The following is a 70,443-nucleotide window of genomic DNA, read 5'->3' as shown; positions in this document are numbered from 1 at the left end:
AATTTGACTAATTTGACTCAGCACAGAGTCAAATTACGTTTTGTTGATTTTCTAAGCCTAAATAGGTTATCCTTTTCAGAGAACACACTTAAATATGCACATTTATCTACATTTTAGAGCACAATTTCTATTAATTTGTTTGTTGAGTTTAACATTTTGGAAAAAATAACACATAAAATATAATATGTGCCATAACCTTTGCACAGGCCACATTTTATCTCTTTTTTTTTAATGTGAAATTCTGCAAATAAACAGTAATTGTGCATTAAAATGTGCAGAAGTGTGTTCTTTATAGAGGATGTGCTGACTTACTTTCAGTCAACACAACATGCCATTTCACTGGGGCGCTCAAACTTTTACATACAACTGTATTCTGTCATTATTTTCATATTTATATAACTAACATAATATTAATATTTAGGGCAGCTAGTTTATTTATGTTTTTAAGTTCTTCCACATCCCAGTCAGTGTGATTGTGATCAAGGCTGGATTTTTTAATTTGCTGTTAAGTCTCATCATTTTCCTCTTTAATGTGTGTAATGGACATCTCAGAGTTAAGTTGCTCTGCTACGATCGATTTCTGGCTTTTTAACGCTAATGAGCATTATCTGACCAAGCAGGCGCTGAACCTACATCAGCACTTTTACTCTAAGCTTGATACAGTCTGCTTTTTCTGGGACAGTATCCGATGACCAGGCCATCACTTACACTCAGTCTGAGGCTGCCCTTCTAATGACTTTGTGTAATAGTCGCTATTTAAAGAAAAAAAGGCAACCTAAATGGTTTAAGTAGGTAAAAGGACTTACGTGACTCACATGAGGCACAGTTATTTTAAGTTTTAAAAACTCTTGAACTGCAAGAATCCATATGTGGCCCGCACTTCATTTCTTCACGCTCATAACTGCATCACTTACATATTAGTTTCATAGTGGCTACTGAATAATTCACAATAATATTACTGAATAATGAGTCTTAATGGGCCAATATTATGGGAAACTTCTTCAATTTAATATAGTTCAATATAGTATGTAAAAGTCCCAAAATATACCACTCACTCCCTCAGTCTCTGTAATCCACATATGCAATGAAACGTTTTATAGAAAAAGCTTATGATCTCACAAAAAACAATGCATTTTCATATCTACCTACACAGCCGCTTAGCTCCGCCCATTCATGTATAAGGAGTGTTTTAGCCCAGACTGCTTTTTCAATGAGGCACAATACAGGGTAACCAATCAGAACAGGGATAATTTACATAGATCAGTCTTAAAGGCCCAGTAACAATAACAGCTTGTTTAATTGTAAAGGATGAAAAGAATTGGGAAAATGGTCATTATTATTATTATTATTATTATTATTACTTACAAAATACAAGAAAAATGTAGGATATGCCCTAAATAACAAATTTGCCAACAGTATTTTTCTTTTCTTTTTTTTATTACTTTTTTCTTTATTTTTCTTTCTCTATTTGTCCACTTTTTATTCAGCACAATACATGTTGTGCACTAATAAGTGCATAAAAATGATCTCTGAAGTTTTTGAATATTGTTACACTGCCCCCTCACCACCTTTTTGGCATTACACTACATTTGACATTCAAGAGTTGTTCATGAATATGCAAACCACTGGGATCACACTTATATGGCAAAATGAACCAGACAGAAACAGAAAGAATAAACACTCATTTTAATGTCTTTTGGGGTAAATTTTGGAAGGTCACTGACATGCATTAAATTGCTTCCCTGAAATCTTAATTTCATACAAAAATTAAAAAGCAACTCTGCTGGGTCTTAAAGTGGGTATGAAAGGCCTATTACAGACTTATCAAAAAATGTATCAAGTGTCCACTCTAGTGGTTTTTATTGTCATTCCTCAATATAACTTGTATACTTTGGAATGAACTGTCATTCTTCAGGCCACAAAACAGTATCACATTAATCAGGGCTACATACGCAGAGACGAGTGCAGAACATACAACAAATCCACCACACAATAAATATGCAGAACACTAAAAGTACATGACAATACATATAAGACCAGACAACAAAACATGTATACAAATAGGCATTACATATATAGGTGTTATGTAGGCATAAAGGGCAAAATACAGATATTGCTTTCCACTGTTTTCCACCAGACTGTACTCCATTCTCAAAGCATGCAGTAAACTTCCTCTTTCGCCACACCTACGACAACACCCAGCCGCTCTGCTACCACCGGCCCCTTGAGGCTTCACAGTAAGCGGCTTTCAGACTGTATCCATAATTAAGTCCCACAGAGAGCTGTAGGACACTGTCTACATAAATGTGGGCTTCCAGATTTAGTGGCCACCCTGTCCGAGCTGCAGTGACACTGCAGGTTTTAGTCATTAGTGCAAACTGTGCAGTGAACTAACTGCTCCTGTCCTGTCGGCATCAGCCCGGTCTTCAGCGACCCAGACAGTGCCGCAGGGCTCCGACTCGCACAGCCAGCCGCCGTACACGCTCACACACACCTACTACAGCTTCATTAGCCCTGCCAACACGCACACACACACACACACAGTAACACTTGTTATCCTGATTGATTAACTGATCTAAGAATACATGGATGATGAGTTAATTACATTGTATATGGATATCATAAAATGTATTTTCATGTGTGAATAGCAGCTAACATTATATTTACTGCTGTTAAGAAGTCCACAGATTATTCAACCTGCATAATTAAATGTGTTAAGATGTAAACAAAGTCATTCAGAGTGGTTCGCTGTGAAATGTGGTGTTCTAGATAAACATAAGTCAGAATTTTTCACAGTGGTGGTGATGGGAACAAGGCGTTTGAAGCATGTTAATGCTTCCAAAAGCTACATCACAGAAATCATCATTACATGAAATGGTCACAAATACACTGCTTGTTTAATGATAGTTTTGAGAGAAAGTTATGACCTAAATTCCATTTATGGTGGAGAGCTACATGCAGGGTGTTGTGAGGCAAAATACATTTTATCAGATTTACCACTATTTTACTATCATTAACATCGCATATTAAACTCAGAAGATACATGCAAGTTCACTGGTCATTGTGGATAGTAAATAAAATGGCTGTTTTGTGCTATAAGCCTCGTGACCTCTGGTTCCTATCACCACCAACTGTAAAGAAGTCGGTAAGCTTTTCCACAATGAACCACTTCACATCAAACCGCAAGACTTTGTTTACATCTCAATGATTGAATTATTAAAGTTTACTTTCACTATAGTGTAAGAAATGTGTTGCACATAAAACATTTGTTTTTACAAAATGATAACTTTAAGGAGAATTCTGATGTATGCTTATGTAATTTTATGTCATTTTTAAGTAATATAAGAGCATTTTGCATTGACCCTTTCATCACTAAATGTCCCCACAATGTAAAGGCAGCTAGCTTTTTAAATGGTGCAAAAATAAATAAAAAGGCTTTAAAAAAAAAGGAAAAGGAAAGTTTTGTATTGCTACACTGTGATTAATAAATATTTGTGCTTTAACTTAAAAAAAAAGCTAACCTGGCAGCCTTTTAACTTAAATGTTACTGAACTTAATAAATGAACAGAATGCCAGACTTACTATTAGTTGTTCAATAAACTTAGATTTTTACTCTGGTCAGGTTAATTACTGTTTAAAGTTAAAACAACTAATCTGTCGTACAGCGTGGTGACAGTATAGACTAAAGTTAATCTATCTTTAATCTACCATGTATGCTACCTTAATGAAAATCAATCATTTTCAATTAAATACTTCTTATAGATTTATCTATCACTGTGAGCGTGAGAGAGAGTGTGTGTGTACATGTGTGCGCATGCATATGCATGTATGTGTATTTTTAGTATCTAAGTGCTGCCTCATCACTCACCCCTCTAATTTTTCTGAAATAAATGAACCATCAACGCAAATTCAACAAAGATAATTAAATTGCCAGAGGAACTCGGAGGCCGAGAAGAAATATGAAATAACACGATTCGGCTTGTTGTCGTGGGGCAAATTACTAAATGATGCTCTATACAAATGAACCATCTCGCTCATTTGTCAACTCACTCAAATGACGGCCCTCTCATGGCATCAGGCTCTAGAGAAAATGCATTTTCCCTCCAACCCATTAACAATTCAATAACTTATGCAAAGCGCAGACACTTTGTTTATTCCTTTCTGCTTTTTGATAGGTTACATAAATCTCTGATATTGCAATATTGATAAACCATTTTTATCCATTCCTGCATCTGTGCTGTGATGCGGTCCTATGAATTTTAAGCCGAAGAGAGGAAATGGAAAAGCTTCAACCACACTTTCTGTGTTTGTGGCCTTGTCGTCCCTGGTCGATTTCTATGGGAATTATTTGAAGATGTAAATGCGGGGTTACCCATGAGTGCCTGTGATCACAGCAGCATGGAGAACACTGCTGGATCCATTCACGCTCCTGTGTCTGGGCCCTGAGTTCAGCCGGGTTAATGCCTTTGGATTAGGAAGTTTGCTTAAGGGAAAAAGACTCTCGTTACTTTTTTTTTCAGGATTCTGCATGGATCAACCAAACCATCTGAAGAGGTTTCCTGAATTTCAATTTCTGGTAAGTACCAAGACTAAAAATGTAAAATATGTTAAGTGGATCTTCTCACTTGTATGGCCTGGTGGAGCATGAGCCTCACAATGGAGGTTAAGGTTTTGTTCAAAAACCCCAGTACAGAAATAAATCCCATCATATCACAGAGTTTTTCATATGATATTTATAAAGAGCTGACAATTAGCTGCAATATATGCCTCGAAATGTCTCTTCTTACATTTTGTTTATTCACTTATAGCTCATTGAAAATGGAAAAAAATAGAGTAATTCTGTAGAAAGTGTGGGTTTTAATCATTCAATCAGCACAAATTTTATGTTTGAAAGGAGAAGCTTTATTGATTTTATTGTGATTTAAATTTGATGAAAAGTTACTGTTTTGTGGAGAGAAACTTCCTTACATTGTTACTATGTTTTTGTCATTGGTTGACACTGAAATAAAGTACCACTGAGGTGATAACACTGTAATTACTTATGTATGATTACACTGAAAAAGCACAGCAAACCAACAGTAATTACTCAAGACTTCAGTTAAGGGGAATAGGGAGTATGTTTTATAAAGGGAAACCAATTTTTCAAACTTTTTGCAGATAAACAGTGTCATTATACAATGCGTCAGGCTTCATACAGTGTCTTCCTAACCATTTCATGCAATAGTTGTATGCGATGTAGCATTTAGAGGCCTTAGAAGTTTCTACAGAATGGTACATTTCACATCAAAACTTTCTGAGCAACATCATTTACATTTCATTGTTCAGAAATTTCGAAAGCCCTTAAAACATGTTTGAAGCTTTTGGAAGGCAGTGAGTGGTAGAAATGAATGACATTTGACCTATACATGGGAGGAACTACATGCAAGTCATCCAATACTGTGTTCAGCTTCTCTTATCCAAATTCTGCTTTTTCTATAGTGTTTGAGTGAGTCCTGGCTTCTCTCACTGCTCTGAATTCAGCCCAAAGATATGGCCTACATTATTCATAGGCCCATGCAGGTGAGGGCTGAGGTCTGCATAGGTGTACACTGAGCTTAACATGACAGTGGACCGTCCTGAGGGTCAAAGTTATGGCAGGACATCAGTGGTTAACTGACAGCGAACGGCAAGTTAGACCTACACAGTGCTCGATGTGAATAATTGACCAAATCAATATAAAATACATTGCTGAAAATGGAATACAGAATAGCTTCATACCAAGGCCTCAAGCCCCAGGAGAAAACAGATATGAGGGGCTGCTATATTTTCTTGGCCCACTGTAATCATCCATTCTCGTAACAGGACAGGGTGTCATTTAAAAAAGCAAAAAAAAACAAGCATTCAGCTAACTATTCTGGGACTGGTAACAAGCAGAGCCTTTAACAAGCTGCAGGAATGCCGGCATGTTAAAAATTACTGCTAAATGTGAGCATAGCCTCATTCCCCTCTGCCCGCTATCTGACAGCATTTCAGCACATACCATTTTAGGCCCTGATCTTTGTCTGACAGTGGTTTAAAAAAAAAGCCTTCTGGCCTGCAGAAATAAGTGCTTCAGCTTTTTTTTTCTTCCTTGAAAAACTATGGCTAATTAGGTCAAGACCCGAGCCATCAGCTAACATGAGTGCAATGAAAATTGAATGTCCAAGCAAATGGACTGCTGTGTCTATTTACCATTTGAAATATTAATGGAAACATCAGCCTGCCCTATCAAGTCAACACTGGATGAGCAGATTTGGGTAATTGTGGTGAGATTCTCACATTGAGCAGAAGCTAATGGGTGGCATGCATGGAAATCTATGGACCAAATTGGTGTGGTGTTCAAAAAAGTTATTTTGATATTATGCTGATGTATGACAAGCAAATAGGGTAATGAATATGGCAATGCTGAAGGAAAACGGCTATTTTAAAACGGATAATTCCAGCCCTAAGATTCACTGAGCCACATTGGACATCGTATATATTTAATAAAATAACATATATGCACATGTTGACTGAATTCTATATTAATGCATTCTGTCTTAATAATTAAGTTATTTATAAAAATATGATGTTGCTCAGCAATCAAAGGCTACTATTAACAAACCCCAGTTGTTTATTGTGAACATTGGTTTATTTTTATCATATTGTATTTTATCTAGTGCTACTGAATATTAGTTTGAATTATATTCTATTAGGTTAAAAAAAAGGAGGATGTGGACAAAGCACGGGGAGAATGTTAAACATAAAAAGCCCCACAGAGAGCACACACTATTCAGTACTGCACGACACCATGCACTCTGCGTAATGCACCGTGTCCAATCTCACCCTGATGAGATGACACGGAGGCACAGCATTTACAGCCAACAAAACTCGCACCTTATCACCAAACCGCCTATTCCTACTAGTTTCGTCATACCTGAAATAGCTATTAATTCTGATTTAAAGGAGCCACACCTGACCACATTACTGTCCACTTATTTCAAAATGACATTAACCTACAAGCAGCTGGGAACACTTTGAAAATATCTCAAAAAATGATTGTGAGCTTTTGTCCTTAGACTACTATAGCTGCATTTCTATCCAAAAGATACCTAAAAAAAAACAAAAAAAAACGTTGTAAACATTGTAAAGTTTCCCAAAGTAGACTATGGAAATGGAAATTATTAGCAATATTTTGTTGACGTCAACAAAACTTTTTTCGGTTCAACTTTAGCAGAAAAGTTTTCTGCCTGAAACACAATGAAAAACCTTTTTAGTTAGGCATGAATTTAGTGTCATGAGACAAGTTTCCCTCATGTGCCTCTTACATGCAACACAAACAAATACAATGTGGTGGAAAGGTTTTCTTGGGCTACATTCACATTACAAGCCTGTTTACTGGCAATAACCTCAGGTTAAACTTTGCTGCCACATTAATGGTAAATAATGAAAGTAAAACAATTAGCAAGACTTTTTTCAGGAAGTTACGGGGAAGCCAGGGAAGGGAAGGGAAATGTAAACATGTTGCAACATACATAAAATTAACCAGAAACATGTCACTACAACCAATTTTTAGATGCGAAGCACCTCATGGGCCTGGCTTATAACTAACTAACTAACTAACTCACTCACTCACTCACTCACTCACTCACTCATTTTTATTACTTTTTTTCTTTTTAATTTGATTTCTGCTTCATTTAATATTATTTTCATTTTTCAAAGATTTTATTAATTAAACTCACCTGAAATACAACAGGGTACTGAATAAACATAACTTGTTAACAATGATTTCCATACAAAGTGAGCATAAAATGCTATTCTGGGGAACTGCACCCAATCTGGCAACCCTGGAAGTGTTGCTGCACAGTTGTAACATGATTATTGACGCAGCAGAGCTGAGGAAACAATGTCCTTTTATTCAGCGCCTTAAAAATAAAAGCAACATTCTTTGTTGAGTCTTGTAAGTGAGCAATGACCATATTTGTATATGATAAAGATTTTTAAGCTGTGCAGATGCCACTTTCTAATGGAGCACTGAACTCAGTGTGATGTTGGACTTTACACCCAGTGCAGTCTGAATAAGCTTCCTACGGCTCCTGACAGTTTGCTAGTATTCACGCTCTCTTTTATTCTTGGAAATTAATGCAGCTGAAAGCACGCAAACTAAATAGCAAACTTATTTGCAGTGAACCAGGCAATTAATCCTCATATTGTTGCTTCAAATTGAGCTCTATAACCGGAATTAAGTGCTGATCATGGGTTTTGTCGCAGATACAGATCATTGTTTTTGTGTTAAAGGATCATTAGCTGCGTTCCAAAAACTACACAGCAACTGAGGAAGGTGAACGGCCACTTCACTAAGTACATCTTAACTTGTATAACTCATTGTCCATTTTATGGTCCACTTACCATATAGCAGCATTTTTGCAGGTCCACAATTACAGACTGTAGCTCATCTGTTGCTCTGCATACTTTGTTAGCCCCCTTTCACCCTGTTCTACAATAGTCAGGACCCCCACAGGACCACCACAGAGTAGGTATTATTTGGGTGATGGATCATTTTCAGCGCTGCAGTAACACTGATGTGGTGGTGGTGTGTTAGTGTGTGTTGCGCTGGTATGAGTGGATCAGACACAGCAGTGCTGCTGGAGTTTTTAAACATTGTGACACTCCTACCCTGCTGGTCCACCTTGTAGATGTAAAGTCAGAGGCAATAGCTCATCTGCTGCTGCACAGTTTGCGCTGGTCGTACCGTAGTCCTTAATGAGTGGTCACACGATGCTGTCCACTGGACGCTGTTGGCTGGATGTTTTTGGTTGGACTATTCTCAGCCCAGCAGTGACACTGAGGTGTTTAAAAACTCCAGCAGCACTGCTGACAATGATCCACCATCCAAATTGTACCTGTTCTGTGGTGGTCCATCGAAGAACAGAGTAAAAAACAGGTAACAAAGTATGTCGAGAAACAGATGAACTACAGTCTGTAATTGTAGAAATATAGAGTGCACCTATATGGTAAGTGGTGCTGATAAACTGGACAATGAGTGTAGAAACAAGGAGGTGTACTTAATGAAGCAGCCGGTCAGTGTATATTCCTGTATTTCAGCTCATCAAAGTGTTAAAATTGGTTGTTCAATTGGCTTTACAATAATTATAATCAAATTTATAAAATTCTATCTAACATTCATTGTAGCCCTAATGCCACTGTTTCATGGAACTGATAAGCCACTCGAGGCTGTGCACTGATTTTACCACACTTCAGGATGTTTTATGTACGAAGTAAAGCAAACTGTAATGACTGCCAATAAGTCATTAACATTAGCCGGATAATAATATCAAAATATCGTCATAATTTTAGTAGGACAATACTGATTGTACTGTATCCTCTGCACTTCTGCTCTGACTCAAAGACAGCAAGACTTTCTTTCTTTTTCAGAGGCATTGCATCAAGTCACGGAGGAAGTTCTGTAAAATGGTCCACACTTCAGTCATCTCACTCCTGAGGCTGTAAAGAGGACACATCACTTTTGGAGAGTCTCTTACCTAAGGGCTAGCGTCTAATCCTGGACATGATGAGTGGACCTGCTGGACCCAGAGGTCTGCACAGACTGAAGCCTGGAGAATAAGAGTCATTGTGTCAAATGCACAGCCATGTCAAACTCTGACCGCTGAAAGCTCCTCTACGGTGTGGGGTGCTGTGTCTTTGGTCATGGATTTTCTTAGCATCACGAAAAAAAGGGGCCTTGGTTGCTCTGTCAGATTACAGCGGTCCGTGACAGCTACTCACACACCAGCGTCGAAAGGTCTTTCAATTAGTCGGCGCCTGTAAACGAGAGAAGGTGACATTTCCTGATTGGAGAGTGACCCGCGGACTACACCTACAGCTGTCTAGACAACCGTGGACATGCTTGCGTGCCCCCTAAAATTGCCCAGAAAATCGTGCCTTCAGTAAACACACCTATGGATTTTCACTGGAACAGAACCCAGAGAGTTACATATGGATTATAGTGGTTATCTGCAGTGAAGCCTATTCAGTTGAGAACAACAAAAACTTTTGACAAGCAGTCCGCGCAATGTGCAACAGAGAGATAAAGGCTGCGAATAATAAGCAATTACTTCATTAGTTTAACTGTACAAGGTTATATTAGTCTCAGGTGGATAAAATTAACTGGGGAGAACACGTACAGACTGCTTTTAGCTAATATTCTCCTCCAACGTACAGCGCTAACAGTTCACACAATAACAAGCATGCACTGTTTTTGTTTTTTTTAATCCCTTTCATGTCTTTGAAGTGGAATTCATGGACTGAGATAACAAAGGGGTGGTGCCCTTTTGGATTGGTACCACAAACGCTGGCATTTGCAATGAATGAAAAAAAAAAAACATCACGGGAAATAACCTGGATGAAGTGGATGAATAAATTCAAAACGTTAAAGTAATAGTGATGATAATTAAAGTGCAGACCACCAACTGTTAAGTGCAAACAAGCAATTAGCAGAGGCAAATATGTAAAAATTAAGAGAGGCGAAGCAGGTCCCGCTCCTGGATGACCTTGAAAATTGCTTTGGGACGCTTCGGTGCTTCTTGGGTTTCTGCTAGCCAGGCTGCATTTCCAGGCATGCTCATGTCATGTTAGTGCCTGCTGGCTGGATAGGCACAGCCAGCGAGCCACATGGCCCCGTTAAATATTTAAACTGGCGAAGCCCACTAGAGAGGGATTGGGAGGGGGCTGCCTTGAAATTCAGCATCTGCCAGAACCATCTCCGAGCACACCTTGAGCTTACTTCTTGGCATGGATGAAAAAGCGATGGGACGTTATTCGAGGAGCCGAAATTGAAACACAAAGCCAGGAGAAGAAGTAATGACGCACCACTGGGAAGGTCAATGCTTGGCTGAGCCGAGAGATGGGGAAGGGCAAAGAGCGGAAGAAAAAAGCGGGCGGCCGAAGGAGGGGGGCCGGTGAGCTCTCACCTTCATCTCCGCAGGGGTGGGGATGAGTGTCCTCAGGAGGATGTGGACAAAGCACGGGGAGAATGTTAAACATAAAAAGCCCCACAGAGAGCACACACTATTCAGTACTGCACGACACCATGCACTCTGCGTAATGCACCGTGTCCAATCTCACCCTGATGAGATGACACGGAGGCACGGCATTTACAGCCAACAAAACTCGCACCTTATCACCAAACCGCCTATTCCTACTAGTTTCGTCATACCTGAAATAGCTATTAATTCTGATTTAAAGGAGCCACACCTGACCACATTACCGTCCACTTATTTCAAAATGACATTAACCTACAAGCAGCTGGGAACACTTTGAAAATATCTCAAAAAATGATTGTGAGCTTTTGTCCTTAGACTACTATAGCTGCATTTCTATCCAAAAGATACCTAAAAAAAAAAAAACGTTGTAAACATTGTAAAGTTTCCCAAAAAAAAACCTTTTTAGTTAGGCATGAATTTAGTGTCACGAGACAAGTTTCCCTCATGTGCCTCTTACATGCAACACAAACAAATACAATGTGGTGGAAAGGTTTTCTTGGGCTACATTCACATTACAAGCCTGTTTACTGGCAATAACCTCAGGTTAGACTTTGCTGCCACATTAATGGTAAATAATGAAAGTAAAACAATTAGCAAGACTTTTTTCAGGAAGTTATGGGGAAGCCAGGGAAGGGAAGGGAAATGTACACATGTTGCAACATACATAAAATTAACCAGAAACATGTCACTACGACCAATTTTTAGATGTGAAGCACCTCATGGGCCTGGCTTATAACTAACTAACTAACTAACTAACTCACTCACTCACTCACTCACTCATTCACTTACCCAATCACCCACCCGTCCACTCAGCCACCCGCCGTCCCACCCACTCTATATATAATTATATATTAGATTTTTCTGCCAACCTATGCCTTTAAATGGCCTATTTCATGGAAAACTAAATTTTCTTCACTTTTTTGGATAAAAGAGTTTTGACTGTTTTAAAACATACTGTTCACTCCCCAGTCAAAACAGTCCATATATGGAAATGATGAAAAATCAGTCTGTTTAAGTTCATGGTGTTTGTGATGTCATGAAAATCAGTGCATTTACATATATGTCCGCCAATTCAGCCTTCAGTGGTTTAACCCCTCCCATTCACACTGAGGCTGTAAAGTATTTCATTTTGAACTGATTTCTACACAGTGAAGGGCAGCTAATCAAAAAAAAAATCCTGTTTCGTTCAAAGGGATAAAGGGATGTTGGAATTAAGACTGTTTTTGATACATAAATGTACAAATACAATGAAAAGACCTCAGGGAGAAAAAAAACAAACAAAAAGTGCAGGAAATGGACCCTTTAAAAAAATTACATTATGTCTGTTGATCACAAACATGTTCATCCCGTTCATTCACTCAGAATAGTGAAACTTCTTCTGAACAACTTATACAGTTCACAGTAGAGCCCAGAGAAACCAGCTTTATAAAAGAGCTTACAGGAATGTTAAAGTAAGGTGTGAATTAATCCAACATCCTCATCATCAAAAAATAAGAAAAATATGAACTGTAATATGAAACAGCAGGCTGAGGTCATCAAATTATTTAGAAAGGCACATTTCATGAAACTAAAGCACTGTGCACCTGAAATGGTTCAGTGAAAGGATGTTAAAAGCCTTCACTGCCAGTTGTCCATATGAGGCCTCCACTTCTGTGGACACAGTTTTAAAGCACTTGTTGAAGTGGCAGAGGATGTGAGCTGACCGCGAGGCCTTGATTTTCATTACGGGTGGAACCACACAGTCCTTCAGCGCAGTCCTCCACAGCCTCGTCAGCGCAGCCACACGGCATCATCAAAGCCTCACCGCTTTGATCAACTCTTCAAAAGCCTTTTCTGGCCTCTTATCAATGCCCGTTTGCCTGCGTTCTGACAGTGCAGGCTTTCTGCCACCACTGATAAAACCCGTTAATTCACTTTCTTCATATTGCGCTTCCTTTATGGGCCTCATGTTGGCATTTTGTTTATGTTGTTTTTTGGTCATTCACTTTTAAAAAGTAACAAAAGCTTACAATGTGGAAACAGACTCTAAAGGTACAAAGGGCAGTAGTTACATACTTCTTAGGGCTGTTCAAAAGGATACTTCATGAATAAAGTATGAAAACAGTGTGCTTGATATTGCCTGATGAAATGCAATAGCGAGGTTTCGTTCTGTGCCAGCTGTTTAGACTTGCGATGTGCATTGTAACTAGGCAAAGGGACTTGTGGAACTCTCAGTATGAGTGCTGATCTCAGATCAGATTCCTCAGCAGATTACAGTGATTCTAATGCCAAAAATGATACCAGTTCAGTGCTCTGACCCCGAGTCCTTTAAATGTCCTTTAAAAGGCCCATGTATTGGAAAATCGAATTATTCTTGCTAATTATCCTTGCAAAACATACCATTTAGTTCTCAGTCCATATGATGTTTGTATGAAAATTAAGTTGCAAAAACAGCTTTTTTTTTTTTTTTGAACTCACTGGTTTTATTATGTCAAAAAAACAATTTATTTACATACATCCACCTATTCAGCCTACATCAGTTTAGCCCCGTAGATTCATACTGGAGCAATAAAGAGGTCTTTCAGCCAGGACTGCTTTTTGAATAAGGCACATTACAGGACGGCCATCCAGAACACAACTCATTTACATATATCTGTCACAATAACTAAGGTAGCTTGTTTAATTCTTAGGGTTAAAGAGAGAAAATGGTCAGGTAAAAATTAATGAGGACTGTTTTTGGCACATACAACCACACTTCAGGGTGATACAGTGTCTTGTAAAAATATTCAACCTTTTCAATCTGTTATCCGTGATCAGCAGACATAATGTAAGATTTTTGTTTAAAGGGTCCATTTCCTACATTTTTTTGTTTGTTTGTTTTCTCCCTGAGGTCTTTTAATTGAATTTATGTTCATTTATGTATCAAAAACATTTTTTATTCATTTTTACATTACAAATGACACTTATATAGTTTGTTTCAGACAGTAATTTATTGCAAGCCAAAGTGTTCATAAATCTAATGCTCCAAGTAAGTTTGAAGAGATTTCCGCCCATTTTTCCTGGCAGATTTGCTCCAGGTTGTTCAGGTTGGTTGGATGACACGTTTTAAACAGTGACACAGATTCTCGACTGGATTGAGATCTGACCGCTGTAGATCATTCACCTTTTTGTTCAACCACTCCTGTATTGCTTTGGCCTTTTGTTTGGGATCACAGTCCCAGCTGAGGACAAGCATCTCCACAACATGATGCCGCCACCCCTATACTTCACTGTTGGGATGGTGTTTTCTGAGGAATAGATAGTGTTAGGTTTGCACCACACGCAGCATTATGAATCTTGGCCAAAAAACTCCATTTTCATCTCATCTGACCACAAATCCATATCCTACATTTTAGCTGGGGCACTCCGATGCTTTCTGGCAAGGTCCAGACGTGCTTTGATGTATTTTTTCTTCAGTAATGGCTCCTTTCTAGCCACCCTCCCATACAAGCCAGTTATATGCCAAGCTTTTGGTATTGTTGCCTAGTGCATCTTCACTCCAGTCTCAGCCACTGAACTCTGCAGCTCCTTCAAAGTGATTGTTGGCCTCTCTGAGGCTTCCCATACAAGTCCACTGTTTGCTGTTATGCTGAGTTTTGAGGGACGGCTTTGTCTAAATAGTGCCTGGGTAGCATGATGCAGTTTTCATTTCCTCACAATTGATCCAACAGCACTTCCTGGGATACCCAAGGATCTGTATATTATTTTGTAGCCTTTTCTTTATCCATCAAATTCATATTAGAGTGATTAGATGCTTCAACAGACTACTGATCTGATCTCACTATGAAAGTTGCTCAGTCGTGCATGCAAATCACACAAAAGGATAGGTAAAAGGACATATGCAAAAGTTTAGGCACCCTGGTCCAATTCCATGTTTTGTTGAATTTCTAAGACAAAATATGTGCTCATCTCTAAGAAAACACTTCTGCACAATTTAATGCACAATTACTGCGTATTTGCTGAATTTAAATAAATCATAAAATGTGGTCTTTGCAAAAGTTATGGCATGTTTGTTTCTTTTAATATATTGAACTCAGTAAACAAAAAAAACTGTACAACAAAGTAACAAAATTGTTATTAAGTACTTGACTGTAATGTGATTACAAGAATTTTAACTGTAAAGCATTACTCTCAATACTGCCTCTCAACCAGCGGCTTAAAGTGAATGCAGTAGGGCAATCAGAATCCAGAGTAGAGTCAGGCTAGTAGCCAGTACTGTTCCATTTAAACATGCATGGATTATCATCAATATCGATCTTTCAGACTGGATCAGGACATTGCTGCTTTTATCCATTCTTCTTAGCCATCCTTTAATTCATTCTACTATCCAATGTTGTACAAAAACCACAGACAAAAATTCTACATGAATTCAGCAAATCTACAGTGTTCATGTGCCAGTCCAGTGTCTTGCTGGTGGTGAAATTATATGAATGGGCCCACAGCCCCCACACGCTAATAGAACTGAAGCTGAATACTTGACTACAAGGCAAGTTTGCCTGTATCGGGACAATTTAGTACTGTCTGAAACTGACCTAACGTAATTTGGAAAGAGAGCAGACAGACGGGTGACATGGAAAGGCTCTTTAGTTTGCCAGGGGAGCTGCCTCTCAGTGTGCATGGCTGGACATGCTGAAAAGGCCCAGACTGACAGCAATCCATTAGGGAGCCTGGCCTTTCCTTTAGTGCCGGATACCTGGAAGAGCTCAGGAAAAGACTCAGCTGCCTCTGCTTCTCTTTTAATCTTTTTCTTCAGCTGCCTCGTTTTCCTCCTCTGTCCCTCCTGGGTCTGCAGGGCCACTATTCAAGGACACGCAGCGTCGCCGGATGTCTACAAGGCCACGTTGCAAAAATGAAGGTGACTGCAGCATTGTGTTGATGTCCCACACACTTTTTACACACCACTGCCCCCACCCCTTACTACCCATCGTTCTCTTAAAGGAATGCTCCAGCGTTTTACAACTGAATCTCTATTTGCAACTGTAGAAAAACCCATTGACATGAAGCGCGCTTCACTTCACAGAAAACAGTGGGTAAGTGCTTTATTGGTTTCTACCATAAGCATATTTCAAGTCACTGTGTTTTCTGTTCTTTTTTAAGTACAGAGAAATGTATTGATACTATTGTCCATGGCAATCACCTGTATGATACAATTGCTCCAAATAAAGATTAGGTTGAAAACCATTGGAGTATCCCTTTAAAGAACTGAAGTACAATTAAAGTTAAGTGTTGTTACACAGCATTACTTTTGCTTATTCCCATATCATGTTTTTTAATATACAGTTTTGTGCAAAAGTCATTTGTTTAATTTCTGGTTGAGTTAATAATTTTTCAGGAAACATTTCTGAGGAGATTAGACATAAGACAGTCCACTTGCAGAAAGTCAAGAATTTAAAACTGGAGTTGAAAAAATGATTTAAAGATGCAGAGAAAATGGGACTCTCAACATCCATGCAAAACCTGGTAGACCACCAAAACTGCCCCAATCAGATAAACAGTACTTAAAGCTTTCATCTTTGAGAGACAGAAAATCAAGCTCCACTCCTGCTTCAGATATGAAAAAACTGCAAGTGTTTCTGTCCATCCTTCCATTGTCAGAAGACAGCTCGACACTATGAGTCTGAAAGGATGTGTAGCTGTCAGGAAGCCCTTACTGAAAAAAGGAAAAAGAATAAAATTTGCACTAGAACAACAAAACTGGACATGTGCAATTTGGTTTTATGCACTCATTAGTCTACATTTGTAATTGGGATTATTTGGATCATGAGAAGCAGAAAATGTAACCAACTTCTAAAACTGAACTTTGGAGCTGTCGAAAAATATTCCTGCAAAAACCTTTCCTTCAGAAAATAATGGAAGCTGTAACAAAAGCAAACTGTGGACACACTAAATATTGAAAAATATCATTTAGCTGTTCAGGCTTCTGTGTAATTTTCTGTGTATTGTTTTTTGCTTCTTTTTCCTGATGCTGAAAAATGAATCATTTGTACTTAATGGCTGTTTTGAACAGAAAAGGGTGGTCGCAGACTTTTGCACAGTACTGTAAGTGAAAGTTCTATCAGTCATTTAGTATAAATAAATGAAAAGAAAAGATTCTTCCTTCAAATGTTTCTTTGAAAATGGGTATGTAGTCCATGGCTTTATCATCTTTCAACTCAGCTGAACCCAGAAGCACTCTTAAAATGCTTAATCATGCTAGCTCTCTAGATCAGGAGTAATAGGATGGGGGGTAGAGGGTGAGACAGGGACAGTGAAGAAAAAGTGTTTTTAAAATTGGGGATAACTTCACACACACAAATGCACATGCATGCCTACACACACACACACACACACACACACACACACACACACACACACACACACACACACACGCCTCAGGTATAAACACCTTCCCATTCCTTTTTCCTTCGCATGGCAAATGTGGACAAATTAAAACTCCTCCTGGACAGCAGTCCCAGACTAGCGGGGAGAGCCGTGTCTGAAAAAGCAAGACGTGACGCACATGGCGCTGTCCACTGCCCACAGAGAAGCAGAGGTGCTCACATAGATCACTTTTAATGAGGCTGTCTGCTTGCGCACTGTTCCGCATTCTAGCCCAGCGACTTTAAACAGCCTACTAAAGGCTCTGCTTAAAGGCATACAGCGCTATACTTCTTAATTAAATACACAGGCTTCAACAGAGCTCAACATTTTCCCCCTGTATCGAGTGGCACGCTGCCTGCTTACTCACTGATCTAATCATAATTTGCTGTAATTACATGCGAGAGCCATATTTGATAGGCAAATGCACCACGGCCGTGAATCTGTGTGACTAATAGTTTTCACTTGAAGTGTCCGCGCTGTATTCGTGTGGCCATAATGAATTTAGAAAGCAAATGATGCAAGTGGTGGAGAAACAACTACGGCTGAAGAATGAACAGCAAACGACCTCATCTGCATGAAATTAAAGTTGGAGCATTTCGGATTTGGTAATAAATTGCATGCTTTTAGACAGCTGTCAACAAGTTTACATAATGCTGCATTTAAAATGCCTTGCGCGGTTAATGCAATGAGCAAATCATTTAGGGCCAGCAGCAGAGCTGAGACAGATGTTGATTTTATATCACACATGGCACTTCCAATCAGTTTGTACGAGTGCAGTAAACAGTGGTTTAGTGGTGTCTGTTGTGTCAATAAAACACTATGGAAATACAACCCCATTTCCAAAAAAGTTGGGACGCTGTGAAAAATGTAAATAAAAACAAAATGCAAAGATGTGCAAATCATTTAAACCCTATATTTTATTGAAAATGCTTCAAAGACAGCATATCAAATGTTAAAACTGAGAAATTGTATTGTTTTTTGAAAAACATATGCCCATTTTGAGCTATATGGCAACAACACATTCTAAAAAAGTTGGGATGGGGGCAAAAAAAGGCTGGTAAAATTGTGTAATGCTTAAAAAAAACACCTGGTGGTTAATTGGCAACAGGTCAGTAACATGACTGGGTATAAAAAGAACATCCCAGAGAGGCTGAGTCTTTCAGAAGTAAAGATGAGGAGGAGTTCACCACTCTGTGAAAGACTGCACGATCAAATAGTGCAACAATTCAAGAATAATGTTTCTCACATAAAATTGCAAAGAACTTTTACTTTTCATCATCTATAGTACATAATAACATTAAAGATTCAGAGAATCTGGAGAAATCTGAGTCCGCAAGGGACAAGACCGAAAAACCAGTAATTGCTGGCCATGATCTTTGGGCCATCAGGCGGCATTGCATTAAAAACAGACATGATTCTGTAGTGGAAATCACTGCATGGGCTCAGAAAAAATTCTGAAAAACACAGTCTGTGCAAACAGTTCAGTGCTGCATCCACAAATGCTAATTAAAACACTTAAACGCAAAGAAAAAAGCATTTATAAACAGGATCCAGAAACGCTGCCACATTCTCTGGGCCCAAGCTCATTTAAATTGGACTGAGGTGAAGTGGAAAAGTGTCCTGTGGTCTGACGAATCAACATTTGAATTTCTTTTTGGAAATCATGGACACTGTGTCCTCTGGGCTAAAGACCCCTCAGCTTGTTATCCATGCACAGTTCAAAAGCCAATATTCATGATGGTATAGGGGTACATTAGTGCACATGGCATGGGTGTCTGGCACATCTGTGAAGGCACCATTAATGCTGAATGATATATACATGTTTTGGCAACATATGCTGCCATCCAGACAACTTCTTTTTTAGGGAAGGCCTTGCTTATTTCAGCAAGACAATGTCAAACTACATTTTGCATGTATTACAACAGCATGACTTTGTCTTAAAAGAGTTCGGGTGCTAAACTGGCCTGCCTGCAGTCCAGATTTGTCACCCATTGATGACATCTGGCGCATTATGAAATCAAAAATACAACAAAGGAGACCCCGAACTGTTGAGCAGCTGAAATCCTATGTTAAGCAAAAATGGAAAAACATTTCACTTTCAAAACTACAGCAGTTGGTCCCAACGTTTTTGGAACGTGTTGTTGCCATCAAATTCAAAGTGGGCATAAATTTTTCAAAAACCAATAAAATTTCTCAGTTTCAACATTAGATTTGTTGCATTTGTACTATTTTCAATTAAATATAGGGTGTAAATGATTTGCACATCATTGAATTTTGTTTTTATTTACATTTTTCACAGCGTCCCAACTTTTTTGAAAATAGGGTTGCAATATTTAGTATTATATTTAGTGTATCCAAAAGTCTGCTCACCCAATGTTTCTTCTGAAATAAAAGGTGTTAATAGGGAGTTTACTGTCGCTTTGCTGCAGTAACAGCCTCTACTCTACTGGGAAGGCTTTACACTAGATGCTGGAACATTGCTGTGAGGTTTTCACTGCATTCAGTCACAAGAGCATTAGAGAGGTCAGGTACTGGTGTTGGATGATTAGTTCTGGATCAACTCATTCTAAAGGTGTTGGACGGTGCTCCATCACTCCAGAGAAGTTTCAGATTTTCAAAGAAATTTGCAGGGATACTTCTCCACATCTTCAGTCTTCTAAGTTCAGTCTTAGAAGTTGGTTGAAAAAAATTAATTTTGTCACTAAAAAAATTCTCTGTAAAAAAACGCTGTGTTGCCAAATAGCATCCCCTTTAGGCCAATTGGGCTCATGTCATGCGCCTGAGTACCGGGAGGGACTACTACCTATTGAACAAGTTTCATGTCTCTAGGACGTACGGTTAGGTCTGGGCGATTTGTTTTATCTGAGAAAAAGAAAATTAATAATAATAATAAAAATAATAATAATAATAACAATCAGAAGAAGAAGAAGGAAAAGAAAAACTCTTAACAAAAACAATAGGGTCCTACGCACTGTGTGCTAGTACCCTAAATATAGACACATCAGTCCATAAAACCTCACTCCACAACACAAGATGCCCAGTATTGGTTTTCTAATGAAAATTTTCTTCTTCCTCAGTAACGGCTTCTTGGCAGCTACACATCTTTTCAGACTCATAGTGTCTCCTCCTCTCTCTCAAAGATGAAAGTTTTAAATACTGTTTATCTGATGGTGGTCTACCAGGTCTTGCACTTTTGTTTGGAGTCCCATTTTCTCTTTATCTTTTCATCATTTTTAGAATTTCAGTTTTGGAAACTCCTTTATTTTTTCCCTTTGACTTTCCCCTTCCTTATGCAAGTGAATTATTTTATATGAAATCTTCCGAAAAACATCTCCTGAAATATGAATTACTTACTGCCTGTTTTCACTGGAAGTTAAATAAGTGAAGGATGACTATTGCACAGTACTGTAGAGTAAGTGCATTCGTTTATGCATTAAGAGCGAAGGTTGAAAATTCTCCAAAAGAATAAAGGGATAAGATAATATAATAAGCCCTGCGATGGACTGGCGACCTGTCCAGGGGGTATCCTGCCTTCCGCCCGATGACAGCTGGGATAGGCTCCAGCACCCCACCGCGACCCAGAAGGATAAGCGGTTTAGATGATGGATGGATGGATAATATAATAAGACTTTAATGAACTAATTTGTTAGATTGGAATGTGGCTGTTGGTATTTTAACAGATAGGAAAAAGATCGATACATCACAACTTATAAGAAAGCACGCTGGATTCTGCGCCTTCTGACTGGACAAGCGTAACATCTTTTCTCTCAGCAGTCATGGTCAAATCAAACTCAAGCACAAAATCAGATACAAATATTTCTTGCTATTTTATGTGTGGCTATATAGTAAATCATTCTTATCAGAGGCGGGTATACGCTGAATACCTGAATATATGTGCCCTTACAGCAGTGGTAGTAAGCACTGTACAATGTACATGCAGCGAAGGTTCCATGTACTACAGTCTCCATGCCACATGTCTCATCACAGAGACTCTTATGAGTCCGTTTTTAACCAGAGATCTAAACACTGTAGTATTCATTGCTTTAACAGTGACATGCCTAAGCGTCTCCTCATAAACAATGACACACTATTATCTCTCACTGGTGGCTGACCCTTCTAATGTCACCTCTTCATCCACTCCATAAAAGATTCTAATTGGCAGCAAGTCCAAACAAGTCTAATGGAAAGGAGATAAGTTCTTCTAGTTCCAACGGACCGTGTGTTTGTTTTGAAAAAAATAATGAAGGGAGCTTTTTCACTACTTGTTTATTCTGACTGAGAGGCCTTTCACCTAGAAACAGAATATGATCTGAGAACAAGCACAAATAATGAGGTGTAATAATATCCTACCTGGATTTTATGTAAAGGTTTCTGACAAAGCAGTATTTCTTAGTCAGATTCATATACTAAGCCAGAAGTCAGGGCTGTTCCACAGCAATGCACCGTACTGCTCTTCTCTAACAAGAAAGTCTTTACTTTTGGGGAACTTCGAAATTTGTCTGCTAAATAGCGCATGCTGTTCAGTGACCTCCCTTCTTACATTTTTGTTAACTTCCCATCACCAATTACTGGGTGGATGGTTACTGAGGCCGAGTCCCGCTGCAACTGCAACCTCTCAGTTTTATCAAAGCCTTCATTAAGAAGTGCTGGCTAATTCACCCCTGACTTCACTTAACGCAACTCTTTCATTTATTTCCAATCAGCTCCTGATCTCAGACCCGTCTGGCATTTATTTAAAACTCAGCCAGCGCCTCACAATGAGTCTTCTGCACAGGTTCCATTACAGCCTGACCTCTCTGGATCACAAGAGCCATTAATTACATCTACAGACACGTGGGCTGTCCTTTATACCAACGTATTGACTGCCCAACCTCTCCAGGTAGTAAACATCCGCAAATCTATGAGATTGAGGTCACCTTTTCTTCAGAGTTCCAATCTCCGCTGTTGTCATGTCCAAGTTGTCTCTCAAACACCTGCATTCCTGGACTTTAATCTATCACAGAGAATTGAGCATGAGAGCTTTGACTGAACCCATTTCTATACAAGCAAACATGCACATATGTACCCAGGTGGATGGGAAATGTATCTTATGATGACTGAAGCTCAAGCAAGCCTCCAAAGTTGGGGAAAGAGTTCTGTTGCCTGCGTTTGTGTCCCTGACCTCCTATCTCTGTGCTGCCCTCATCAGCTGCAGTACACAACCGCTGACTGCATCTGCCAAGTCGGCGAGCAATCTCAGCCCAGACAAGGGCGGGAAGAGGAAAAGCTGACCTTTGACCCAGGACAGAATTCAATTTTGGTAAAGGACCTTCATGCCATCTACTTGCTGCGCCGTCTCTGCACTGCCGGATATAAAAACAGACCGAGGAACCAGGAGTCACTGACCATTTTCCAGGCAGGATATTGTTAAGATGAAGGACACATGTTTCAACTGGTTGAAGTGTCAGAGTGGCAAATAATCATACCAAGCAGTACCTTTACTGCAGCGCCGGCCCGAACATGAGGAGGACATTACACAGTGCACCTAAAGCCTGCTTCGATGATTCAAGAATGGCAATACTTCAGAATCCCTGTAATTGCTAGGAGGAAAATGCACAGTAGCAATTTACCCCTGAAAGTTAATCATTTCCGAGCACTTAAAAAATAATAATTGGAGCTTGCAAAGCTGCTTAGTGTCACTGAAGCTGATCGCTCAATAAAAAGGACTCTATGCCATAGAAAACAAGTCTGCTTACAGGAACTTTAGAGATAATATTAAAAATAAAGGTTCCTAAATGGTTCTTGGCTTGGACATATGGTTCTAGGAATAGGGCTTAAAGGGCTAATTTTTCTTGCTTCTTTAATATAAGAGTTATTATATAGTATTAATATTAGTAAACATTGTTTCAAAACATACCATTCACTCCCCAGGTCATACAGTCTATATATGGAAAGTAAGCTATGAAAACAGCCCACTTTGAATGAACTGTTGTTGTGATGTCACAAAAAAACAATGCATTTACATATCAAATAATCAGTAAGTAATAAAGAATGTTTTGGCCCTGCTTTTTGAATGAGTCGCAATACAGCACAGCCAATCAGAGCAGAGCTCATTTGCATATATCAGTTTTAAAGGCACAGTAACAAAAATCACCTGTTCAAATCTATGGGATAAAGGGAGGTTGTACTACAAATGTTTTTGGTAGTTAAACATTAGAAGTGGACCTCAGGAAAAAAATAATAAAAGAAGCACATAGGATATGGGCCCTTTAAATTTGTATAAGACTGTTGTATTATGTAGAGGCTCTTTAAACTTTAGAAGGTTCTTTGGACTCACAGATCTCACTTAAAGAACAATTAATTCAAAGGGTCTTTAGGAAGCCAAAAATAGTAATTCTATGGCAGTGGTTCTCAATCCTGGACCTTAAATAAGACTGCCCGGCATATTTTAGAGCTTTCTCTGCTTCCAACACACCTGATGCAACTAATGAACTCCTAAGCAAGCCTCTTCTGAGGTGAACTCTGTGTTAGACCAATATGCAGAGCAGTGGTACTAGGACTGAAAACCTCTGTTCTATGGCATGGCTCCAAAAAAGCCCTAAAACAGCTTTATTTTTAAAATTGTGAGATTTAAACATCTCCTGTACTTTTACTGTTCTTTCATGTTGGTGCTCTCCAAATTAGTGAGATCTTTTCCTGACACTACCTAGGCGACCTCAACCCTTAACAAAGAGCCATTAAAACCATCCTCAGCTCCGCAAATATGATGTGGGACATGAGGGTCCTGAGCCAGTGCAACATGCCTCCTCACGCTCATCTGCTCCAAGCCTCCCCCACGGGGTGATCGAGCTGAGATCTAGCACTCAGTGACAGCGCACTTAATCAGTACGCTGAAATTGAGGATCACCAGAGACAGGGCTCCGTGTCACGCGACTCCCACAACCACAGAAGAACCACGCAGGATCGCAGCATCCATCCGCCACTGCCTTTAAATCATCCTCTCAAACCCCCGGCACATGTTTTTGTCACAGACTGCTAGGCAGTAAAAGTGATATTAAGAATATTGATTGTTGTGTATGGCGCACTATTAATAATAGTGAACATGAGGCGGGAGCGATATGTGGGCCTATACATCTGTCCCTGCAGGATGGCGAGATGCATGATGGGAAAGGTGTTCTCCACCCTGAATGATGGATTGCGGGGTGCCAGTCATGCTTTGAGACTGGTAAAGGCCGCAAAGACGAGAATTAATGTTAGCAATCTTTCGTCTAGGAGCCATTAAACAGATAACAAAATGGATTTTCAGTGACGGGTACATACAGTAAAACTCAAACTTGCCGCATCAATGAATGACATTTTCAGACAAAGCAAAACAGGAACCTTTTCACAGAGAAGAAAGTATCTATTAAAATTAGAGTATGAAAAATTAATTGAACACTTCAGATATTCAGTATCTAACTCTAAAGATTGGGACACTGATATAACACTTAAAGCAACTGATAGCATCACTTGCTGATATCAACCCCTGTGGGCTTTCTGGCTGATATTAATTGCACCGATATCAGTCTGAAAAGTTGATGTCATATTCTGAAAAGTGATATTAAAGGAGAATTCCAAATACTGCATACTTAAATTGTTAAAAATTAAACAAAGTCATTCAGAGTGATTTAATGTGAAATGCACCGTTTTTTTTTCAAGTCAGACTTGTTCACAGTGGTGGTGACATGAAATGGTTATGAATATGCTGCCTAATGCCTGAGCCATTGTTTTACTTTTGCAATAAGCTTGGGGCCTAAATTGTTTTAAAACATATCCAAGTCTTTGGAGTTAGCACAAGACATGCACCCATATGGGAACTGTTGGATGATATCTGATATTTTTAATGTACATATCTATTAATGCCAATACAAAACATTTATAAAATGTAGAAACTGGGACTCTATCTACTTGTATTAGCATTACAGAGAAATTTAACATGTATTTCAAAAGGGTTACAAATGCAGTAAAATGAATTAAATGCAGACATTTTAGCACTGTAACCCAGCATCATCTAAATATTCTGTTCATCCAGCGTACAATAAATATTTATGCAAATATCAGTTTTAAATACATAGTTTCCAATATATTTTTCGGCAGATATCTGCTGATACCAATATGATTTTAATATTATCGTCCATCCCTATTTAGCACTATTTTACCATTATGAACATTCATTAATAGATGTATGCAAAAGTTTGAACATCCCTGGTGAAATGTCACTTTAACTTACTAAGCAAAAAAAACATAAGTTAACACATCTTCTATAGAGAACACAAATATGGTATTTGTCTGCAAATTTCAGTGTACAGTTTCTTTTTAGTTCACTGTCAGAACAAAACCTCATATCTCCAAAATGCTAACTTTACAGGAAAAGGAAAACACATATCTTACTTTTAATGTAAGTCAATGTAACCACACTCCCCCCCCCCGAGTAATTTTGGGCTGTTTCTTTTGGTCCATTCATCATGACATTTACACACAATGTAAAGGACAACGGGTTCTTTCAAATTACATCAAAAACTGAAAAACCAACAGCAGTGATTTGCTGGATTCAACACATTGGGTCATATTTTTCAATTTAATGATTTTTTCCCCAATATATTAAATTCATGAAATAAAAGGTAATGGTGCATTAAAATGTGCAGAAGTGTGTTCTTTGTAGGACACGATAACTTTTTTTCACTTAGACAATCAAAAAAACATGTAATTTGACCAGGGAGCCCAAACTTTTGCATACAACGCATGTAGGTTCACATGTAGGTTCACTGCTCATTTTGGATAGTAAATAAAATGTGTTGTAGTCATTACAACACCTGGTTCCTATCACCACCACTGTATAGAAAATCGGAGTCTGTAAGTTTCTGTACAGAGAAATACCTCAAATCTAAACACTCTGAATGAGTTTGTTTAAATTTCAATGACTGAATCATACAGAAATGTTGAACAGTCTGTGGAACTCCCCTTTAAGCATGTTAGTAATAATGTGACAGAATACTACCTTGGCATACCACACAAAACTCTGCTGCTTTATCCTGTAATATTTACACACCGAACTGTCTGGTCACACCACAGCCCCTCTCTCAGCTCAGCGCTATAGACAGCAGTCATTAATAAATTCAGGCATGTTAAAAATGGAGCTCCCTCCATTACGCTGCAAAGGGGTAACTTGGCCGTCCATAAATGTGAAAGCTCCCCAGCCCCAGACATAGCCGAGACGGAGCTAGAGGGAGAAAGCGGCGATGAAACATTAATATTTTCGCCAATGTTTTATTTAACTACCTCACAGCAGCACTAGGGGGATGGAAAACATTTACCCATTGGAAATGATATTACAGCCCTGGCATGGGCTGCGTGATGTCTTGTTTATTTTGCCCAGAGTGGTTCCAGGGAGCCATTATGGCAGGCGGCATGTGGACTCTCCATTGGGTCCGGAGAGCAGAAGGAATACCACTCCAGCATTACGTCGCTCCTAACACAGCTCCCTTTCATCTTAAAGCAACAGCCAGCCACTACGTGCCATCAAGGCACCTGAGGCCATCGACTTGATGTGCGGTTGCATACAGACTACCGTGGAGTATTACACCAGAAGCCTGTGGATATGAGCCGAGACAGGCTCTAAGCTCCGTAATAGACTTCTCGGAGATGTAGGCTAGTGCATTGTGTGTGCACTTGAACACGTTCCCTTGTTTACCAGCTATGCTTGTATGCCTACTGCAGGCTGTGGCAGCTTATTCGGCGATTAGCGAGCTGCCACAATGACCGTTTCCGCAAATATCCTCGCTCGAGACACTGAGGAAGACCTCTGCTGATTTGGAAGAACTTCAGCTGTTCTTGTTCGTCCGCCAATCTCCCAATTGACTCAAAACGGATTAAAACATCAAAGGAGGCAATCAAACCCTCCCACGCAAAAACAGAACAGGTATAACCCGACTACTGCCAATGAAGTGTAACCAATAACCATTCCATTTGCAGCGTGCAGCTGAGCCTGAAATTAATACAAATCCCTTTTATTTCAAACACGGGCGCCAGGAACTTCCAGCAGCGCTCGCAGGTGATCTGACTGTATACTAATTAAACGATGGCGCTGAGTAGCTGGGCTTTTGATTGATGTCTGACCTCTTGGGATCACTGAAAAGCACTCGCTCGGCATTCTATCAGCCTCCCAGGAGATTGCGATGAATGGCGAGCCAAACAAATGAAAATGTTTATCGTCCCCTTATCAAATTAACCACTCTATTGCACCCTTAATTGTTTATTAAAGGTCTTAAGATGAAATCACATAATGAACCTGTTACCCGTTTTAAGCTTTTTTCCAATTAGGAAGCGCATTGACTCATGGCGTCTGAACGATGTCATTCCTATGAAACTGAAGCTTTGAGAAAGTTCCTTTTTCGAGTAAAGAACTGCTCCTGTTCCTCTCCTTTCTTTTCGTCTGAAAAGATAACCACAGTACCCCCTAGTGTTTGCTACAGGATGAGCCAGTTACTAAGGGCAGGACTGAGACTGAACCGAAACTGGACTCAGACTGAACTTAGTCCTGATGCACTCTCCAATGCTAAAAACTACATCCATGTTGCAATAAAGACACGTTAGGTCCGCAGCCACTCCTCTGATGTCTGGATTTTTCTAGATTAAGTATGCGTGACAAACACCCTCTGAGCTGGATCTGCTAATTCTTTGAGCGCACCAACATTAAGAATATGTCTAGACTCAGATCCTGATCCTATAACACATTTGGAATGCAGATGTGGCGCTGGGCCAATTAGCCGAGGGAAAGCTAAGAGAGCAGTGTATTCGAATGAAAGCTGCACAAGCACACATAAAGCAACCTTCCCATGAGGTCCCTGATAATAAAACGACTCTACCATCTGCAGTCTAATTAAAAAGGTAATCTTAGAGCCCAGTCCATGCTAAATAAGAGCTGAAATAACTCATCAAGATGCTTATGTCTTTAACAACCCTGCTGCTCATTAGGGCCTTGCTTCATCACCGGACAAACTCTACTGCCGAGTGGCATCTTTCATTAAAATGGAACCCACCATAAACAGTACATTTACTAAGCCCACCTGCAACCAAATTACCATCAAAACATTAACATTTTCTTAGATGTTGACACATAAACAATAAGAGTCCATGTTCTATATTTTTCTTGTATGTCATGGTTATTCTCGAGGGCCAGGCATGAAGTTTTGTGGTTTGTATACCAAAATAGTCAAAATTAATTTGTACATGACTATTTCCAACCTCTCTTTATCCATTAAGGCCACTGGACACCTGTGCTGCACCAGCACAGTGTCGCTTAGCATCAAAGCACTGCTATGCTATTGAATGTGTTGCAGTGAGAGCACTGATAAATGTCCAGTTCAACTTTTTACACTCCACTTGTATACATTTAATTAAATAAAACTTTAAACATATCACATTTGACATTATTATCTCTTCACAAACTGTTTTTGAGCTGAAAGATATGAAGTGAAAAAAGAGAGTAACTGAGTTAACTTGCCTGTTAGCATCTGTCTGTTTATCTAAAAGATCGACTGGATTTTTGGACATACCTGCCTTCAGAATTAAACAGGCTAAATATGTAAATGAGCTCTAAATGTGCCTGATTCAAAAAGCAGCCCAGGCTGTAACACACCATATAGTAGGCGGAGCTAAACTGCTGAAAAGGCAGATCAATGTAAATGTGCTGGTTTTTGTGACATCATGATAGCAATGAAATCAAAAGGGCTGTTTTTTGCAGTTTAACTTCCATATAAAGACTGTATGGACTGAAACAACTAAACACACTCTTTTATTTAAAAAAAAGGAAAATTAGAAGGAACTTTTTCATGATATGGGCCTTTCAAAAATATTTTTAATACAAGAGTAAATATGTAATAAGAGTGTGATTCAGTTTTTTATTTAAAAACATAGGAAAATGATAAGGAATGTTTTCTATGATATGGGCCTTTCAAAAATATTTGTAAAAAATCAACCCTACTTGTTCTCCACTCTGCACAAATGAATAATTTCTGTCTTTGTACTTTGCATGCGTGCTGACCTAACATGCAAAGAGAATGCTGCTCCGCTGAAACTACATCAAGTGCACCTCCTTTCCACGTCCTTTCCAGCCAATTCGCTACTGTCCTTTTGTTACCAACTGTTTTGCCTTCCTATTCATTCAGCATGTAATTACAGGTCCATGCTTCAAATGCTGTCCATAAAATGGAGCCCTTCCATCTTGGCCAGCTAAAGCCCAACGGGGCAGACCTTCATGCTGAGCTGGCTTTAATGACTTTTTAATGGGTCTTTTATGCTTTTGGTTTTAACGATGTACTTACAACAGCTCTAATCATTTTATTGGAAATGATGAATGATTGAGAAAAAGCTAACATTAATTTAATTTACCGCTCAGTCTTCCAGTGTTAAAAGCCCAAGAAAGCATTATGAAGGGAGGAGAGAGGAAGAGGAGAGCGAAAGACAGTGTGCGTGCTGCATTGGAGAGCGGCAGGGGTAATTTATGATAGCAGCATTGTTGTTTTCCCTTATCTCTAATTAGGGCCTTTTGTTGAGCCTACTGATTTCAGTGTCAAAGCAACAAGGCCCGGTTAACAAGACAGGCGGTCGGCGCAAACACGCAGCCTTCACGGCTACCACATCATTCATCATTCACAAAAGAAGCTCTTTAGAGACCAGCACATGGCTGATTCACAACACTTTTTGGATGTCCAAGCACTTACAGGCCAAGATGCTCAATTAGTGTCTGTTGATTTATGGGAGAAAGAAGCACTTTCTTCAATGCACACATTAACCTACAGCTATTAGCTTGACAACATGGATCAGCCCATACTGTATGGAGAACTATAAAATAAAAATGCATTACAAAGGCTGCTCTGACTTTGAGGGAGATGGAAAAATGCCAAAGAGTTCTTCAAACAAAAATGAACTTAATTCACTTGGCTCTACTGAAAGCTCATTTTATAGCAAAATATTACATTGCATTAATATTTATCTGAAAATAATGGCCTCAAGATCGAGACAAGGTTACCCTGATGAGCACTGGAACTAGTCCTTCTATACTCTGTGCCTGAGTGCTCTTGTTTCTGAAAGACATCTGCTCTCAGGGCCAATATAGCCTGTTACTGTGAATGTCTTCTTAGATGTCTGAATGATGACCCTTTATCATTCAAGCACACCAGAGTTAAGTGCTACAGAGCAGGGCTTTTCAATCCAGTCCTCAGGGACCCCCAGCTAGCCCCCATATTTGCTGTGCTCCATTTCCTAGCACATCTGACCCTAATAATCAGCATTGTACAGCCCACAATTACCTGACGCAGGTATGTTTAGAGCTGGAACAGAATAAAAATGTGGACAGGCTTGGAGTCTCCAAGGACTAGAGTGATTGAGGATTACCTCAGATTACCTGAAAAAGTGTCGAAGTATGATATTGGCACTGGTGTGCATATATCAGCACAGTGCTGCCAGTATATCAAGCTATAGCACAACCTGCAGTTTATTATTGTGATTATATCACAGCTTTATATTGATATTATCAGATTTTGGCTTTTCAGCACATCTAAACATGCATTTGTAAGCACGAAAAACTACTTTTGTTTAAGTGCAGGCTGGTAATTAACAGTTTAATCAATCAACATTAAATCAAAACTGATTTCTTCAAAGCCAGTACATTTCTTGATTTTGTTGTAGTTATTTCAGTAATTTCAAACTTATTACTTAGTTGCAGCTGTTATTTCTTTGCAACTGGCAGTTGTTGCTAGGTTACAGATGAATAAGGTGGAATGATACTTAAAGAGATTCAGTCAGAGTGCCATTATCGAGAGATACTGGCACTCATAGAATGCCGCTCACTCAATCACACTGTGAGGTCAGAACCAAGTGTGGTATAATGAGAAATAGTTGTTGTTAGTCAATGTTAGTATAACACATGTGAGGGCTGCTTGATTATGGCAAAAATCATAATCATGATTATTTTGGTCAATGTTGAGCTCATTATTATGTAATACGATTACACATTGACTTTGGAAACTTCATGCATTCATTGAATTTTCAATAAAACCATGTCTTTTAACAGTGGATTCCCTTTACCTTTAACCTCTTATTCACCAGGGTATATTTTGGTTGTTATATCTGAATGTACATGACCAAATCATAAGGCAAATTATTCAGTAACTGCATGAAATAAATGTAAGTTTTTATTTTATTTATTTATTTTTTGTAAATGTTCCCCTCAAATTAACAGAACATGTGTTTTATGATCATACACATATTGCTATATGCTTACAATTTACTGCTGAAAGCCAAACATCTTAGACACTGTAATTTTTTTATAAAAATAATTTTTACAGAGCAGATCACTGAAGAGACGCCATCTCTTTATAGTTTATAGCCCAGATTTGTGTAAAAATGCGTCAACTTTCAGACAAAAAAAAAAAAAATGTGAGTTCAGCTTCTTTTATTATAAGGGTTTAAAATTACCCACTTATTTGACTGGCATAAAGACAGTTACAGCTCTGATATGACACCCATCTTTTGAACGTAGCTTATGAAATATGAAAGTTATGAAGAATATGACGAAGTGCGTTTTGGAACCACCGGTGGTCTCAAGGAGCTGAAAAGGTTAAATATAATACAACTAAAAAACAAATTTAAAAATATGAAAAAAAGGAAAAATAAATAAAATAAATAATATGATATATATACATAGAAATAAATGACATAAAAAATAATAAATAAATAAATGAGATCAACTATGTTGTAGTGCACCTCCACAACTGACTGAAAATTACTAAACATACATAAAAAATAACAAATAAAAATAAGTTAGACATAAAAGAAATTAGATGAGTTTGAGATTTTCAGGAGGGGCAAAAGCGCACTGCTGTAAAGGAAAGTGGAGCATTGCATTTATAACACAATACAATACCAGAGCATCATTGTGAAACGGAATGCGGCACATTAATTGTTTTATCTCGATTCGCATTTTCATAATTGTTGGAAGCCAAAACCATAACTGAAAATAAATTTTGATTAATTGTCCAGCCCCACCACATGACTAGTTAAGGCTCTTTGGATAACTGTAGACTAGGATGGACCCCTTATTTCTGTTCACATGGGCCTCCTGCCAATCAGGTAAAGACATGCCCCCAACGGTCTTTCACTCCAGCCAATCATTATTCACAAAAAAGATAAACATGGCAGAATCCAGTGCTAAGTACCCAGCACTAGATACTTCTGCTTTTCAGCAAATCCCCCCCAAAAAAACTACTAAAAAACATAATGACCAAAAAACATTTCACCATATTTTTTTTAATGATGCCGTGAAGCAAGCCCTTTTGGTTCCCTAAAGAACCATGTTTGAAAAAGAGATCTGTGAGTATGAACATAATGTAAAGGTTCTAATTTAAGGGTTCTTAGAGCCTTTACATTATGTGGAGATCTTTAAACCTCAAAAAGGTTCTTCACATGAAAGGTTCTTTGAGGAACCAAATGACATTCTTCTATGGCAATGTGCCAAGAACCCTTTCTGGCACCTGTGTTTTTAAGAGTGTAAAACGAGGAAATCTTGGAATTGCTTTCTCAAGATGGAAAAACTGAACTGAAGAAGATGAAGCTAGACTAGTTAGCAATGTTCCTCCTCGACAGGTGCTGTGATCAATATATAGCCTCATAGTAAACTGTTTGAAGCAGTAAAGGAATCAGGTTTGTAATCTTTGTCTGAGATAAAGCTGTGCATTTTGGATGAACTTCCTTCATTAACTGTCTGTAATGACTGATAACCAGACAGCCATGAACAATGCTTGTAAGCTAGATAACTCCAGTGGATATAGTTAACCAACTCTGCAGTAATCCACAAAGTGGAGCGAGTCAACACTTGTGAAACTGAAGCTTTGAAAAATTACCATTTCTTGTAAATGAAGTAAAATGAGTAAAATGTTAGCAAACCGACATTTGATATGATCTGTAGATAAGTACACTTGAGTCACTCATCAAGAAACATCAGCAGCATAACCTCAGCACGGTCATTTGCTATTGAGTTAGTTATATAATGCTAACATTATGTGTGAGAAGGGCAGCATATCAGGGCTGGGAAAGTGGATTTTGGCCCCATCTGTGCTCCACAGATTCTGCTGGGTGTGTTTCATAGATGTGCAGAAAAGGGTAAAACCAGCAACAATTGATGACCTGAGAATTCCACACTTTATTTGTAACCAATGCATTTCAGTGCACAGGCACTGAAACGCAGGCTTGAAGTGCGTTAGTTACAAATAAAGTGTGGAATTCTCCAGACATCAGGTGTTGCTGGTTTTACTCCTTACTACACTTTTTGCCTTTGCCAAGTGCCTTGTTGGACAGTAAATTTGCACCAGACCACTCTTTCCAAAATACTATTTTTCATATAGATGGACCAAAGGTGTGACATGGGGTCAAGGAGTAAATAAATCCTTCCAATGTTGATGTACTTCACTGTGTAACTGAGTTTCAATTTTACCTATTGCTCCTGTAAGATTAATCACATCGACATAGTAGATAAGATAAATCTGAGATGGAGTGGTACACAGTTTTTTTTCTCTGCAGACATTTACCTAGTCTCCATACCAGACACCTTGACCCCGTTTACACCTGGTCACCTCATGTGACTAGCATCTGGATTGAATGCTGATAATTTTAGCCACATGCTTTTACACTTGGTAGTCAAATGCGTCTCTGATTAGTCGGACTGAAATCCAATTGCTGTGTGGGATGAAAAATGCACATTGGCTTGTTACACAGCAACCAATTACCAATTGTTTATACGTTCAGCCTCTGTCTGCTGTTTGTTTTGCACAGTAGTGTCTGTCCATGTTGCTATTAAGCATTTCATTTCATTTGATCCCCAATCACGTGCATCCTCCATGATTATCTTCCTCGCAGACCCAGATCACGTGCCCAGTGTCGTACTGCATGTGGAGGAGTTTCAGTTGGACTGGGAGGGGTTTTGGTTGTTTAATTTTTTTTTTGGACAGCAGATGAGTTTACACTGCAACAACGTGGCTCAAATGCATCTCAGACTACCTTCTGAAGTGCTTTGAGCGATCAGCTTTGTATCTGTTTTAAATGCGTCTTTGATGCGTATACACTTGCATTTTTGGGGCTTGGCCTTATCCAGACATAATCCTGATACTCAATACGCATTTAGTGACCACGTGTGAACAAGGTCATTGAGTTCTGCACAGAAAATTTTAACTTTGGAACTGAATAGTGGGATCTGACTGGGTGGACCTGCTTGTCTGTCAGCAGAAAGCTTATATAATCTTGCAGAGACTCTCATCATCAAACAAGTCCTCATTCTGAGTGGCACTGGCTTTAGCTAAGGCAAACACCTTGTTTCCTTCCCAAGTTTCACAGATATAAAAGTTATTAAAGAGAATGAATTTGAAGTTGTCCTTTCAGAGGTATTTCCCAGAATTATTCCATTTATTCATTCCATTGAACAAACAGCATAAATTCCGTTTGAATTCCAGCCTTGTTTTTTGACTTGTTTTCCTGCCTTTTGTGACAGTGAATAACACACATTCCTCAAGAAGAGCTGATTTTATATTATTTGATAGTATGTTATATAGCCTGGAATTCAAGACTTTTTGGGGTAATCCCCCCAACACCACCAAAATAGTTTCGATGGAGATTCCCTCGAGATTGATTATATCATTTAGACATGAACTATAATATGTATGGCTATTGGCAGATTAGTGCTTTAAAAATATATTACCTGTACTGGACAGATGTTTAGATTTAACCAAAATTTCAAATTGATATATGACGATGTATAACCCTATTTCCAAAAAAGTTGGGACGCTGTGCAAAATGTAAATAAAAACAAAATGCAATGATGTGCAAATGATTTAAACCCTATATTTAATTGAAAATAGTACAAACACAACATATCAAATGTTGAAACTGAGAAATTTAATTGTTTTTTTTTATTTGATGCCAACAATACATTCCAAAAAAGTTGGGACAGGGGGCAACAAAAGACTGGTAAAGTTGTGTAATGCTAAAAAAACATGGTGGCTGATTGGCAACAGGTCAGTAACATGATTAGGTATAAAAAGAGCATCTCAGAGAGGCTGAGTCTTTTAGAAGTAAAGATGAGGAGGGATTCACCACTCTGTGAAAGACTGCACGGGCTCAGAAACACTTGTGAACACCACTGTCTATGAAAACCAACTGCATCCACAAATGCAAGTTAAAACTCTAAAACAAAAAGAAGAAAACATATATAAACAGGATTCAGAAATGCTGCCACCTTCTCTGAACCCGAGCTCATTTAAAATGGACTGAGGGGAAGTGGAAAAGTGTCCTGTGGTCTGACAAATCAACATTTGAAATTATTTTTGGAAATCATGGACACTGTGTATACACGATGGTATAGGGGTGCCTTAGTGCACATGGCATGGGTGGCACCATTAATGCTGAACGATATATATATGTTTTGGCATATGCCATTCAGACGACATCTTTTTCAGGGAAGACCTTGATTATTTCAGTAAGAAAATGCCAACCCACATTCTGCATGTATTACAACAGCATCACTCTGTAGTAAAAGTCCTGGTGCTAAACTGGCCCGCCCGCAGTATTTACTTTACTGCATTCAAGTTACTCTCCTCAAACAAGTGTTATATCTAATCCATATTATATCTGTTCCAGGTGGATAGTCCCAATTTTTATATTTCATAAATGTTTACATATTGGCATCGGAAGATATGTACATTAAAAATATTGTACATTAGAAATTGGCATCAGCCCACAAATTTCATATTGGTGCATGCCTGATACAAAGGCTGCACATAATCTTTTTAAATATTTAATCAGAAATCATGATTGTGATTAGTGAAATATGGGCAAAAAAGATGCAGTATAGTGTACTCTTTGGGGTACTGACAAGGCTGTATGCAGTGTCTACAGGTGACCGCCCCAACCCCTCACCCCCACCCCATATCAAAGTGGTAAATAATAATTCAAGGGGGGAAAAGATAAGTGAGGAGACCTATTCATTAAAGCCCTATGACACACCTGATGCATTTTGCACTTCAGAGCTTGAGGAGAAGTCCATTACGTTCCTCCTCCTAGATATTGCACACTGGGTAGGAGAGAAATTCATTATTCTGCAAGATGACTACATTAACTCCATAGTAACCACCCGCACAATCTCCCTCTCCAATAATGGTGGGATAGCTCCTTCACTTTCTCATCCCTCTTATCTAAGAGCCCTTCACTCTTCCCCCCACCCTTTAGCTTCTCCCTGCTTTCCCCTACTCTATTTTCCCACTCCATCTCTCCCGCTCTCCCTCTCTCTCTCTCCCTCTCTGATGTGGAGTTTTAATAACTGGACAAAGGGCCGAGTGATTGAAACAAACACTTGACATTTATTCCAAATGCCATGGCCGTTAATTAGGAGACCGGGAGCGCTCCTTAAAAATCTAATCATTAGATGATGATATGCACAGACCACTGCGCTGACTGCTCGCCACATATAGAGATGGGCAAGAGACAAACATCTGAGACTTAGCCAATCTCACAGCTCACATCACACCAAAGGGTTATCTTTACCCAAGATGCAAAAATGCCAGAGTCTACCAGTCAGAAGTGTCTGACATCTTTTGAAAAATGAATCATACTCGGACAGTCAAAAAGATTAATCACTCGGGCCTGACCAAAGGCTTATCTGTAACGAAGGTGGGCAAAGACATCAGTCATCAGCAGCCTGTTTAAAGTAGCTGGCCCGTTTAATCCCTCAAAAGACGAGTCCTATTGCAAATGAATGCAATTTTCATGAGAGCGTTTTGTTTTTGTTTGAGAAATCAAAAACAAAAACATCATTCTGCACTGAAGTTCATCAATGAATATTTCATGACTTAACCTTTGCAGTTCAAAGCACTGCTGGTTGGACTTTAACAAAAACCAATTAAAGCACAATGTGTTATTTTAAAGCAAAGACGTGTGTCGATCGCGAGGGATGAAAGAGGTGACTTCAATGGAGAATTGATCTCTAATTGATTATGTATGGTGCTGCATTCTGGAAAAAAATAAATAAAAAAAAAAAAACATTGATGGCTGATGAGCTCTGCAATCAGCGCCCCATGCAGGCTTTCCTCGCTGATGAACACATAACAATGCTAAATCAACTCTCTACTTCAACTCTCTAAAACCACCAACTGTCTCGTGCTGGTTTCCAGTAAGGCTGTTCAGCCAGACAAATGCAGTTAGCATATGGTCTTACTCCGTTTTAAGAGCAACACAACTGATAATGTAACAGCAGGCTTCCATATGCAGTATTTTTGCGTAGAGGATGACACCTACTGGTGAGAATGATAATTGCAGTTATAATTATAAGATTCACTATCCTGTGTTCTGTGCTTACTTCATGTAAATACTTCCAGCTACAGACATCTTGAATGCACTACACTGAGAAAGGGCTTTATTTACCAGCTAAAGGAAACATTTTTCAAAAAAAATACATGTACACAATTTTCTACTTACCCCAGATGTAGCTGATTAACCAAGACAAGTTTGGTGTCCAAATTTTGTTTCTTTAGTTTAGTGCTGGAGCTAAGAGGCTAACACTGCTAACAAACACAAAAAAGTCAGTCATTCAAATCTTTTTCATAAATACATGCACACTACCAAGCCAGCTCCAGCCTTCTGGGGGCCCTAAGCATGATTTTACTGGGGGCCCCCTTTTCTTGCTAGCTGATGTTCTGTAAAATTAGAGGCTGACTGACAATGCCAAATTTACCACATTTATAACTGGCTAATTTGCGTGATGGTGATTATTGGATGCCGTTTTGATTTCTAATAAGTTAAATGTTAAATTACAGATAACTTTCTCAGCACTGTCAGTTAACGGGTCTGTCTTATGACAATATTTCTTGCTTATTCAACTTGAAGCTTAGTTCAGTCTAACCCTGGAGGACATATTTAGCCAGTATGATTTCTTTTTCCTTCTTCAGCGGCGACCCCTTATGTTTGGCTGCTTGTCATAAACGTCATGCTTTCATGTGCACGTGCACAAAGATTAATCACAGCCCGAGTATCTAAAAATGTAAGGAAATTGTTACTGCTGTTGTAAAACGAGGTATCCATGTCTGTTGAGTCAGAAAGAAGATCTACTTCATTAGACAGACCCCAGATCCACTACTTATTGTTGTCCATCTACAAGCACAAACAGCAGAATGTTAACACTACAAAAAAAAACAAAACAACTTTTATCTTTTATCTTTTATCTCTCCCTCACTTGAGCAATGTAGACAACTTAATGGTATATAACCCATAAGTTGTCAGGGGCCCCCCGGCAGCTACAGGGCTCTCAAAAGCTGCTTATGGCGCTTATTAGATATAACCAGCACTGCATAAAACTTCTCTCAACCCACTCAAACCACATGCAGGTCTTCATTAAGGTCGCTCAGACTTCTCAGTGTAGTTTAGAGCACAGTATGACTTACTGTGAGCTATAAAAAATTAACAAAACACCACTGTGTGGCTAAACAGTATGGACAGCCATTTTAGACAAGAGAATTAACAACATAAGAATGTCTTGGCTGATCTGGGGAAAGTAAAAAATGGTTACAATTGGATTTTCACTAAACTATTCCTTTAAACTTTGCAAAGGAAATGAAAAAGAAATCTTAAATGCAAAATGGGAGAGAATAGTCAGCTAAAACATATTCTCTCTAAAAACAGGGTGTTAGATTTCATACCAAAGAACCAAAGCAAGGTGAACTTCAGAGCAGCTGAACCTGTGAATCATATTTACTTTGTAAATATAACCGCTTTGACTTTTGCACTACATTTTTCTTTGTTTGCACTGCACAAACACTGAGACCCAACAATCTTTATACAGTTTTCTGTTGCTCTTCATTTTGTCCGTTTTATTAGGTCAACGTACTATATAGGTGCACTTTGTAGTTCTACAGTTACAGACTGTAGTCCATCTGTTTCTCTGCATACTTTGTTAGCCCCCTTTTACCCTGTTCTTCAGTGGTCGGGACCCCACAGGACCACTACAGAGCAGGTATTATTTGGGTGGTGGAAAAACTCCAGCAGCGCTGCTGTGTCTGATCCACTCATACCACCACGTCAGTGACACTGCAGTGCTGAGAATGATCCACCTTCCAAATAATAGCTGCTCTGTGGTGGTCCTATGAAGATTAAGGCTTCACAACAGACAAATGTTAATCTGAGGCCCAGGCTGAATATGAAAACAGTCTTTCACATTATCAAGAAAATCTCCCACAGTATGATCCAGTCTCCTACATTACCACTGATGTATACATGTTCCACTTATGACGTCCAGCTTTAAGGAAAGCACTCATTTCACCACTGATCCTTCACTCAGGGCACTGTCAGTTTACATCTCTATTTGCAGCATGTTTATCGCTCTTGTAAAGTTAATTTTTTTCAGTTGTCATTGCTGTTCTTTTTCCCCCATATCTATTCTGTCTTATACTTATACTGGTTTTAATGTGTTTTTCATCTGTGGTGTGTATGTTAGGCCCTTGACATGTTTAACATGTTTAAATCGCTGTTAGCGTTAGCTGGCTGGTTAATGCCGCTCGTTACTTCACTTACTTACTTATTTCACTTGGCAGACGCTCTTATCCAGAGCGTCTTACAATCTGATCATTTTACACAGGTAGGTGAAGGTAGTGTTAAGAGTCTTCCCCAAGGACTCTTATTGGTAGAGTGTAGGGCGCTTACCCATGTGGGGGACTGAACCCCAGTCTACAGCATAGAAGGCAGAGGTGTTACCCATTACACTATACCACACACACACACACACACGCACACACACACACACACACACACACACACACACACACACACACACACACATACACACACACACACACACACACACACACACACACACACACACACATATATATCATGTTGTCATTGCTCAGGAAGCTGACAAAACGAAAAACAACTGACCTCGAGTCAGTTGTGCCGAGGGCAGGAATGGGATAGTCTCCTTTCAGCCGTCCGATAAATCATTTGTTGCTTTATTTTCATGTCCACTGATCCAGTGAAATTTATAATTCGAAAGTTTATCATTCCATGTGATCACGTGATGCGTTATTAGAGTTCCATGATGTTTCCTGGAAATTGTTTCACTAAGTTGAGATATTTGCAACTGTTGCGGCTGAGTCTCAAGTGATTTGCAGGATGGTTTACATTATGCAACTAAAGTCCAATTCAGTTTCATGTAGGTTTCAAGCAACTAAAATTGCATTAACATTTCACCATGTAAAACCACTTGGAGGGGCAATATGGCAAAAATGTAGCATGGCAATGCTTTTTTCATAATTTTTCACAAAACTGAATACGGTCTTGGGCAAAAGCTTGGGCACCCCTGGTCAAATTATGTTATGTTGATCTTCTAAGAGAATATAAGTTAACACATCCTGTACAGGCAACACACTTCTACACATTTTAATGCACAATTACTGTTTGTTTACTGAATGTATTATACTGGGGGAAAAACAAATGTGGCCTGTGACAAAGTTATAGCATTATATTGTGGTAGTTATATTGTGTTTTCTTTTTTCCAATGTGCATATTTGCTTCCAATCAGCAAAATGTAGTTTTTAAGTGTGCTCCATGCAAAGGGTGTGTTAACTTATTTTTCCTTTAGAAAATCAACAAAACATAATTTGACCTGTTTGAGTTTGAGGTCTTCAAACTTTTGCATACAACTGAATATATATCCTGATATTTTGTTTTGTGTGGTAGAGGAGGGAAATTACAGATAAATGTTTGATTTCTTCATTGTATGTTGCAGTATTACAGTGATATTCCAAAGTAAAGCCTCACTAAATGTTACTGGAAACATCTCTGCCCAGAGTTTTCTGGTATTCTTTTTTAGTTTATGAATTTGGTGCCGCTTCCTGGTATGGAAAGTTATTTTCTTTGGCACAGGTGCAGAAGGCATGTTTGTGTCAGCTGCAGTCATTGCCGTGTGTTCAAGTGCAACTTTTCTCAGAAAATGTGAGGCCACAGTGACCTGGCAGAGGACGATCATCATTCGGTCTGGGTTAGCGCAAGTTCTTCCTTATCTGCTTGGTGTGCCATGCTCAGTCAGCTGCACTGGTCACTAGTGTGTTCACTTCACGTATTAGGCCCATAATTCTGCTTATTACTTTCAAAGTCCTTCATGGTCCGGCCTCTGCTTATCTCCCAGAGCGCCTTCATTCCTTTAGCTCCATTTGTGCCCTCAGGTCCTCTGAGGAACTGCTTGAAGTCCTGCACACCACACTCTCCTCAGTGTGTGGCAGGTCATTCCAGGCTACAGCTCTCCAAACTCTGCAATCTGGTTTAGTCTCTCAGTGACTGGACTTCATCTTTTATAACCGTAATTTAATAACTTTTCTTTCTCCTCATCATTACTATTTTTCTCTATTATATGTTAGTAATTAGTATTAGTAATCAAATCTAATCTAGTAATCTACAGATTATTTTGAGAATAAAAGGGAAACTCCACCAATTTCTCAAGATTTTTACATCATTCAGTGATTTGATGTGAAACAGGTAGTTGTTGAGCAACTTACCAACTCGTGATGACAACACAAATATAGCCATTTTACTTACCATACAAATCTACAAGTGAACCTTCATACATTTTTTTTTGTATATAATGTTGATTGTGGAGTACAAAAAAATAATTGGAAATCAGAAAAATCCAAATGTCTCAATTTTTTTTTTGCCTCACAATGCTCCACCGTGAATGGACTTAAAAATATGTTTTAGGCCGAAGCATTCTCAGAACTATTGTAAAACAATGTCTCAGACATCAGGCAGCGTATTTGTAACCATTCCATACAATAACTTTCTGTGAGGGAGCTTGTAAGTGTGGATGTCTGGTTCCTATCACCACCACAGTGAACAGTTCTGACTCGTTTCTCTAGAACAGAGCATTTCACATCAAACCACACTGAAAGGTTTTGTGTACATCTTAACAGCTTAATTCTACAGAAACTTTTTTAAAAATTGGTGGAATTTGCCTTTAACTGAGTAATCAAGGTTTTAAGAAAGGGCTGATCAATAAAAATGAACTTAAATGAATAACAACAAAATAGTAAACACACATATAAATGCAGCCATGGGCTGTTTCTTGATATAAGTGGTATAAACAGTCACCAAAGGGTCCTATGAGTATATAGTCAAGGGTTTCATGAAATTATATTTTGGTTGAACAGGGAAATTTTTCTTTTGGTTTCTTGGACGTTTTGTTGTGCAATTCACTCAGTTAACCATCAGTGTTGATAGTAGCAGAATGCAAGCAGACTCAGTGTTACGTCAGCTAAATAGTTACAGTGCATAGAATAATTTCATTCTTCTATATAATACAGTTGGAGTGGTTGGGGGTCCCTGAGTAGGATAAGAGTAGAAAATGCCACTGAATGCATGTGTGTGTTTGTTACTGTATAAGAGACCAGTAGGGGAATTTAGAATATGCCTTACTATAAACTGCTAACCAATCATTGCTGAGCAAACCTTAACAATTACTATTTTCAGCATTCATTATCAGGTAATTGAGGTTTAATTGGTTATTTGTGACAGCCCTACATGCATGTGCTTTTTTGTGGTTCTTTGATCTTGTTACAAAACAACCATAGGAAAGGTGCTATTTAAATAACATTTCTTCTTCTTCTTCTTCTTCTTCTTCTTATTATTATTATCATTATTATTATTATTATTATTAACCAATGGCACAATATGGGTAAGCACTTAAACAAATCAGGCATCTCAGAGTACAAGAAAACAGATCAGGTCTTATCAGTTTGTGTAATTCTTTCTAGTGTTACAAAGTCTGAAGTTTGAGAAATATGTGCCCAGACTTACTATTGTCAGTTATTTGAGCACACTAATCAACCTCAGATGATCCAAACCAGTGTCCTGTTAAAATTCTGATGTGTTGGGGGAATTCACTTAATCTAATCAATGGGAACAATTTAGGAAAATCACAGTGTCACTGACTCATCACATGAGTCATCATGTGTGCCATTTGTCTGTACCAGCACACTTCTAATTACAATTCTAATGAGTGTTCGATTAGTGTGGAAGTTGGTTTGAATCAATGCACAAATAGAGCTGTAAGTCCTTTGAAATTGTGGAAAAGATTTTAGTATGTTGTGTGGTGCTACATGTAGGCCTACCACTACTGCAACGTCATTGACTTCATGACTTGTAGCTTGTAGATTTGACATTGACTTGGTTTCTAAATTTTTCCTAATACTGTCTACATTATCATAGAAAGAAGGCCAGCATGTGAATACTGTTTCTGTTAATGAGATTTTAGAGCCATGATGCTTTTGGAAAACTAATTAGCAGCAATTAGCCTTAGTTGTTCTGAAGTATACCTGGGTCATTGGGTTGCATTGTGTATTCAGTCATCCAATGTCATTTTTCTTATACTCAATCTTTGATAATCAAAATGGCTGGACTAACTTAAACACCATATGAATACTGTGGGAAAACATGACTGCCACTGAATATTCTATGCATATTGTGCAGCCCCAGGCAACAAGAATAAACAAACCTGAAGGTATAGTCTCTATGCTACCCTTCTAGCATGAGTCTAACTCACCTGAGCAGTGTTTAGGCAAACATGAACATTTGAAGCTGATATGTTAGATCTGGTTTGAATTAAACTGTTAAAAGGGATCATTCAATCACAAACACATTTACACATTACACACATTTCCCCTCCCCCTAAATCAAAATGTAGTCAATCCAAGATACAGTCAAATGTAGAAGTTTGAACCCTTCTGGTCAAATTATATTTTGTTGATTTTCTAAGTGAAAATAAACACACACAGCATTTATAGCACATTTGCACAGATCTACAAATTTTAGTGCACAATATATGTGTATTTTGTGAGTTTAACGACATAAATTCAGCAAATAAACAGTAATTGTGCATTAAAATGTGCAGAAGTGTGTTCATTGTAGAAAATGTGTTGAAGGGGAATTCCACCTTTTTTTTACATTTCTGAATAATTGCTTGAGATGTAAACAGAGTCATTCTAAGTGGTTTGATGTGAAATGGTGCATTGTAGAGAAACTTACAAACTCAGAGTCTGGATGTCTACAATGCAAATATGGCCATTTTATGTACTGTCTTCTGAGTTTTTATATGCAATGCTGATGATGGTAAAATAATAGTCAATCTGAAAAACTCTGTTTTCTTTGAGAACTACTTTGTCTTTGGAATACCGTGCATCTATGCACCATGAATGGATTAAAATAAATTGATTAAAATATGTTTTGGACCAACACTTTCACAAAACTACTATAAAACAATGTGTCAGATATCAGGTGTGTTCATCACCATTTCATGCAGTTCATGTCCATAACTTTCTGTGAGGGAGCTTTTTAAAGGCGTTAGGCTCTTCAGACTTCTGGTTCCTATCACCACCACTGTGAACAATTCTGACTCTGCAAGTTTCTCTAGAACAGAGCATTTCAAACCAAATCAGTAGAGATTTTGAAAAAAAAAGAGGTCCCCTTCAACTTATTTTCACTGGCCAGGGGCGCATATGACTGTTACTGGAGTCAGAAATTTACTTCTTCTTCTTCTTGCACAGAAGCAGGAAGCTTTGTAAAAACTTTAGTTCCTAATTGTCATGAATGCCACGTACCAGCTCTGTTAAACTAGTGTCCCTGTTATGTATTTTACAGCCTGGACTGGAATATCTTTCTGGCTCCATCTCACTCTTCTACTAGATGTGCTAAATGAATTGCTTCATAGATCAGATCTAGCGGGCGTGATAAATTATGCACCTACCACTATTACTTTGCTGTAGATATTTAGTGGAGGCTGTGTTTGCTGTACTGAGCAGAGAGAATTATGTCTGTCTTTCAAAAATGAAATGCAACAAAATCTAGAACACAGATCGTCATACCAATCTGACTGATTTGTCTGAAGTCATTGTCCTGTTGACCTTTCTGAACGTTATTGCACTGGTCTGCCTGCCTCTGTATACAGCCAGTATGGAACTGCTCTCATAGAAGGCACCTTCAAGGATATCTAGAAACTTTTTTCAGTTGGAACATAAGCATGTCTAAAAGCATGCTTGTCTCCTCTAAATCACTCCATCAGGAACCAATTAGAATGATTCCAGAAGACCTCAGGAGAGCGCTTCTGAGCCACATCAAAGACAACCTGCTACCACTCTGAGTGATGAAGGATGGGTTGCCAGGCTGAGAAGTCATTGCTGATGTCTACGTCTGTACACGCTGCGAGTTTCCCCAAAAGAATCCTAAAACATTATTACAACATGGTAAAAGACCCTGGAGAAGCATTCAAACACTCTCGAGGCCCTTCCACAGCAACCAAACAAGAGCAAATGCCAGCATTGTAAACAAATCAGCTGGCTTTAGAAAGCCCAGAAAATAAAGCTTCCAAGCAAAATAAACCAATATGAACTGAGAACATTCTTAATGTTTCCCCAACAATCACAAGCATGCATTTCACACCAGCCCAGTTTGTGTTTAATGAGTGTTTGATTGGTGTGGATGGGCTTTTAAATCAATGTGCAAATAGACCTATAACTCCTTTGAAATCGTGGAAATGAGACAGTATAGTATGTTGTGTGGTGCTACATGTAGGCATGCCACTACTGCTATTGTTACTGATTTCATGACTTGCAGCTTGTAGATTTGACATTGATTAGGTTTCTAAAATTATCATACCATCTATAATGTCAGAGAAAAAAAGGGCATCTTAAGACTGTGATTTAAGAGCTATGATGCTGTTGGAAAATTAATTCCATGGAGTTATGGGTTAATTAATTTATGGAGAGGAATTTGTGCCAAATTGAAAAGCAATCATTAAAGTAGAAAAAATGTGAAATGCAATGCACATGACAGTACCCCTCTATATTGACATGCAGACTAGCTATCAACTTGAAAAACAAAACCTCTAATGCATCATTTGTACTTTGCTTGACCTCTTTACTGAAAAACAGTACACAAAGATTTCCATGTATGAAAATGAAATGCATTTGTGTCAAAAGTTGAATACAATCCCCTTGAAATATAAAATCACGGCTATATCGCTTTCCACTGTGCAGTACTCTAAATGGAGTGGCCTCACTGAAATACAATCATAACAGTGAAAACACTGAAATACATATTTTGGATATATTCAAATGTATTTGCCTGCCTCACTGAAATGCAACCAAAACAGTGAAATGCAATGCACACATGAGATTGTGTTTAAACAGTAACATGTAGAAACGTGTGCCAAAGTGTAAAGTAAGGTTTGTTACATTGATTTAACACTGAAGCACTGCACAGTGGAAAGTAAAAGCTGTGCCTTCATTACATTTCAAAATGGATCGTATTCCATTCTGACATGAATCCAACATTTCCTCATGTGTTATTTTTCAGTACAGAGGTCGGATGAAGTGAAAACAACGTAATACAGATTTTGCTGTTTATTTTGGCATGTGTTCTGCATGACACTACGGAAAAGTAGTATCATGCATGCATTGCATTTCAAGTTTTTTCAGTCTAGTGATTGCTTGTCAATTTGGCACCAATTCCTCTCTGCAGTAATTAGCCTCAGTTGTTCTGAAGTATAACTGGTTAATCAGGTTGCAGTGTCAATCTGCTGCACAAACATGATACAAATATTGTGGGGAAAAACGACTGCCATGGATTACTGTTTATTAAACCAATGTGTTTGTATTTATGATGTACTGACATTTTCTTGCATCATGGACACTCCTCAGCATCAGCAATTTCAGCAGCTGTTGCCTCATGTCTTCAACAACTTTACAGTACACATCCTTTACAACATTCAAAATTCCATCAACCACTTCAAACTCTCTGTACACGTTTCAAAAGCATAGAGTAAAGCCAACTGGAACACTGCTAAAAACTGACCAATGCATTCTTTTCATATAAGTCAATATAAGCATGTTCCAGTTTTCTATATTTAGTCTCAATTAAATAACATTAACATTTTAAATGAGCATCTGAAAATGTTGGCTTTCAGTGTTGACCTATAAATTAAAAAGGATATAAATGAAAATAGGGGTGGCCAACATGACTATAGTTATGGTTTACATGATAAATTTGATCACATTGCTACAATAGGGATGGGCAATATAATCATTATCTTGAGTTTATTGTTATACACAATATGCATTTCTGAGCATATCATGTTTAGTACTTATGTTAATACTAACACTAAATCAAACAGGACTAATTTTGCTCTCTTTGCCATGTAGTTTGTCAGTTACCTTTAAGTGCTTACAGAAAACTGACAAACTATATGGCAAAGAGAGCAGAAGTGTAGTACAGTATGTGAAATGTTGAATGATAATTATTGTACTCATAGTTTATGATAGCAGTTTTTAAATGTGACACTACTAGCACACTTTGTGTGTCAAAATATTGATAGATTTCATGATAATTTCTTTAAGTACTGTGATATATTATTTTTTCAATATCGCCCACCCCGAGAATATTGGTCGACAGCACAGAACACTGACCAACAGGCATGTTTCATTAAAGGGAGCATACTTAGTCTTGAGTTTTTAAAAATGTGGCACTATTGGTTCCTTTTTTGTCTGTTCCAACTTAACAAATCTAAAAAAAAACAAAATACTGTGATGCATATAATGTATCGAGACAATGAGCGCCATTACATGCACTTAATAATACGATCATTATGGATTTCAGCAGTGATCTGATTTTTCAAGTGGTCATGTAAACAGCATACTGCGATTTCTTAGACTGGATTAAGACTTAGAAATTCGATTAAGAAATCCGATAAAGAGCTGGATTTTATCTCAGTAATCAAGATTCTCAGCGGATGTGTACTTTTACACTGATTTCTTTCGTTTGTCCTCAGTCTACGCATGTGCCGAAAATAAACCGCAACATGCTAGACGAAATGAAGGATTTAAATATTCTTCATCTATGGATGATGTATGTTCATATTTTCCACTGAAGTGACACAATGTTAAAAAAAAGCTGCAGCATGATGTTTGAGTTTGTATTACATTTATGTCACGTCTTCCTCTGCAAGTTTATTGGCTGGTTGTAAAGCAGAAACCTGACTACTACCTGACTCATGTAGACCCGGAGTTTCCCATTATTCGATTACTCAACTGCACGTAAACACACTGAACAAATTACTGACAAACTGTGATTTTCTGCAGTTATCGGATTAAGTGCATGTAAACACATTCACTGTCTTGAAATATCTTGATATTATTGCCCGCACCTACAAAAAAAAGTTTTGAGTAAAATCAAAAGGAAATGTGCAATTTTTTTTTTAAACTGTGCACTGTTATGGGGATTTCACAAACTGTTATGAAAAGTTATTGTGAACAACCATGGTTAAGCAATCCAGACAAAAATAGTAAAAAACACCTAAATTAAGGCTTAGAAATACATGATTTTAAATCATGTAAATTTAAGACATGAAGAATGTTTGCAGAATTTTGATCAAATAAAAAGGATTGCATTATAAAATGCAAATATTAAGCTCAGGAGCTTTGTTTAATCACAGCTGATCCTCAGAAGCAGTAAAAGCCTCGTCATGAACAGCCTTTACACCCCTAACAAAACCACAACATGAAGTATTTAAATAGTCCACTCTGCCCTACTCTTGATGTACATGTACAGTGTACATGATGTGCCGCTCAGCTGATAATGAAGACTCTTGGGCCTTCCTCCCTCATTGGTGGAAGGCTGTCTACATTTTCGATGAGGATATGCTTGTCCTCCCGCTTGGCTAGGCTGTGCTGCCCCTGAGGCTGGCACAGGTTATTCCTCAGGTCCTCCAGAGACACATGAAGGTCCTTGAAAAGATGTAGCATGCTTACCCCCAGCACAATGACCAGGAAGCCCCCGATAGTGCCCACAACATCCACCCCTGACATAGATCCCCACTCTTTGAACAGAATGATGGAAGTAGTCAGGACCACAGTGGTGAAGAAGACATAGTAGATAGGATACACCAGCAGCGTGTTGAAGGTGTCCAGCGACTTGTTCAGGTAGTTGATTTGGATGACAATGGAGGACACTAAGGCCAGCAGAAGGATCCAGGTGAGGGGGTGGCGGAAGACGGAAGGATCGGAGAAGGCAGTGCGGATGGCGATGCCCAGGCCCTTCACCGAAGACACAGTGAAAGCTCCAAGCAATGAGCAGATACTTATGTAGACTAATATGTTGGTTTGACCAACACGAGGAGAGAAGTAGAAGATAAGAACCAAACACGCCGCAAGAAGGATGCTGGCGAACACAAGGAAACCTTGAGGAGCAGAACAGAGAAAATTTATAAATCAGGTTTCATTTTTAATTAGTTTGAAGGACTAATTTCTTTATGTGATGTTTAAAAAACCTGATTTGCAGCCTCGTTCCTAACCTTGGACTAACATTCATTTCCGATAGGGGATGCACGTTAAAAGAACAGGCTTCAAGTTTTCCTTGACTGGTTATAAAGCTAAAAGAAGGCATATGGCTACTAAATATGTAATACTTCAGTATTTCAGTTCCATCTGATATCTCACATTCAATCGTCTGAGCCAAAAACATGATATATTTCGAACGGTAACTTAGTCACAGTTCATGTTTGGAGTCAGATTTTGCACATATTCCAGCTTTTGTGAAATGTTGACATTACAGGTTGCAGGTTTTATATCAGTCACTTCAAATTTATAGCTCAGCTGCACTGTTTATAAGATCACTGTTTGCACAAAGTTTACTACTTTACAGTCTTCTGTTCTGAAATATAATTTGTATTCTTTTAAAATCACCCCCCTTGTAGAACTGCCATCCTCCTTTCAATCCTTTTTTGGATTAATGTCATTATGAGATATCACTTAAGATGTATATTATACATGTTTTAAATCCATGTTTGAAATTTACACATCAAGTTGCCTTGAATGTATTTGGGCAGACCCACAGACTTACACATTCACACACACTCACACCTAGGGCCAATTCAGTATCTCCAATTCACCTGACTGCATATCTTTGGACTGTGGGAGGAAACTGGAGCACCCATGCAGAGGAAACCCATGCAGACATGGGGAGAACATGCAAACTCAATATAAAATACCAACCTTTTATAAACTGTATAAAACTTCTAAAAGGTTCTACTACAAAAACAAGCGCTTTAGCAGAGCACTGAAACAGAATCAGTGGTCAGCATCAGCCGACACCCACAAGACAAGCATTAACCTAATTAGCAGGCAATCATGGAATTGGGTTTCATGGGGCTTTAAATAAAAGTCAAACATTGTAATGGAAAAATACTATCTTAATACCTGAAGAGATAAAAACACGAAGTTGCAAAAAGAATTATACACAAGCTCACCTGGGTCAAGCAATTTATCCGCCATTTCTCTCAAAGTTGTCACTGCTTCCTCCTCTGGTGCATGTATGACCATTATGGTGCTTCCCAGAAGACTGAGCATGCAGCCAAGCTTCCCCAGCAGGTTCATTGTCTCCCCAAAGAGGTGGGAGGACAGCACTGCACTGGGGAGAAAAACACAAAATACCAGTATAAGTACTGCGCAATCTAGAAGCCAATATTTTCCACTACTTGACTGGCATGATGGCCTCATTATAACGGAAAATTCTCACAATCCTACATGTTTATTCTGACACACAGACGAGTTCTGCCAAACTGTTTCAATATAGCCTGAGTGTCTGCCTGTCACAGGGATTAACTAAATGATAAAAATGAACTGTGATGTAATACATTAAACAGTCTGTATAGTGGTAGGGCTGCACAGTACAGATATCGACATATTGCGATTGTGATATCTTGCAGTACACTAAAAACACATCAATGAATTCTTAATGCGACACAGTTAAAGAGCAGCTTACTTTATTTTGGCCAAAACCTCTTAGGTTTGTTGGATCATATAAATCCCTTGACTTCTCCAAGCATTCACAGAATATCTGAGAATGCTCATAGCACAAAATAAAACATTCAGTGATTGGTTGGAGGGCTCATTTGCATGTTGCGTCTGCAATATCAGTATTCTGAAAACTGATAGCGCAAAAACAATTAACAATATATTGTGTAACTGTAACAGTGGGGTAGGACAGTGTTAAAATTTCCATGCCTAATATGTTCTCAATAATAATAATAATAATAATAATAATAATAATAATAACAACAACAACAACATTTATTTATAGAGCACTTTTCATACACACAGAAGTTCAAAGTGCTTTACAAATAGTAAAACTAAGAAATGAATTCAGAGCGCACAAGAGAAAGTAAATAAACAAGTAGAATTTAAACATACAAGAAAAATAAAATGAACAGGAAAATAAAATAAGACAACATGAAAATGTAAATAATATTAATTATAATAGTATTTCAAATCAAAGATAAATTAAAAAGATACATTTTGTTCTTTTAAAAATGTGTCCTGAACTAAATGAGGTGACTAGTTCTTCAATTTAGAAGCATAAAAACAAAAGAATTATTCCTACGTCTGAAAATACAGCATCATTACCTGAAAAGGACACTAAGGGCTCCCAGAGGGGTGACCACAGTGGCTGGAGCAAACATGTATGCTGCGAAGTTTGCTCCCTCCCCTCCTCCCACTGGGCAAAAGAAACACACACACACACGCAAACCATATAATACAACTCTCATTTAAGGCTAAAATTCAGCAGATTATATTTCCAACAAACTTACTGGTCAAAAGTCCACCCCACCACAGCCAGTCTTTCAGGTACCCATGGCCTCCTTCTCCTAAATAATATACAGAAAAATAGTTGAATCTGCAGCTTCTGCTATATAAGTACAATTGATTATAACAGATGGCACTGATCTGATACCTGGTATCAGTATCAGGCTTACATCAGCAGAAAACGCTGGATCAGATATCAGACGGAAAAAAGAAGAAATATGATCCAATTCATAACAAATATATTATGAAACAGCACAAATTCACACTGAATGATGTGATGTTGTTAGCTGTGTATTGTTTCCTATGTTAGAGATGTTTGAACTTTTAGATACTCATCTTAAGTGAAATAGTTCTATTAAAAACAGCTCATTTTAAAGTTTGGTAGTTTTATATAAGAAATACTAGATCGGTATTTATACCAATTGTACCAATACCAATTACACTAAATCTCAATGTTTAAATATTAGTATAGGAAAAGGAAAATTAGTACTGTTTAATCTCTGTTACTTACATCTTGTTAGCCTTTTACTTAATGCTGAATTATTATGAAGTATGAAACTATTTATGATGACTGTACATTCAATTACATGACAGACAGCCATATTAACTGATCTACTTGTTCAAGCTATGCTGTTTAGCTAATCTCTGCAACCAACATGGACTATACACAAATAAGCTGCTTTCACTTTAGCATGCAGTATTTGCTTATGTGGCTGCTTCCATCACTTTTTAGGAAAATCCTTTTACCTGAGTTGAACTGATGCTTGCTCAGCTGATGTCAGTCATTATGTATACATGCACTAACCTGCCCTGGTATGACCATTTGTAGCCAAACGAAGCAGTGCCTTCTTTTTCAGGATCACACTTCCTCCAATCAGAAAAGCTGAGAGCACGGCTAAGGTCAGGCCAATCCAGAAATTGGACTTGCTCCATTTGTCTGTAGCAAGGGCTGGCCCAGCTACAGTGGAGTTGTTTTCAGGGTTGAAAGTCCAGTTGATGGCTTTTCCTGAGTCAATCGCGCACATAGCGCTGGACATTGGGCAAAGCAATCTGATTACTGTCCCTAAGGCAGATGGAGAAATGCAAGCTCATTTTGAGACACGTAAAGCAATTAATCTGTCAAAATGCTAAAATGTAATGCGGTTAAACATACTGTTTGTGGTGTATTATTGCTTTTCTATAGCCCTATTTAGGGAAGGTGCTAGATCCTGTTCCTTCTTGTGAAAGGTAATATACTAATGGGTGGCTCTATTTAAACAATGACATAGTCTGAGCTTCCTCAGCAGTGTTGTGCCCACAGGTTTGATTCTTTAAAAACAAAAATGCCAGCTCGAGTCCTGGAGATCTATCACCCTGCAGAGTTCAGCTGAAACAAAATTAGCTCTAATATTTAGGTGCTCCTGAAGGCCCTGATTGTCTGGATTAGTTGTGTTGGATTAGAGCTGGAACTAAATTCTGCAGGAGCATGTTCAAAAACATGAACAACTGGTTTTAGGGATTTGAGGGTACTTTAAAAGCTTAATGTGTGTTTTCTTTTTCATAGATTCAGCTGCACTAACAACGTGAACTGTTTCAGAAATTGCAATTAGTTAAGCAACCATACAGAAATCTTAAAATCAATTCTAATATAGTTATATTGCCCTCTTAAACATAACAGGTCTTAACAGGTCAAGGCCTTTTCTATGAGACATTTATATTTGTGATTAATGTAAATGTTTTTTTTTTTCAAAAATATAAAACATCTTAAACGCCATGTAAGCAGGACGATCAGAAGTACAATGACAAAACAATGAGCTGAACAGAATTAGCATTTCTGGGTAAGTGAACTGGACGGTTAGGTCAAACGAGGTAAACGTTTATATTAGGGATGCACTGATATGGGAATCGTGGGCCGGCACTGATATCTGATATTTTTCTTGTACTTATCTGCCGATGCTGATACATAAACATCTTTCTGTAGGGTTACAAATGCAGTGAAACAGACAGAACGCAGACCTTTTTGGCACAGAAATCCAGCGTCGCCTAAACATCCTGCTCTTTTTTAGGGTACAATAGAATACATCATCAAATATGGGTTTGAAATATCTGTCAAATCTGCTCTGTTTCTTCTGAAGCAATTAACCTCAGATACAGATGTTTCTTACATTATCAGGCATCTAATTTATACGCCCTGTCTAGCTGTGACTTTACAAACTAGTCTAGAGGAAGTAAACTGTTTCTCTTCTAAAGCACTATGGAGCACAACCACTGGACAAAGGCCTGACAGAGTTTAGCTGAGATGAAGGTAAGCTGTGTGAGCTGTGGACCGTTTGGAAAAGGTGTTCGACACGCTGGTCATGTGGACACACTGGTCACAGAGTGTTTGCTGTGTCAACAAGGATGCTCTTAACACACAGTCATTTTCCAGTCTCACTGAGAGCTTATGTATTTATAAAGTTAAAGACACCTGTATAAACGTTAGGACATTAGTTTGAGAGCTTACATTATCATTATATTGTGTTAAATACCAAAATATTAAAACAATACCTGTATAAATGACTAACTAGCTAACTCACACATACGCACACTTGTGAACACACCCCACACCACTCAGAGACACTCAATGTGTAAATAATGTATTAAAAAGTCCGCAAAGTCTCCAATATTACTAAAAAAGAAGACTAAGTGATCGACAAACTTACCATTTTGACAGTAATCCGGTGTAAGACGAATGACCTGCATTGTCTCTACTTCCTCAGACGTTGTACAGAAGTGAGGCGTTTATTCCACACGCAGCAAAACACTTAATCCATCCGTTGAGATTTCCATGTAGTCGTTCATGAGAGGAAACGGTCGCTTATCTGTGAATTTTGTCCTGTCTAAATCTCTGAACGGACACCACGTTCACATCCGTGAGTAGCCTCGAACGTCTCGGTGTGTGAAGCGGAAAACAGCTCAGGTGAGCACAGCGGCCACGCCCAGCCTCACTGCGGTTAGCACAGAGCTATGCTAAACCATCTCGCCCTCACATGGAACCTAAACAACGCTCGGAAGAGATTTCCACCGATTCTTTCTGCATAATGCAGTTGATGAGGTGTAAATAAAGTCAATCATTAATTTACAGCAGTCTGCAGTGCAAATATTGCCATTTTTTTACTACCCAAAATGTCCAGTGAACCTATGTGTATCTTTATAGATTTTATATGTAATGTTAATAGGGGTAAAACGGTGATATACGTGAAAAAAATAGTTCACAAAGTGTTCTCTATTTTCTATTTTCTGTATCTATTTTCCCGTACAATGCCCTGCATGGGAACCTCGAAGGTGACATGGTGTTTATTTATTAATGAGGTGTGGCCACAAACTACTACATTGAGGCCACGATTTACTATACTGAGGCCACAAATTACTATATTGAGGCCACAGTTCACTATATTTAGGCCTTTATTTACAATATTGAGGCCACAAACTTCTAAACTGAGGCCCAAAATGACTATATTAAGGCTACAAATTACTACACTGAGGCCACAAATTACTATACTAAGGCCACAAACTACTATACTGAGGCCACAAACTACTATACTGAGGCCACAAATTACTATACTGAGGCCACAAACTACTATACTGAGGCCGCAAATTACTATATCGAGGCCACAAATTACTACATTTAGGCCACAATTTACTACATTAAGGCCTTTATTTACTATGTTTAGGCCAGAAGTGACTAGATTGAGGCCACAAATTATTGTATTGTCTACACAAATTAGTATACTGAGGCAACAATATAGTGTATATATGTACTATATTGCATTGAGGCCGCAAATGAATGCATTGAGTTAAGTTTCTCATAACTCGTGGCATCAATATATTAAATTGTGGCCTCATTGTTGTAATGTGTGGCCTAAATATACTAATTTGTGTCCTCTATATATTTATTTGTGGCCACGCTTTATTAACAAATAGTCACCTTAGGGGCTCCGTCTGTGTGAACAGATTTAAAAAAAATACAGGCAGTATTCAGTTTCTAAAAGGCAGTATTCAGTTTTTTAAAGTCAGACTCATTTAACACCTGTAGATCAGTGGATTTAGTTATTACTCAGCTGTGAACAACTTGTCATAATTAACGCTAGACAGTATGTTCTCTGTCTTGCTGTACTGGTATACTGACAAAGCTGTATTGATCACAAAAAGTCTCAATTTTAACAGATTCTTGTCACGTCCAGCTGAATACCACTGAGTGCTATGCTAATGAAAGAGGCTAAGCTGTAGTCTACCTCATAGCATTAAACTAATACAGAGTGTTATGTCCTGCCTGTGAGACTTTAGAAAATAGGCTATGAGGTTATTGGCTATTTAAGTAGCCTGAAATGTTTAACAATTTATACTTAACAGAAAAGGAATGTAACACGACTGGGTGCGGCTCAAAAACTATGCATAAATCATCAGCACGTCCTCAGCTAACTGCACACAGTTCAGCTCCGTTAGACGGAAATCTGACGCAATGGAAAGTTTGTGATTTTAACATTCGCTGTGGAAAAACTGAGTTTTGCAGTCTAAAGAAAGTAGGTTATTTATGACCAAAACAATCCATGTGCTCAAAAATCCTGTACCATCTACTCACTACTGTTTTGAGGATCTGGCAGGTGTAGTTCATATATAGGTCATATTTTTATTATGCTTTCCTTCTTTCTAACTCAGCATGCTTTGTTTAGATTTTTATCAACTTGACTGTAGACCAATTAAAATATCCCTTAATATTCATTGAGACACATGAGACAGGCTAAAAATTGTGAATTGTGTTGAATTAATCGATTAGCTAGTTCTATAAACACATAATTATAAATATGTGCATGAAGAAGATGGACAGCAGCAGTGAAGAAAGTACAGGAGCAGAAAAGGTGTGGCAGAAACAAGTATATCTGAGATAAATGGGGAGGAACCTTCAGCAATCAAGATTGGACAAGTCAAGCTTTTGAAATCATGATCTAACATGTTTTTAAGCCTCAATGATAGCTGGGAGCAGTGCAAAAGAAAGAAGGAGAACAAACGTCTTTTGGAAGGAACAGAATCCTTAATGTCTTTGGACAATAAAAGACCTTTTTCATTTTTCCCTTTTTTCCTTAGGACAAGAGAGGTGAATGTCAGTTGATAGAAAAAGTAAAAGTTTGTTAAGGAATTAAGGAAACGTGGACAGGATTCATTAAAAGAAATGAATTCATGCTGTAAAAAACACAGTTTGCCCCAAAAAGACATGTTCTTGAAGCTTCTGTGAAACATTATTAGGTATGATGGCTACAGACTGCACTTCTGGAGGACTTTCAACAGGTCGTGCTTCACTTTAACCCTTCCTTACACCAACAAGTCATTTTAATAACATCCAAGCCAAAGTAAACAACATCTTGCTCATATTAGTAGGTTAATAATTATGTGATATTTTATGGTGTGACTTTGGTGGCCAAGTGTGGAGAGTTACTCTGAATGCAAGCAACATATGGTCTCAAATTGTCTTGGACAAACACACAAATTGCTTTGGCTTCAGTCAAGTTCGTGTTATGGGACAAACAGGTTTTTCCAGCCTTCTGAGAAGAACTGTGAGCTTCAGCAGCATCAACAAAGACAGGTGTCAGGTGTCGGCTGTGCTGGGGTTTCAGAGAGGCAGTATAGGCTAATTACACCAGCTGCTTATCACTGCGGAGTCGTGTGCAGAGAGGGAGGAACACAGGCAGCATATACAGAGCCATGGAGACTGGTAACCTAGCACACGTGAGCTCACTCTCCTGGAAAATGAGCGTCATCAATCCTAAAGGTCCAGGGTCCCCTGACGTTGTACACCAGACCACAGATTCCAAATATATGCTTCTAATACATGCTCTAAAGGCACATGTACATTTTTGATTCAATCTGAGAGTATATTAATTGGGTAACACTTCATTTGGATGGTCCCCTGTAGATGCTTCGTAAATGCATAGTCTGTTTTAAAGTAACATTCAACTAAATATCTATTAAATGCAACTGACCTTCATGTTCAGTGTGAAAAAGTTTATTAAATCTATCCCTAAACCTAAACCTAACCAAAACCTACATCTACTCCTAACCCTAACCTCAATGTTGTTGATAATCAACTGAACATCACCAGAACGTTTGTTAATGATTTAAGTATGTGTAGAGCATCTATAGGGGACCGTCGAAATAAAGTGTGACCATTAATTGAGGTATGGTTTATATAACAGTAGTAGGTAGAGACTGTACAAGGAAAAGAAATAAGGGGAACTTACTCAACTTCCCTATGCCAGTAGGAAGTTCCCAAAAGCTATTTCCTGCAGTTATCTTTAGTTAGATAATAAACATACAAAGTTACATTTGAATAGCTCTCTTATACAGTCATATGCAAAAGTTTTAATACGCCTGGCAACATTTCTGAATTAAAAAGTTAACCTCTACATGGGACAAACTTAAATATGTTGTTTTCTCCACAACTATTTATTTATTTGCTTCTATTTAAACATTTTTGCATATTTAAAAAATTAAAAACAAATATAAAATGCACCACAACATTTGCGCAGGCCACATTTTATGTTTTATTTTTTCCTCAATATGTTGAATTCACCAAAAAAACAGTGATTGTACATTACAATGTGCAGAAGTATGTTTTCTGTTTAGAAGGAGTCTTAATTATTTTCACTTATCATGTAATTTGATCAGGGGCATCCAAAGTTTTGCATACGACTGTAATAATAGGAGCATGGACTGATCTCAATACATCAATACACACAATCTCAATACAATAGTACATTGTGTATGTTCAGCCCTGTTTGTACCTTGTATTAACAAAAGTGAACAGCGAGATGTTAAGCCCTTACACCTTCCATCCATGTCTCTCTCTAATGTGTCTCTAGTGGTGATTGGATTTCATGACTGAAGGAATGGGTGCTGCGTACATTTACTATGTCAGTTTCTTGCTGCATTTGTTGCGAGACAAAAATATCAATACCATTACAGAGCGCCAGTTTAAGAAAGATACTGTCCAAAATTCTACTATTTCAAGAATATTGCACTCAGAAAGCGGGATAGGATTATATAACGGAGGGAACGCAGCGATCCGCGCTCATGTTTGTGTGATGTGTATTGTTTGTGTGATGTTTATGTGTAGATAGTGAAGCACAGAGAACCCGTTGGTGTGGTTGTTTTTTCTCTGGTTTTATATTAAGCTTATTTTATTTAATAGTCTATTCAGGGGATCTGAACATTATGTAGTAGTTATTTATTTATAATGATGGTCAGTGCTTTGTAGCTAGGTAATTATAGCATTCCTTAACGCGTGTATTCATAATAGATTAACGTTAGCACGTTCTTATACGAAGCTGAAGTTAGCTTCTTTATTCGCCAGCTTCTTGTTCGAATTTTCCCGTTCCACCTTAAATGGTGCATCAACCAGCTTCTTGTTCGAATTTTCCCGTTCCACCTTAAATGGTGCAGCTTCAGGTTGCTTTTTAAGGTGGAACGGGATAATTCGAACAAGAAGCTGGTTGATGCACCATTTAAGGTGGAACGGGAAAATTCGAACAAGAAGCTGGCGAATAGGAAGCCAACTTTAGCTTCGTCATTCTTACTGTGTTTTTTTTTGTGTGTGCTGTGTGTGTTTGTGTGTGGGGGGGTATTTTATTTTTTATGTGTATTAAGATTATAAGTGATTCACGCATTGATGGATTTGATGATGTGTGTGAGATTATGTTTCTACCGGAGCTCGCGCTAAACTCGGTTTTTACCGATTGAATACTTTCCTGCTGGTCCGAACGGCTAATTAGCACGATCAGTTATTAAAGAAATAAAAGCTACCGAGAGCAGTCCGTGCAACATAGATAAATCTGTGTCTGAGATTATAACAAAACTAATTTGGTGAAAATCGGTTGAGTAATAAGGAAGTTCTGGCCGATTTAATCCTGAGAACTCATCATCTCTCAACACAAGTGTGTGTGTTCACAGGCGGATCTTGACCGCTCCAACATGGCGGACTCGCAGGCGTATCGCCTTAGACAGAGAACAACAGGCAACGCGGCATCTAGGTATGTATATCTATGGTTGGGACGCATCGGGACACTTTAATGTTCACACTGTGATCTTATGCGTCCCTGACCACCTCCCAAAGTGGTGTGACTGCTTGGATCCAAGATGCATTGGACCCCACTCACATCTGTACTTTACACTGTCCACTTATGCTCTCTATATTTTACAAGTACGTCTAGCTATGTGCAGTGTTGTGCTGATCATATAGTACATCTATTAGTTCATGGGTGTATGCTTCTGAACTCACAATGATTTCATTTGATTGTGATTGTTTACGCAATGATTCAGAGCATTGTAAAAACTCACTTGATTTGATTTGATTTTGGTACAATTTAGATTATTTTTTAAACACAGTGTGATAGGTGGGAAGATTTACACTGTAGTAGAACACATTTTACATTTACTAAGTATTTTAGTGACTTGCAAAATACACAAACAGTCAAGGCCAAACTGATGCAAAGTAGCCAAAGGAACTGCACAAATCCATGCCCTAAATGACAAAACTCATACATAGCTTGATCAAGTTAAATAAGTAAATCAATCAATTTTAAAATAAGGAAATAATAAACACAAAAGTGCAGAGTTGTTGAAAAATGAGTGTAGAAATATTGTACTTTAGGTCTATTATAAGGAGGTGAGTCTTTAGACCAGGCTGTGTGGACACTGTATGACAGGTGAGGTCGAGACAGAGATGCACTTTTTTCTTCACTGTGAAATTTCAAACCAACATGAGAAATTTACACAGACAAGTTCAACTAATTATTCCTAAATATTGAAAAATATACTCAATTACGAATTCTTTTTGGAGAGGGGCGCACAGCCCCCCTTGCTGCTAAATACGTAACAACATGTCACTGCCTGAGAGACAGTGGGTAACACTGCCCCATACCCTATAGTAATATTTACGTTAAAAATTAGAAATAGATAATTTGTTTATTAAGTTGTATAATTACAATTACAATGATAATAATAATATGCTTATTATTTGTATTTGTTTTTTTTTAAATCTTATTTCATTTTCATTATTGGTTTTATTGTTCATTGCCACTGTTCTGATGCTTTAGCAATACTGTACTTCATAGTCATGCTGATAAAGCTATTCTGAATTTAATGGAATTGAATTGAATAGTGAGAGTGCAGTGTAGAGTTTAGGGGAAGTTTGTTCCACCACTGAGGGGAAAGGACACAGTGAGACTTTGATTGCTTAGATCTCAGGAAAGACATATCAACAGCCTGAAAGTTGAAGACCTACGTAGGTGTGAATGTGTATAGCTCTGAACTAAGGTGCAGAGATAGTATAGAGCTGAAATCTTTGAAGACTGGAATTTGAGAACCAGAGCTTTGTATGTGATTTTCCTACCAGGAAGCCAGTAGAGTGGTTTTAGAAGAGGAGTCACATGAGAGACCTTTGGAAGGTTATGGAGCAGATGAGCCACGTCTTTTTGAGTGCTCTGTAAAGGAGAAATGGCATACGAGGGAAGGCCCAAAGGAGGGAACGGCAACAGTTGAGCCTAAAGCTTGAACAAGAAGTTAAGTAGCCTCTGCAGTCAGGCTTAGTCAAGCAGGAATCTGCAGGAACTGGTGGTAGATGTTATGTGATCTGAGAAATTAAACTGGTTGTCTAGGACCACACCAATGTTTTTAGCTCTGCATGGTGGATGAACAGTGAAGTAGTCAATATTGATAGAGATGTCCAGTGTAGGGGAGTGCTCTGGAGGTAAGTAGGTGAGTTCTGTCTTGTCAAGGCTCCGTTTCACGTGGTGGGTCTTCATGCGTGAAGAGATGTCAGAAAGATAGTCAGATATCTTCTGTGACATTTGAGAGGCGGAAAGAGGAAAAGAGAAGTACAGCTGGGTGTCATCAGCATAGCAGTGATAAGAGAAGACGTGAGCTAATCATTGTTCCTAGCGATTCAGTAGGAGGAGAAAAGAAGTTACCCGAGAACTGACCCCTTGGGGACTCCATAAGTGAGACTGTGAGAGGCTGAGACAGAGCTATTCCACTTAAAAAGATGATTCTTCAAGGGTTCTTTAGTAAATGCAATGGTTGTATTTAGAACCATGGGTTCTATATAGAATTATTGTGCATGCTTGAATGGTTCTTTGCATGGTGACATGGTTCTTCAGATGGATGGAAAATGTGTTGTATATGGTTATATGTAGAATCTTTTTGCAAATGGTTCTATATAACACCAATAAGGGTTCTTCTATTGATAAAAGCTTGGCATTGTAACAGTACCAGAACCTTTTTGGTGCTATATAGAAACATTTTCAAAATTGGTCTATATAGAACCCTATACAACACATTCTCCATCAATCTGAAGAACGATGTATCCATACAGATAACCGTTTAAGCATGAAATGCATGAAATTCTATATAGAACTCATAATTCTGAATAAAATGATGGCCTTTATTAAACAACCCTTGAAGAACCATCTGGTAGGATCGATTCTGAGGATAGAATCAGAACCATGTATAAGCAGTGCTGCCAATCCCCAAGTCTGAAAATGTGCTGAAATAATATGATGGGTAACTGTCAAAGGCAGCTGACAAGTCAAGGAGGATGAGGACTGAGGACAAAGAGTTCCTGGCTTTGTGGAGAGCCTGAGTCTGTTACTTCTGTTTCTGACAGTAGAGTGGTTTCTGTTGAGTGTCCTGGCTTGTATCCAGACTGGTTGGTGTCAAGAAGGGATGGGAAACGAGAAGATGGGAAGACGGAAAGACAGCATATTCCTTGGTTTTGGACAAAAATGGAAAGAGTGAATACAGACAATATACCAGTTTTTTCTTTGATTTTCATGCTTAGAAATTATTTTTCGTACGAAACAATTGCACCTTCTTTAATGAATTTACTCTCTATTAAACGTCAACTGTTTTACCTGACTTTTTATCATTTTTATCTTATTTTCATTATTTTATTATTTATTTGTTATTTTATCCATTATTATGCATATTCTTATTCTTATTTTAATTCTTATTTTATTATTTGTTATTTTAATACATTTGTGTATTAGTAATTTTTTTATCTTATCTTCTTCTTGTTTTATTTTGATTTGATTTAACTTTTAAATTTTATGTATGTTTTAATAACTGTTTTATTATTTTTTATTATATTTTTATGTATTTTTATTATTAATGTTTCACTTTTTATACTTACCTGATCTGAGTCTTCATTTATTAAATTTACTTTTATTATTTGATATGTTCTTACACATTATCAATCCCTTGCTCTGTATTAACTCGGCAACATTGTAAATGAGGGGCACCCTCAATGTTCTCCGAGATTAAATAAAGGTTGATTGATTGATCATTAAATATTTTCATACATAGGGTCTATATGGCCTATTTCACTATATCACCATAGTCACAATATCACAGTAACTATACAGTATAGAAATGAATGTGATTTGATACATAAAAATCAGTAATTAAAAATACAGTACTGGGGTAGTCTGGATTATAAATGCAGTTCCCTACGTGCTCACTAGATAGCACCACATACCACTACAAAAAAGGCAGCACTCTCAATCTACTAGGTCTGTGCCCAAAACAATATAAAGACAAATTGAAACAACACAAGGTAAAAAAGTCAAATTTGAGATCATCTTTGTCTGTGACCATATACTGTTTTACAAAATAAGAAAACGTCTCTGAAACTGTACCCTTTCCAGCAAGGGCAGTTGAGATGGATTTTTTAGTTCTGGTGGGGGCTTCACCGTCAGGGTGCATCTCACCTGCTGCTGTTTCTCATCTGCTGCCTGTCTGCCACAGTTTTTTGATTAAAAAGTTGACTGGCCCAGAGGTATTTAGGCCTGACATGGTTGAAAGCTCTCCTACACTTGTGTGACAGTTCTGCGCAATCAATTTTCTCACTGATGGTTTGTTGGTACAAGCTTGTCACTTGAGTTTGTTATTCTCCCTCTTCTCACAAATATGTCTTTGACAACACTGAGTAGGCCTGGCCTCAAACTCCGCTTCTTGCACTGGAGAGAGCAAAACGTTCCATTAGCTGACAGAGTTCGAAATGCTCTGCTCTCATATGTCTGCTATTTTGGAGATGCCTTTTGTTCGGTGCGTGCGCCGCACTAATTACAGTGATCATTCAGAGCCAAGTCCCGCTCATGCTCATCACCTCCCACACACTAGCACTGCTAAACAATCCACACAGCCACATGGCCAGCCACCACCAGTGGCATTATAACTCAGTCCTTTTTCACTTGATATGATGATCAAGAAGCCGTAAACATCAACATAAACAGATATTATGGACCCAGGTTTTCTTCTGCAGTGGGGGTTGTGTCACTTGAATGACACAGATGATGGTTATGTAAATTATTACTGGTTTTTACCCCCTTATAAAAAAGAACTGTAGTAACACAACAAGAATGATGTACTGTACTGTGAAATACTTCTATAATAATCAGTTTCACCTCTGTGTACTGTTCCTATAGCGCTGTATAGTAATCTGTAATACTTGTCTAGTACTCTGTGGTAAACTATAGTAACTGTCCAATTTCACTATTCATTTCACTATTCATTGTCCTGCATAAAATCCTGTAGTATTATAATAGAACTCCTTTAATAATCATAGAAGGGCTTCCTTTGCAGGAGCTTCAGAGGGAACAGTGGCACTGGGCTCTGGGAGGAGGACTGAAGTGGCACCAGCTTTCTCAGAAATTTGATAGGCCACCATGTGTGCCCCCCACAGAAGCAGGTGGTGGATTGGGTATTAGTATTAGTTTGTCAATCCTGGAGAAGTAGATCATCAGTCACTTCTATTTAAAGAAAGTGGTTGGATTCAATTGTCAGTTCCTCATTTTGATTCTCTGCACATAATCATCCTTAAACTGTACAGCATTCAACTATACCAGAAGCAGCATGACATGGTCTGCAAAGTGGAAAGTTCCCGAACTGCTGTATTTTTGTGACCGAAAATGGTGTGGGAGGTTTCCGTTAATGCCTTAGGTGGTATGATGCTCACAACAAGTGGCAAAAACAGACTCATGCAGCTGGAATATAAGACTGTATTCACTGCAACCAGACTAAACCCTCTGTGGTCCACGAACATGCCCACATGTCAAATTTGATGTTTCTAAATATATCTTTGAGAATATAGTGCAGAAATACGGTTCAAACATTTCCTGAATCTGTAGAGTTGAATCTTGTCAGTTCCATCTTATAGCGAGATTGTATACGACTCACATCTGGAGTTATGAGGCTATGAAGAGGGGTTGAGATACACATCATCTGCCTCTAACCATGTGTAATTGCTGGATTCATGTCTACATTTTGTGTGAAACTGACCAATGGACACTCAGGACTTACCATCACATCAGAAACCAGGGACGCGGGAAGGTATTAAAGTTGGGAGTCCTGAAATTTTAAGCAGCATATATGTGATGTGACGATGTCATATAAAATGATTTGCCTTTTGTATTTGATTTTTTTTATTTTTATTTCTAATTAGCATCAAACAAAACATATCATACAGTTGCTATAACGAGGCGAGAGATGACAATATACACATATAACTCACACATCAGGCCACTGACACATATCCTCTCTCTGCTCTCTTGTTTTGGACTAACTTTATGCAAATGAGCTGAGTGGTGATCAATCAGACAGCTGATATGTGGCCTGGTAACCAGTTGTGTCATGTCCACAGTTACATCATAGAGCAGGAGATATAACGGTTGGTAAAAGCTTAACTATTGTGAAAGATGATAGAAAGCAATATTAGGCTTCTTTGGAACGCAGAACAGGCCTATAACTCTGCATAGACTTTCTCTCTTTGCACAAAGCGCCCAACAGTTTTCAGCTCGCAGTAATGAAAATACGGTGAAATAGTTTTACGCATTTTTTTAAGTGAAACGTCATTCATAAATGCTGTTCACTGTAAGTACTATAAATGTTTTTTCCTTAAACCCCCCCAAAGTCTGATTTGGGCCTGGGGTCCTCCCTTGAAATTTAGTCTGGATATTCCACTGAATGGGAAATGTAAGGGCCCTGAATGGAGCACCTCTGCGTTTCCTGCAGTGTACTGCAATCAGTCAGAATGGCAGAATATCATATGAACATTATAGAGCATTATAGAGAGCCTCTGTTTTAATAAGTAAATCAATGCTGTCAGTAACTTTGTTGACTAATTGCTGCAGCTCTGCTTAGCAGTCTAGCTTTACTGCAGTTGTCATCAAGTTGTTTTCCCTACTGCAACGTAACTGATTCAGCCCATTAAGTAATTATCAAAGTCCTTTATGAGCTGGGACAGATGTGTTAGAGAGGGGAAAACACACAAGTGCACAAGGGCTCTTCCAGGACACGGACTTAGAACCACTGGCCTGCAGACGTGTCGAACAATCAGGTAAACAAAGGCCTAAAAGTGTAGCTGCTTCTCTGAGGCATTAATGGACTGCAGTACAGCTCAGGCGAGAGCCGGAGGAAGACGTTAAGAGGAGGATGTGCTTCAGGAGCCCCGCTGCAGCATTCCAAACTTGAAGGCAGAGGCAGTGTGATGGCTGGGGTTGGCATGGCAACCATTTAGGGAGAAGTGGGAGAAAAAAATAGAGTGAACCAGAGAAAACTGAAAACTAGCGTGTGTTTTTGGAGAAGTTGCCAGTGAAGTGGTGAAGACTGAGGGCAGCTAAACAGCAGCAGCTTCAGCGTCGGAGTGTAGAGCACCTGCTGCTGTTTCTGCAGACGGCCCACAGCTGCGGGATTACACAGAGCCGCTGGCACAAAGAGCCAGCATACAGGACGAGTGCAAAACGAGTATAAGCAGAGAAACAGCTTCACTGTAGTGTGGTGAGTGGAGGTTGACAGAACAAGAGGCTAGAATATGTACAGGGGTAAATAAAATGGCCTCTGCACTCACTGCCATTTGACTACTTTGCTGCTTACACTGAAAAAAAGGAGGTTTCTTAATTTAAATGTGTACATAATTTCCACATGAATAAAATAAACAGTTTTGTACTTATTTTTAGCAAAATGTGGAAACTATGCATATATTTGGAGCAACTAAATTCAATGCACCTTTTTTCAGTGTGGTTTTAGTAGAAAACAACAAACATTAGAGACATGTCTGGCTAGTAAGTGACCAAAAAGATGACAGGAGATTTAGATTTAGACCATGAAAACCTCTTTTTGTCAGCACAATCACTCCGAGTTAGTATTTAATATTTGTCATGTATTTTTCTCTAGCAGCACTGCCTCATTGGTTTGACAGTTTTTTCTGCTCATTTTCTCTTACTACAATACCCAGCATGCATTACACAAATCTGCCATACAACCATCCTCCAATGATTTATGAAATATATTCTGAATAAATCATTTGTTCTGGCAAGTGTATAAATGGGTTGTTCTACAGAAACGTCCACTTTTCTATCTATCCATAGGTGTCACTGGCGTTACCAATCCTCGTTGTAACGCATAAGAAAGGTAACACCAGAGACATTTTTAATGAAAAATATGTTTTACAAAATGGCTGCTACAGAGCATAAAACCACGTTGTCAATCCTGGAATATCCACTAAAAAATGTAATTTAATCCATTTGTATTCTACTTTTTCACAATTACCTCAGAATAAAGTGACATCAACTAAAAGCTTCATATAAAATCATGAGCTAAATGAGAAGATTTCTGATAACTGAAAAGATGGTGGACGTGCTTTTCTTCATAAATCTTCAGAAAATAGGTAAAAAGAAGTCAAGTGATGTCATCAGCATGATTTTTATTTCAAAATAAGAGATTCTTTGTTACGCAGTAACACCAGTTACACTACTCCCGGGGGCCACACAATATTTATTTGGCATTTGTTTTCTTTATGACATTAATTCATATATTTCATAGTCATTTATAGATTATAGCAGTTAAAATTGCAAAAAAACATGTTTTTACTTCAAAATATGGCACTCACCCTTTACACATGACTGTGCGGACAGGCACTTCTGTGGTGCTTGGAATTCTACATAATTATTTTAAAAACCAATATTGGTAAATTGATGTCTGAATAAGGTGTAATTGTTGAAATAACTTGTTTTATTATGAAAGTGCAAATAAACTGTAACCCTAACATGCTTTTCAAGTGTAATATCTGTAAACGCTAGGGACACAAAACAGACGTTTCTGTAGAATGATCCATATACATAAAGCTTTTTTAAACATTTTCAGAAATATTTTTTCAAGTTGGACAGCAAAACTCAAACATTAACTAGTATGTGGTACTGAAATCCGATACGCATCCGAGCTGCGGCAATGTGACTTAGTCTGAACAGCCAGATTCGAATTCATGCGACTTTTACGTCGATCCAACTCGACATTCGTCATAATTTCCCGCTGTTGAGATTCAAACATTTAGGCTGATGTTTCTGTACCAAAACATTAGAAGAGACTCATCAAACCGCTCCGTGTTTGAAGAGATTTCGAGCGCGGCCGGAGGAGCCCGAGGCTGCAGCGTCAGAGAACAGTTTAAAGAATCCGAGGACACGAACCAAAGAAGTGGCCGAATAACGCGCCCCTTTTACGGCGAACTCGAACACATTCTGGGTGATGAGTCCAGCTGATAACCACTGGAACTTCATAATCGCTCCTGCGATGCTGGCGAAGATGAAACTGAAGCTCCGGGAGCGAGTGGCGTTCGCTGGCCGTCATGACTGTTTATCTCTGGACGAGCCGCCACGTGAAGCATTGCTCTTTTGCGCATGCGGGTAGGTTTAGGAACGTGACCTGTTCAGACTGATGTCGCATACAGGTCACATTTAAAAGATAATGTTAACAGCCAAACAAAAAAATCTGATTTGGTGAGAAAATCAGATTTGGGCCACTTTTACCTGCTGTGTAAACGTAGCCTAAGAGAGACCTTGCAGATCTTTTATTTAGTCGCTCAGACAGCGAGCGAAGAGACGGCGGTCAAAATGGCTGCAGCAGAGAGCGCGTTCAACAGCAGCGGTCTGATCTCTGCTCTCAGTCGCACACTTTTCACTCACTGCTGCGCAATAAAGTTTTAAAACGACTGCCGAGGTGAGTCGACTTTGAAAGCAACGTCAAACGAATCTCACATTATCTCCCATAAAGAGCGAAGGAAACCCGCAGTGAATATTAATCAGTGAGTCGACTGCTGTGAATGTCTGTGTGACAGCGAGGGGCTGGATGACGGGCATAGGGAAGGAACATGCTGCTCTTTAAGGGTTTTTATCAGCCCAGCATGAGGAGGAGAACATTTGCCGCGTTCAATATCTCCTCAGGGTCCGTTTGAAACGCTTCCTCTTGCCTGCTGATGCTTTAAGAAAAACATCCTGATGTCGTTAATCCGAGGAGGCCTCAGACACTCAGGCACGGCTGCTGCCCCTTTTCATCCGGGACACGAGAGATGGACTCGCCCAATTACCCTCACCGATTCCCTCAGTACTGATAAGTCCGCCGTGGCTGTTTTTTTTCCCCTGTTCTCTTCTTTCTTTTTCTTTTTCTTGCCCTCCCGCTTCCTTCTCGTCCCTTTCCCCGACCGTAAATGATTCAGAAAGCCTGTGTGGTGTGAAACACGGCCCATTGTGTGTGTAATAGGGTGAAAATCAGTTGAATGAGGTTCACACAGCACTCGAGAGCGCTACAGCGTGTTTATTTTCACAGCTCCTTTTACAGTAACTATGGAGACCGCGGGTCAGCTGACTGCAGGAAACTCAATAAGCCGTGCAATGTGACAGAGTGATTGCCTTTAGCCTCCCTCATGGTCTTCTGTCCATAAATCCATAGCTTGGCATGGCATCTGCCATTAGCAGAAGTTTCAGTCAGAAGCTGAACAACAAGAGAATTAGGAAGAAAGGACCAATCTTAAAGGGGAATTCCACCGACTTTTCAAAATGTTTGCATAATTACATCGATGTAAACAAAGTCGTTCAGAGTGGTTTGGTGTGAAATGCTCCGCCGTAGAGAAACTTGCCGAGACAAAATTGTTCACAGTGGTGGTGACAGGAACCAGACATCTGGAGTTTAAAGCCTCTATAGCGACCTCGCAGAGAGGTATTATATGAAATGCTTATTCATTGCCTGATGCCTGAGAGAATGTTTTCCAACAGGTTTGACCTAAAATTAAAAGTCCCAAAAGACATTTTTTTTACCACTGTTTTACTATTATCAATATTAAATACAGGGTTGGTAGTGTTACCTTAAAAATGTATTCCAGTACAGATTACTGATTAAAAATGTACTGCTGAAATGTAATTATAACCAAATCCAAAGGATTATATATTAAACTAACA

At 38.6% G+C, this 70,443-nt stretch overlaps 1 protein-coding gene across 1 annotated transcript; it reads right to left on the bottom strand.

The window, feature by feature from the left end:
* Positions 1-46,345: 46,345 nt before the first annotated feature.
* On the bottom strand, positions 46,346-55,110 carry nipal4 (NIPA like domain containing 4). Its single transcript, XM_036588376.1, has 6 exons — positions 54,832-55,110; positions 52,956-53,213; positions 52,156-52,212; positions 51,971-52,061; positions 50,815-50,975; positions 46,346-49,746 (listed from the first exon to the last, which is right to left on the bottom strand). Exons 1-6 carry the CDS (start codon positions 54,869-54,871, stop codon positions 49,136-49,138), a joined length of 1,218 nt encoding a protein of 405 aa, XP_036444269.1. The 5' UTR covers positions 54,872-55,110; the 3' UTR covers positions 46,346-49,135.
* Between the last annotated feature and the right edge of the window lie 15,333 nt (positions 55,111-70,443).

Source organism: Colossoma macropomum, unplaced genomic scaffold (assembly GCF_904425465.1).
Source record: "Colossoma macropomum unplaced genomic scaffold, Colossoma_macropomum, whole genome shotgun sequence".
In the NCBI taxonomy this organism is placed as follows: Eukaryota; Metazoa; Chordata; class Actinopteri; order Characiformes; family Serrasalmidae; genus Colossoma; species Colossoma macropomum.
The sequence above is the reverse complement of the archived record's forward strand: the minus strand, read 5'-3'. Positions and strand labels throughout refer to the sequence as shown.

What these genes read in the sequence shown, in the direction of transcription:
- nipal4 (XM_036588376.1), bottom strand. Translation starts at nt 54,871, where the DNA reads ATGCAGGTCATTCGTCTTACACCGGATTACTGTCAAAATG. An exon ending in ACCGGATTACTGTCAAAATG is followed by an intron (nt 53,214 to 54,831) that starts GTAAGTTTGTCG and finishes CATCTGCCTTAG; the next exon opens with GGACAGTAATCAGATTGCTT. An exon ending in GGATAAATTGCTTGACCCAG is followed by an intron (nt 49,747 to 50,814) that starts GTGAGCTTGTGT and finishes CTGCTCCTCAAG; the next exon opens with GTTTCCTTGTGTTCGCCAGC.